The 72,089-nt window shown below is 42.2% G+C and overlaps 4 protein-coding genes across 4 annotated transcripts; all 4 read left to right on the forward strand.

The window, feature by feature from the left end:
* Positions 1-6,683: 6,683 nt before the first annotated feature.
* Positions 6,684-9,356, forward strand: LOC136493969 (subtilisin-like protease 4). Its single transcript, XM_066490094.1, has one exon. It carries the CDS (start codon positions 6,932-6,934, stop codon positions 9,185-9,187), a length of 2,256 nt encoding a protein of 751 aa, XP_066346191.1. The 5' UTR covers positions 6,684-6,931; the 3' UTR covers positions 9,188-9,356.
* A 9,689-nt stretch (positions 9,357-19,045) lies between these two features.
* On the forward strand, positions 19,046-20,006 carry LOC136492892 (L10-interacting MYB domain-containing protein-like). The gene is made up of 2 exons (XM_066488944.1): positions 19,046-19,351; positions 19,446-20,006. The coding sequence occupies exons 1-2, from the start codon at positions 19,046-19,048 to the stop codon at positions 20,004-20,006; spliced, it is 867 nt and encodes a 288-aa protein (XP_066345041.1).
* A 166-nt stretch (positions 20,007-20,172) lies between these two features.
* Positions 20,173-21,424, forward strand: LOC136491771 (uncharacterized). The gene is made up of 2 exons (XM_066488009.1): positions 20,173-20,878; positions 20,949-21,424. Exons 1-2 carry the CDS (start codon positions 20,173-20,175, stop codon positions 21,422-21,424), a joined length of 1,182 nt encoding a protein of 393 aa, XP_066344106.1.
* An 18,851-nt stretch (positions 21,425-40,275) lies between these two features.
* Positions 40,276-42,787, forward strand: LOC136494495 (subtilisin-like protease 4). The gene has a single exon (XM_066490656.1). The coding sequence runs from the start codon at positions 40,276-40,278 to the stop codon at positions 42,529-42,531; it is 2,256 nt and encodes a 751-aa protein (XP_066346753.1). The 3' UTR covers positions 42,532-42,787.
* The last annotated feature ends 29,302 nt before the right edge of the window (positions 42,788-72,089 follow it).

A 72,089-nucleotide genomic window follows, 5' to 3' on the forward strand; every position in this document is an offset into this window, starting at 1 on the left:
TTAGTTCCTTTTACCTAGATAGGAGGGACATAAAGTATCCCCAAACTTGGGAGAATGTGTCTTGAAAGACCTTTCAATAACTTTGTTGTTGGGGTTAATGGTATGTGTTTCAATAAATCATGAGCAAAAGATGCAGACATGATATTAACACCCACAACTGGATTGTAAAGAGCATCGAAAGGAGCTCTATTAATTTGGCAATGAATGGATATAGAAGGTGAATCTAAGCGAATCACATCAGAGGAAAGCTCTGATTCTTCTAACCATTCATTACTTATAATAGATACTAGCTTTTTCGTAGTCTTTTTAAGGAAAGCTTCCTCAGAAGAGTCTAAAGATTCTTCATGAGATGATGATTTCCTAGACTTCTGGGGTCTCCTCATAGTATAATAATTCAAGGTATTTCCATATTCATCAAAAAGTTTATCCTCGAATTCAAGCATAAAATCCAAAATTGGAGTTTCCTCCTTTTTTAATGGTTCAGGATCTAAGATAACTAAAGATGGAGATGGGTTTTCTATGGAATCAGATTCAGCTGTCTGAGATTCCTCCTCTAAAGGCTTCTCTTTAACTTCTTCAGGGGCGTCCTCAAAGATTTTAGTAAGAGTGCTTCTCTCCGTATTGGCGGAGACATGTAAGAATGAGCCTCCTGAGGCCGTATTAAGACGTCTTGAGGTTTTTCTATTAAGACCCATATAAAAGTGTTGAAGAAGAATAAGGTCTTGAATGTCAAGGTTAGGGCCAATTTAATGAGAGTATTAAAATGTTCCCACGCCATCCCTAGAGATTCTTTTCTCTTTTGTCTAAAAGCTAGAACCTCTAAATAAAGTCTGACTACCCTGGAGATGGGAAAGAATTGCAAGCAAAAGCTAGAGCACAGGGCTTCCTAATCTCCTTGTCTACTCTCAATGGTGAGATTGTACCAATGTTTAGCTTTTCCTATCAAAGAGAATGGAAAGGGCTTCCATCGTAAGGTTTCTTCTGACATACCCTCAATGTGTAGGCATGCACAGGTTTGCTCAAACTCATTAAAGTGAGAATAGGGGTTTTCATCGACTTCACCTAAAAAGGGTTGATCCTAAACCATGTTGATTAACCACGGGCATAGCTCATAGCTAGGTGCTATGATAGGCTTTGAAGATTCCTGTGGTTGTAGGCTTGTGCCCGTAGGGGCACCATATTGATTGATAGGGGTGGATTCTAGATCCATGGTAAAAGGAAAGAAAATATAAAAGGATAAAAGTATAATACATGGTTAAGCTAGACTCAAAGTTTACTCAGCAACTGTTCTCCAGCAATGGCGCCAGAAATGCTTATTGGTATAAATTAATGCACATAGAATAATCTGCAAGCGTACAGATATTATACCATTGTAGCACTTCACCGAGAGTAACCCAGTTTTATATCGAACCCAAAGGAACAGAGGTGAGAGTAACTAATTCTAATTTAACCCAACTTCATAATCAAGGCTAGATAATAGGAGCATAGAGGAGACTGCTAAGGTCTTCTAGTTCTAACTTCGGTAAGCTTTATCTTCTATTATTCAATTCTGAGGATATTACTAGAGAAAACACAAGCAGAGTATGTTTCCTACAGTAACAAAGTCTTGCTAGGCCTACTAACAAGTGGTGGACTATAGAGGATTCAACGAGGCTATAAGAGTCACCCTCGTGAGCTACCACCAATCCGAAAAATAGGGTAGATCCATGAGTAACCGAGGCTAAGCACCATGCTTACACTACGAATACTACTTTAACCTAGGAGCAACAAGGATTAAAGTACTCAAAAGAGAGTCACAAATCTGAAGAATAATATGAACAAGATGCTTACTTGAATTAGAAGTCGATTACTAGAGAAATCTCAGAAGCAAGCTCTACAAGAACTTGATCCCTCTAGGGTACAAACCGTAGAGAGAGCACCGACAGGCCGGGACTCCTCCAAAACTCTTCCCTCTCACTCTATCTCTCTATCTCTAATACAAGACTAGATCCTATCAAGGACTAATCTTCTCTTGATTGCTAGCCCTGATCCTGGTGGACATATGAATTAGGGTTTCTGACTTCTCAGCTCTCAGGATCAAATGAGACATGCCCTGAGGGGGTGCAGATAGATATATATAGCCTAGAGCATCAATTCTTAGCCCTAGGATCAAACCAACTTGAAATAACGGTTGAGATGCATCCTAGGAGACCGTGGAGAACCGACATAACAAAGAGGATGACAGGTAGGGCCCATAGGGGTCGGGTGGCCTCTAGGTGGGGTTGGCCGGCCCCACATGTCAGTGGGTTGAGCCCCGCTTCGGTGGAGAGCCTCCTAGAGTCTTCTAGAACCTTGCCACGTTGATCCCACGGTGGAATACCGTGATTTCCTTTGACGAATAGGTCCCCCTTGATGGTTTTCTGATTAAATCCTGCTGGAAATACAGATTCACCAAAACTCGTGGAATTTATCAGTTTAAACCCCTAAGTCTATGTTGGTGATCTATTTTAGTCATTTCTGCAAGGTATATTGATGGTTTGTGATAAATGTTAACTACCATCAACAATGCTCGTCTCTGAAAGTAGCGATTTTCAGAGACTTGAAAATTGATTTATAAAGACAGGTGTCCTAAGGCATCCATCTCTATGATTTTTAGAGACTATTTCCTTAAGACGGCCATCTTCATAGATGATTTTTAGGAGCGGGCATTTTCCTAGAGGCCCACTGACTATTTACGGAGACGACCGCTAAGGGTACCCACCTTCATTAATCAGAGAGCATGTTTTTTGGAAAAAAAATTGATAAATAGTTAGTCAACAAAGAAGGGCATATATAGTTTCATTTTCTCATAGAGTTTGATGTTTGAAGCATTTTCTCGTTCTCCATTGAGGCATGAAAATACACAGATGATGGGTGGCACTACATGTAGCGATAATGCGTCCCATCCACAATAATTGCTGCTAATGAAGGACGAAATTGACATCCAAAATATGAGAAGAAAAAAATAGAGTAAGAATAGTATTTTAGGGAAATGAAGAAGTGCATGAAAATTGATGCAAAATCAGGGAAGAAATGATGGGCGGTGGTTTTTATGAGAGTAATTACATTTTTTTTGAAAATGCCATCAGGCAAGCTTTCATTCATCTGATAAGATTGTAACATCATTCGATAAAATTGGAAAAATGAAACTAGGGGGTGAATCAACCCAAATACAAATAGCTTTAGAAACAAAAGCTTGCTGAGCTAATTCATGAGCAACTTGGTTCGCTTCTCTATCACAATGCTCAATTGTAGCCATCGGGAATTCCATCCAAATGTTGTAGCATTCTTAAAAAATTGGGGCTGCTGTCGATTTATAAAGATGGGCTACTATCGTCCAAGTATAAGCATGGCCTTGGCACCGCACAAGCATGCCACATCCACCCTGCCCCTCCTCGAGCCCTATCCCTCTCTCCAACACCCACACCCACCACTACCAGTACCGCCATTGACAAGTTCACGATTGAGCTCTCTCAATCTAACTGTTCCAGCCACCACGCACCCTCTCTTCTCCCTAGCTGGCATCACCATGAGACCCCGAGTCGACCTGGCTACTCCACACCGTATCAGTCTCGTGCCCGCACCGCCGTTCTCGAGCTCCACCGCAAGCCGCCATGGCTGCAAGCCACTTGCGCTAACCTAATTATCCTCTTCTCTGTTGTCTCCCTACCGACAAAACCTCCACCGGAGACTCGCCATGTCCTCCTCTCTACCTTCTGCACTCTCCATCAATCTTCTACCATCGGAGCCCGTATCCCTGCCGACTCCGGTGAGGTTGCCGCTGTGGGGAGCTCGTTTTGCTCCATGTGCTATGAGCTGGCAAGGGTGCCGCCTTCCAGTCGTTGAATCTAAAACCCACGGCCAAGATCTTCCCTTGACCGGAGTCAACATTGAGTCAAAGTGGAGGCCACGTCATCATCTCCGACCAATCACCTCTCGCCACGTGTCTAGTCAACCTCCACATCAGTAGGTCAAACTCCGATCACCAGCTTTTTACCATCTACCCCCTGCCTTTTCTAGAATCAAGTAGTTGTTCTCTGAGTCTGTACAATCTTTTGAGCTAGCCCCTGATGTCTACCCTTAATTCTGTATTAGACCAACTAGAAATGAAAATGAGTTTAGTTTATTTTTAAAATGTGTTTTATTTAATAAAATAGTTCTTAAATGGCATTTTTGCTAATGAATATTTTAGAATTTATAAAATAATTGTGTGGGCCAAAAAAATCACATTTTGGTCCCTGGTTTTTGGAAAATAATTACAAATAAATCCTGTTATTTACAAAATTGCCCCTAAAACTTTAAAATCTCATATCTTTTTAATTGTAGCTTCGTTTTTGTTAGTTTTTGCACTCACGTGATCGTAGAAATGAGCTCTACATGTTAGTAACTGTTATAGTATGCCTTTTTAATGCTTGGTGTTTGCTGCGAGTAGAAGAGAACCGTACGTAAGCATTGGAGGCTAGAAGTTGTAGAAGAGGAGACTGTAGAATTTCTATGAGAAGTTGCCTTGAGTGGAAAGCAAGTGTAAAAGGCAAGTATAACATGGGATCATCCTTGAGTGGAAAACAAGTGTAAAAGGCGAGTAGAAGAGAGTCGTACGTAAGCACTGGAGGCTAGAAGTTGTAGAAGAGGAGACTGTAGAATTTCTGTAAGTTACCTTGAGTGGAAAGCAAGTGTAAAAGGCAAGTATAACATAGGATCATCCTTGTTACCTATTCAGCATTAACTATTTAAATCATACTTCATGTGTCTACCTTATTACCACTAAGGATTTCCTAGCTTTGTACTTGTACCTTATCTCCTATTGGTTTATGCATTGGTTAGTATGATGTTAGTGCTCAATTTCTTTTGCAAGGCGCTAGTGCTCAATTAAATACTATGATCTTGTAACTTAACTAATAGAATACGCAATAAACACTAAAAGATGATTTTTAGCAACAATGAACAACGGGGCTAGAGCACAATTTTTGTGGTGCTCTAGATTCATCTCTTTAAGGACTTTTTTTTAAGTGATCATCTGGGACTTACAGTGCAACCATGATTGCTATATGGCTCTTGCTTTAGTCAAGTATGAGGATCTTTTCTAGCTTATTAGTGGTTACCAAAAGGAGCAAAATGGGCTTGACACGATGGGTGTAGTACGACGTCTGTTCCAATGTATGTACCATAAGGACTTTTCTATGCGCGTGTGCCATATCGAAAGGGGCTCTATATCTGCTTGCCAGAAGATGGAGCTGGTTAAAGTTTTTGAAGAGTGCTAGGCGTATGTACCCCCAGTCAAACATTTCTGTGGTGTTTGGAGGCCGATTAGAATTTAGGTTTCTACTACTCTGATAAATATCTTGTCTCTATATAATATTGTTGTTCATTATATAATAAAGCATTGTCTCTTTATATTATTGTAATTTATCGTCTTATGCGTGTGACTGATTCCTGAGAACACATAGCATTCTACGTCCGATTTTGTCCTTAAAATGGCGTGTGACATCAATTAATATTGTTATTGGGATGGAAGATGGCGAATGGCTATCGACCTAGTTGGTTTTCTCTTAATATTGTTATTGGGATGGAAGATGATGAATAGCTATCAATGGACAGACGTATTTAGACGCCAATATGAATTGGAAGCTTTATAGATTACTAGTTAATGACATAGATCGCTATCCAATAAGATGAAACTTGCAGTGGAGTTTTGTGTTATAAGGAATATAGATAGGTTAATCTTATCTTATACAATTATTACTACTTAGAGGCTTCAACAGAGCCTTAATATTAATCCTCACAAGACACATTAGTAAAAATATGAATCCTAGAAACATCTTGCCTTTAATTTGAAAGGCCCTGATTATTTCAGTCAACAATAATCTTTAGATCTATTTTTTAATAACTTTTTTTTGGATGAAGTCAACCCGGGGGGTCCCCCACCTGTATATATATTGAAATTTGGCCCTTATGACCCGATGTCAAAGATACAACATATTGAAATCTATTCACCTATGTCATTATAAAAAAATACATAAAAGGTATGATTGCCTAACAACTTGGATGAAACCTGGTGCGATGTTCACCTCGCCTATGAATTGGAAAAGGTCCATATGTATATGTATCTGTGTATATAGGTAGAGATATATACTACTGGATTTGTCTACCTGGCAACTAAATGTTTTGGAAGCTCCTGACAACTGATTTTTGCCCATGTATTTACACTGTCTTTTAGCTATATTTACATTGTCTTATTACTATATTTACAATGATTCTTCAGTGTAATTTATCGAACAGAGTGATGTAATTCGAGGATAACACAACTTCTATTTCTACGGATTGCAGATCTCAGAGAAATAAATGCCAAATTTTTCAAAAAAAATTACAAATTATTTTTATGGATTACATGTATCAGAGAAATATCCGTCAAACTACTCAAAAAATTATAAATTGTTCACAAATTATGGTGGGACCCCTCCTTATCCCTTCCCTTCCCCTCCCTTCCGTGAGTCGCATAGGCCGGATGGCGCAGTGGCCTTCCCAGCCCCTATTGTCAGGAAAGTGGTGCATAATGGTCCTCGAGATTTCCTATTGTCATCTTGCAAAGCTTCCAAGCTGAGCAGCATCGAATCACACAGGCAGCTGTACGACGCAAGGTTCCATGTCCATATCGTAGACACAGTATTGCCGTCCTTGCAAACATTTCCTAATATCCTCACGGTTCCTTCCAAGTACTCGCTTCTGCTTCTCCCAACAAAAATCGCCGGCCTTGTACGTATACGGCTTTAATCAATTTGCAGACACGAACGGTGATCGAAAAGCCAGCCGTCTCTAACAATGAGCTAGTGAATGCACGCGCTGATCTTGTCTTGTATAAAAGGACCCCATGCATGGATGCACAGGCAAACTACATTAGAGCAAGCCCGCAGCAATGGAAAGCTTCTACTGCAAGCTGTCCTTGCTCGGCATTCTTATGCCGTGTGTTCTCCTTGCTACTTCAATCGTTGCCGAGGAGTTGACAACGACCGGCGATGACGATCTTCGCACGTTCATCGTCCACGTACAGCCGCCGGAGAAGCACGTGTTCGCCATACCAGACGACCGGACGGCGTGGTACAGGTCGTTCCTCCCGGAGGACGGCCGGCTTCTCCACGCCTACCACCACGTCGCCAGCGGCTTTGCCGCCCGGCTGACGCAGCGGGAGCTCGACGTGCTGTCCCGCACGCCAGGCTTCCTCGCGGCGCAGCCGAACGTGGCTTATCAGCTGCTGACGACGCACACGCCTCGGTTCCTCGGGCTGGACTTGCCACAGGAGGGCGTGAGCGCCATAAACCACAGTGCTTCAGGGTTTGGCGACGGCGTCATCATCGGCGTGGTCGACAGCGGTATCTTTCCCTACCACCCGTCGTACAGCGGCGATGGCATGCCGCCACCGCCGGCAAAGTGGAAGGGGCGCTGCGACTTCAACGGCTCGGCGTGCAACAACAAGCTCATAGGCGCGCGGTCTTTCGAGTCCGACCCCTCACCGCTCGACAACGACGGCCACGGCACGCACACGTCGAGCACCGCGGCGGGAGCGGTCGTGCATGGAGCCCAGGTGCTCGGCCAGGGCCGCGGCACCGCTTCGGGGATAGCGCCACGCGCTCACGTCGCCATGTACAGGTCGTGCGGCGACGAGTGCACCAGTGCCGACATGCTCGCCGGCGTCGACGCGGCCGTGGGCGACGGCTGTGACGTTCTCTCCATATCTCTCGGCGATACCTCTCCGGACACACCGTTCTACCAAGACAGCCTCGCGATTGGCACGTATGGCGCCGTCGAGAAGGGTGTCTTCGTCAGCATCTCAGCTGGCAACAGCGGTCCAAATGCCAGCACGCTGTTCAACGACGCGCCGTGGATGCTCACCGTCGCGGCGAGCACCATGGACCGTTTGATCGGTTCCCAGGTGCGTCTCGGTAACGGCCTCTCGTTTGACGGGGAGTCGGTGAACCAGCAAGAAATCTCGGCGGCCGTCTTCTACCCGCTGGTCTACGCGGGTGCCAGCTCGACAGCCGACGCCCAGTTCTGCGGCAACGGCTCGCTGGACGGCTTCGACGTCAAGGGCAAGATCGTGCTCTGTGACCGTGGCAACGTCGCGAGGCTTGACAAAGGTGCCGAGGTGAAACGAGCCGGAGGCATCGGCATGATCTTGGCCAACGAGTTCCCCGACGGTTACAGCACACTCGCCGACGCCCACGTCCTCCCGGCTTCGCATGTCAGCTACGCCGCCGGAGTCGCCATCAGGAAGTACATCAACTCCACGGCGAATCCGACGGCGCAGATCTTCTTTCAGGGCACGGTTCTCGGCACGTCGCCGGCACCGGCCATCACTTCCTTCTCCTCGCGCGGGCCGAGCCAGCGCAATCCCGGCATCTTGAAACCGGACATCACGGGCCCCGGCGTGAGCGTACTGGCGGCGTGGCCGTTCCAGGTCGACCCCGCATCCTCGTCGGCGAATCCCGGACCGACCTTCAACTTCGAATCCGGCACGTCCATGTCGGCACCGCACCTTGCCGGCGTCGCGGCACTGATCAAGAGCAAGCACCCGTCCTGGTCACCGGCGGCGATCAAGTCAGCTATTGTGACAACAGCTGACCCCATCGACCGCTCCGGAAACCCGATAGTGAACGAGCAACATCTGCCGGCCGACTTCTTCGCGACGGGCGCCGGCCACGTCAATCCAGTCAAGGCCGTTGACCCCGGCCTGGTCTACGACATCGCCCCCGACGACTACGTGCGCTTTCTCTGCAGCGTCTACGCGAGCCGGGACGTGTCCGTCATCGCGCGGCGCGCCGTGGACTGCTCGGCCATCAGGGTGATCCCAGACCACGCGCTGAACTACCCCTCCATCTCGCTCGTGTTCCCACAGGCGTCGAACTCTACGGCCAGTCCGGTGGCGGTGGTGCACCGGACGGTGAGGAACGTCGGCGAGGCGCCGGCTGTGTACTACCCCTATGTGGACCTGCCGTCGGGCATGGTGCACGTCGAGCCGAGGTCGCTGCAGTTCACGGGGACGAACCAGGAGCAGAGCTTCACAGTGTCCGTGCTGCGAGGGCAGAGTGGTAACGCGAAGGTGGTTCAGGGCGCGCTCCGGTGGGTGACCGACAAGCACACCGTGAGAAGCCCCATCTCCATCACATTTGAATGATCAGCAGAGTCGCAATTGGGTTCGATGCTCTTGGATGCTCTCCTGCCACTTCCACCTAATCGAAAGGTTGTTCGTTCTTCGTGCAGATTTTATATCATTTTGTTTCTTTTTCAGTCAGCTCGTAAACGTATGTCCTTTTGTTTTTTCTCTAATAGTATGTCCTTTTGTCAATTTAAATTATACTAATATAATGGTGGTCCCGCACTGTGAGAGCTATCTTTGATGTTTTAGATTGGCTATATAAACATGTATTTGTTCGAATGTTCTGACGAGAGCCATATTTATCTATCCAACTATCCAAGCCATGCTCCTACACGAGTAGCAATTCTAAGATACAGATTTTAGAAAGGCTATTCTAAGATACAGATCACCAGTTCCTAATTAGGATACCTACTAATTTTAGATTAATCTCGAGTGTACATTCGTTAGTTAGCAGATGAGGAGACCATTCGCCCTTAGCAATGAAGAGCCTGTGTGACGTAGGCTCTGGCTTTCTAGAGTGGGCCTATGTAGCGCTTTCGCGGAGACAAGGTGATTTGATTTGGGTTTGCCCATATTTTCCTCTCTTCTGGGTCCTGTTTTGCCTAGCTATGGGCCTTCTCCTCCTTTGGGCTCGTGTCGGGTGTCTATAATGTTGTATTTCTTGTATACTTTAGGCCAATTTTTGTATAATCCCGACATGTTCTTCTACAAATGAATAATCACCAAAACTCGTGGAATTGATTAGTTATAAGTTCTAATTCTAAGTTTGTTGTTTATTTTAACAGTTTTTTATATAAAAGTTGGCGGTTAGAAATTGTAGTTAACGACTGCCAACAAGCTCCCCCACACTTAGCCCTTTGCTCATCCTCGAGCAAACCTTAGAGATGAAGGTAATCATGAGCATAACGTCCTAAGATATATGGCTTACATAAGAGTTATTCTAACACATTCCTTACACAAGTGGGATTTATGGCATTAGCTAACATGTTTCCTTAGGTTGTTGAAAAGCGGAACAGTTCTCGAAACAAAGTTATCTTCCAATTTCATATCTTAGTAACTTGGAGTTTTGAAAGCTTCTCTTAAAAAAGCATAGTTCACTTTGTACTCAAATGGCACTCTCAAATCACTCAATTGTGTATAAATCCTTACCAAAGCATAGCAATGTTTTGCCTTCTCCTACTTCTAAAAAGGTTTTTGTGGAGCTTTTGGTAGGGATGAACAATATAGCATACCTGTATTGCATATGTTGTAAAGTCAAATCGAGGATCTGATGAGAGAAGTGCCATACTCTTAGATCAAGATGTGCATGTGCATGAAAAAAGGGTAAACTAAAACTATACTCCTTTTGTAGATGTGATCTCTCTTTATAACTTATTATTTTGAAACATGACTATCTTCCTTCTTTTTTCAATACATGAGCCTTCATGTGCTCATCATTTTTTTTTTGTGCTTGAACCTTCATGTGTCCATATTTTTTTTACTTGGACCTGTATGTGTCCATATTTTTTTAAGCTTTTGCATAGCCAATGTTTCTCCTTCTAAACCACATATTTGGAGAGAGATCTTTATCTTTTTAGAACATGGAGTATTTGCCTAACAAACAATTTTTTGTCTAGTCCTAGTGTAGGAGCAGAATCTTTGGTGGATGGAGGCATGTTTTTGCGTACTCCCAGTGTAGGAGCAACATGTATATGTGGGTGTACGTGATCTTGATCTTGGGAGCATGATAAATCTCTCAACAAGGGTCAACAAGACTTGACCAAACTCAACACAATAACAAGCAGCATGTGTGGAAGGCTTAGAAACTTTGCAAGATGTCAAATTTGGCTTTGGTATGAATTGCTCACCAATTGAGGAGTACGTGATACTAAGGTTTTATAATATTTTATCAAAACAAATTCTCCAAGTACCTCGAATATAAATGGTATGATTTCTAAGTCAGAACTATATCACACCTCATAACAACTTAGTCAACATGATTATCCTATTAGAATATTTTCCCACAAGCATAAGTATATGTATATGGAACAAACTTTATGCAAGCTTCTATCTTAAACATGTTATGAACATGTCACTTTTCAAAAATTTAAATGAAGTGTGGTGTATAGGGGCATTGTTCCTTAGGAGGAGATAGCAAAGATAAATTGAGTTTAATTTTAGTGATAAAGATTTATGTTTGTTCAAACTCAAAATTGTAGGGAGTTGAGGGCAGAGTTGCACAAACCATCGTTGAAGAGGAAGGAGCTAAGTCAGAGGTGGTTTGACTAAACCAAAAGTTTAGGCAACCCTCTTTGGGACTATCTGTTTGTCCTTCTTGCATGTTGGATCGTTCGATGTATGTGCAAGATTCTGTTGGTGGGAGATCTCTAATGTGTGTTTATCATGCTTGAGAGATCTCCCCCACACTTATTCTTGTACCTGTTTTATTTGATAAAGAGAAACAAAAGTGGAAACAAACAAAGGCTCTACTAGCTGAAAACACTGGGGAGCCTTAATTTTATTATAATTATTATTACTTTTTTTATTACTATTTTTTATGTGTTCACCCTACTTTTATCATTTAGCATGAACAAGGCTAAGGTAACGTTTGCAACAATAAGCATAGCCTTGATTTATCTCCATAGTAGATTACTTCTATTGTTTATGAAAGTAATACTCAAAGTTCATTAAACAAATTTCAACACCATTCCAAATTTTGATTAAAGAAGGCTACTTTAACCTAAGCACCACATTTAATTTAAAAAGCCTATGGATGCACAACGTATGTATATCCAAACTAGAGTATACAACATAAACAAGGAAGATATGGTTTTTATGATCCGGTTATATTCTTATGGAGACAAATATGAGTGGAAGAGTTTGGTGAACATTTATTTTTCCTTTGCATACCTGAGTGTTCTTACCGGCAACATATGTGGATGAAGCTTGAAGTTGCTGCAACGGTTGCATGATCACGTATTGTCCCACTTAGTCAAATACCAAGGCTAGGTTATACACACAAATAGTGTTTATGGGCCTTGGTGATAGCAAAAGGTTCAGAGGAGAACTCGCCTTGTGGTTCCTTCTCTCTCTTCTTTTCTCTATCTTTTTTCTCTTTTTCTTTCATAATAATTTTTAGCTCCTTTTTTTCAGCAAGGTGTAGCTAACATCATTTTTTAGTTGATGCAGCCCCGTGGTTTTAGGCATCGCATGTCCCCTGTTCTTCTTGTTCTTACCCTGAAAGGGTTAGCAAGAATACCCGAAGGTGCATACTAACCTAAAAACATGTTCTTGCTTTTATTGCCAAGAAAGTTGTTTTGTTTCCCTGTTTTTATTATTATATTATTGTTTTTATGATAATCCGGGGTATCTCCCGGCAGTGTTTTTATGGTCATAAGCTTGACCTTGGAACTCATCTTTTAGCTGACAATGGTGGTTTAGTTCCCCACTTCCTCACCAAACATTGAGCACTGAAGTTCAAGCTGCAAGGTTAGTTTCACAGCGTATCCCTGAGATTTGCAATATTTATAGTAAACAAAATCATCCACAACCATCCTCCTAAAGAGTTTATGAACGAGGATTAGAAGGAGGTTGGGATCCTCGTAGGAGCCCATGCCCCTAAGCAAGATGTCCATGGCACAGGAGTTTTCGTTCCAAAGGGATTTACCGTGTAGGATTAACGTTGGATTTTGACCATCATTTACAACAATGTTTGGATGGCCAGAGGGACATGGCTTGGGTTCGAGCGAGGGTGGTGGTGAAATGAACGGGGTTACGAACTTCACATCCTCGTGTTGACACAAAAATGTGGCGATGTAATCAACACACAGCAAGCCGAAAGATCTGATTGGAACGAGACTAGAGATTTGCTTGGCTTCAACACAGAACCAGCCAATTCTAAAAACCCAATGACGTGTCAGTCAATTTGACCTGCAATTGACAAGGAGAGAAAATCTTATCAGTAATTTAAGGTGCAATATGTCGATGTTGCACCAAATAGTTCTAAATGTACGGCTAGATAGCCGAGTCAATGAGGCTATCGACTAAATAGTCGATATCTAGCGTATTCATGAAATGAAGGTCTTTAAATCAAGGATTATCGGCTAATATTAAATGATAATGATATGAATCAAAATAACCAATGCTCATGGAACATTAGAAAGCATCATTGGCTAAATGGAACATGATTGATATCAAGCGTCGAGCCCATAAGTTTGATGAAAAGAGTATAACATGCGAACAAATCGACTATCTAATATAAATGATTCTATAAACTGTTTTGAGTCTAATCTATTATTATCAAAAGTGAGGTTCGATCGGATCGATGCAACTATGATAATGATAATAAACTAAAGCCAAAGAATCTATAAAACCATCTATATGTTGATAGATTCATGAAAACATGCTATATGCGTGAGAGTATAGGCAAATCGGCTAAAATAGCAGTTGCAGTCATAGCAAACAAACATAGTACATATCTTGATTATGAACAAGACTGCTAATCGATAATTTCTAATCTAAGTGAGGTTCGACCGGATCGATGCGGCTATGGTAGTGTTATTAGATTAGATCTCATTAACTAGTGAGTTTATTCAAGATTAAAACATGTCTTTGGATGCATACTATGTTTGACTGGAATAGAGATAAAATAGCCGATCTAGCTAGAGGAATTAAGCCATCAATTATAAGATTTGAAGCATGACCAGATCAAAGGATGACTAATTAAAATGATATGATGCCGACCTATCTCTATCTCAATCGGGTGATTTTGTTATAATTAATAAGACATTAATTATAGCAAGATCGATAACAGGTGAATCAACCAAAAACAGCAAGGAAAATCTTACTAATCTTAGCAGATTCAGTAACCGGTGATATTGTATTAAACAATAAGTTATTTAATACAAGATTGATAACTATGATCTATATTATAATTCATAAGAGATCAATCAGCTGATGCAGCCTTACAAACTACGATACAGATCGATAACTAACTTATATTATGGCTCATAAAAGACCAATCAGTTGATGCAGCTTTACAAGCAAAATACAAGTCGTGACGGTACTCACAAGCAAGCTGGAGGTTGATCAGTCGATGCAGCCTTGTTTGTTGAAGAACTTGCCGAGATCTATAGTACTCCTACTCCTAATGCGATGGCGAAAGCCAAAAAGATTGTATTGATTGAATGTTCGTTGTCTTTTCTTACAATAACCAGGGTCTAATATTTATACCCGAAACCTAAACATGAATCCTACCCAAATACGACTTATTACAATTCTTGGAATAAAAGAAAACTTCCTCACTTAAAAATAACCTGGACCCCAATTTTCCTTATTCGTAGAGTCCGACACATCTTCCTGGCGCCACTCAAGTATAGCCCATTAACACCGTCTGCTGACGTCATCCATAAAATAGTCGATTCTGACATCACATCTAAATCAGCTGATACTGATTTACATCTAATCGATTCCTTGATGACACAATCATAGAAGCTTCGAGTTTCCGCGTTCTTCTTCCCAAATTTTGGTGTAAACACATGCCCCCCAATTTTTGGATAAAAATAATTTTATTCCAAAAATCCTATTCATCTATTCACCGTGTTGCAACTACTCCTTCCAAAATAAATGCATGGCTCCTGATCTCTCAGGCCAAATTCTATATAATACCCCAATAGTATCATTTCCAAATCGCTTGGCCTGCTTACTTTCCCCTTCTTTCTTGAGCAAACTTCAACATTTAAAGCCGCCACTGCCAAAGCCTTAACCCTAGAACATCCTCTGCTCTACCAAACTGCCATTCAAGTAACCTTCCTTAGATTCAGATCCATTTTGGCTACAATGGCAATCAGCGACCATGTTCCTGAGGTATGCTTTCAAACTTCTGCCTTTCAAGTGTTAGCCGCTACTTTGTATTTTCCTTTTTCTTACATTCATCCCAACTAGTTTCTAGGAAATGAGGAACGAAATTCTGATTCCATCAGTTGTTGTTCCCAATGCCTATTATCATGGACCCATGGGTGACCCTGATCCATCCGATTTCATTAATCAAGAAACCAACCAAATCCCCTTCAAACAATCAGTAGTAGATTTGTCTTTTTGGAACACCAAAACTCCCTTTAGAAACTGGCCCAAAATGCCTAAGGGATGGACGGATTGGTTCCATAGGGTATCAGAGAAAAGGGCTGGAGATTGGGAATTTATGACTTGAATCAATGCCTGACACTCTCACTGTCTGGAATGGAAAGGAATGACTCACTTTTGATTTCTGCATCTTACTTTTGGTCCAACACTCTTAATGCTTTCGTTTTTTGTCACAGTCTAATGACCATCACTTTGGCTAATATTTACAAGTTGACCGGCCTTAGAACAACAGGATCAATGCAACCCTATGATTTCTTAAGTGTTGGGTCCAAATAATTAGCCAAAATATCAGATTGCATAGGATGCGCAAGCTATATTCTGAACCATATTGGGGATGAATCGATTGTTGATGAAAGAGAGCATGTAGCTTTCCTAAACATGTGGCTGGAAAAATTCATCTTTTGTGGGTCATCTTGCGGACCAACATATAATCATAAATATATGGCAGAACGTCTAACAGTCGGCAATGAAATCCCCCTCAAAAAATATCTACTGGGGTCTGCTTATCACCTAATGCACCAAGTATCTGTTCAATTACTAAAAAATGAACCAGTGCAAACCATCTTGGGCCCATGGTGGTTAATACAATTGTGGCTAAATTTGTACATGCATAAAATTGTAAGACCCAATCTCAGGAATCTGAGCTTCCCTTCTTTCAACTTTGTTGAAGATTATAAAGGAAAAGAAGAACTCGACAGTGTATGAATTATGGTGAAGCTACATCAGCCATAACAATCGATGTTGATATAGGCCACCTTTTCAAGAAAAATTTCAAAGGGTTTGATACAAACATCCTGACTTGGCTGCCTCATGATGAGGATGAAGACAATGAACTAGTTCTACCAGTCAAATTTCAATTTGAAATAGGTTGCTCGGATGAAATAGCTCCTGCAATTTTTAGTTGTATTATCGAACCTTGTGTACTGCCAGCCGAATTTCGCCATGGCTATGGCAAAATGTTTATTGGTTCTTTCCTCCCAGATAACCTCCTAACTTATGAATTCTATAATCCTTCTTTTCTGGCCCATCAATTCGGCCTTGGTCAACTACCTCCTTGGCTATTCTTTAGGAACACTCTGAATCCAAGAGAAGGTATCAGTGAGATGATGGAAGCTTCTAGAATTTTTCAACTAGGATCAGAACCCCATTCTCTTTGCTTATATGAATGGACAAGGGTTACCTTCTCCTCAAATTTGTTTGATTCCTGGTGGCAAGAATGGCACTCTCACCTCTTTTGCAGTCCAGTTCATCCCAACTGTTTAGCCCTGGATGAAGAATTTGCTTCTGATAGTGAGGTAATTTACTACTTTTCTTTCAAAAGGATTATCTAACAAGTTCTCCTATCAATTCATCTAACAAACTCTTTTGCAGGATACCGAATTTGATCCGCCAAGTGTGGACAGGAAAGGGCATCCCATAGAATATTATCCACCATGTCCTGCCTCAAGAATGGGATCAACCGCACCCACTCTAAAAAAGTTAATGAAAACCCCAGCTGCCCCAATAATGCTCACATATGAATCTTCAAAACGCAAGGCAACCCAAGGTGTAACTCAGAAAACCACCAATGGGAAGAGACTTCGCAGAACAAAATCTTCAATTGCTCAGGCAACTTAACTTATCTTTCCTCTTAAGATGATATCCAACTTCTAATTCAACGCCTTTCTTGTAGCCATTGACTATTGCATCTCAATCTGCCTTGGGTGCCGAGTTGTTGTCCCAAGCATTTGAATCGGCGTCTATCGACTTCTCATCGGCTATGCCCCCTAAAGAGCCAATTACAATTGAAATAACCAATGCTTCTGATAGACCCAAAATAGTAGAAGATGAGAACCTCTCTACTTCACCTCCTGATGCTACCAAGGTATCTCCCCAAGCCTTTTAATCTTATGTAATCCTCACTCTTCTCTGATCATTCTCCTTTATCAGACACCACCTGAGAAAACATCCACACAAGAGCAAAAGTCCAACAATCCAATGGTTGAAGATGATCCTGTTGATGCTGATACCCAAACCGTTGATTCTCCAACTCAGCAAATAGTCAATGGTAAGAAATTCATATGCTCATTCTTGTCCTTCTATAATAAATATAAACCAAAAAACTTCTTGATGCCTATAGACACCAGCATTGAAAGTCCAGAGCTGATTCAACCAAATGTTGAAAAAGATGTTGGCACATCATTGGTTGTTCCTTCTCCTTAGCTAGAGTTTCTTCTAGAAAAGGTACTGTGTTCTCCTCACCATTCATCTCATTATCAACCTATCTACCATTTCTAATAAAACTCCTTTTGTTCACATGTAAGCACTTAATTCTCTAGCTCTGAGCTACTCCTTCAACTTTGAAGAATACATAGATGAAAGTGAGATTAGTTCATCAACCATTTCTTCCCAAGAGACTTTATCAGACAAGACCAAAAATCAGCTAAAAGACATGCTGACAATGTTCGAGGGAAATATAGCCGATTTGGTCTAGGATGTAGACCCAATGAGAAGAATCTTCTTGGCCATCAAGGTTAATTTGACCCCAAATCTTGCTGAGGCCTTGATACCTATATCCAATATCAAAGACCAGGCTCCCAAGGTGAAAAAGGCTCAAAGAAATCTGATTGACCGTGAAGCTTTGATGGCCAAAAAGAATTCTAACAAACAGAAAGCCAACGAATTAGCACAACTGATCAACAATTTGAAGAACTCTTCTTCCAAAATTGAACCAGAACTAAGGCCCTGTTTGGCATGGCTCCACTCCTAAACTCCAGCAACTCTATCAAAAAATCTAGCCAAACACCCCAACTCCATGGAGTTGTAGTGCAAATGGAGGTGGGGTTTTGGAGCACCTCTTTTGCTGCTCTAGAACCCTATCTTTTGAACCTCCTCATGGAGTTGATGAGTAATTACCCACCAATGCAACTGGTTACATGAAAAAAAACGTTTCGCTTCTATTCTCCGAGTCTCCCCCGTGCATCCCTTCTTCCTAGTCCCGCGCCTCTCTCCGTCCTGACTCTTCTCGCAAGATCAGCACAGTTGGGGTTTCTGCCGCCGCTAGGTAGACCGGCGGCCGCCGTCCACCCCCGCTGTCGGCTGGCTGAGCCCCGCTGTCGTCTGCCCTAGGCCCACCACTAGTCTCCTAGCCCTGCTCGGCCGCCTAGCTCCGCCTCCCACCATACCTAAATGAGGCCCGTCGCCTGCCGTAGAAGCCCCGACGCCAGCCACAGCCTCCCACTGTCGGAGATCCCCCGCCGGCCACAGCTCCCCACTGACGGCCGCAGAGGCCCGCCACTGGTCTCCTAGCCCCACCCGGCCACCTAGCTCCGCCTCCTGCCATGTCTGCACGAGGCCCACCGCCTGCCGCATAAAGCCCCAATGCCGGCCGCATCCTCCCACCGTCGGAGATCCCCTGCTGGCCGTAGCTCCCCACCGACAGCCGTAGAGGCCCACCAACAGTCATCCAGAGATCCCCCGCCGCTGTTCACAAGGTATGGTGCCTCCTTTGTTTTTTCTATCAGTGCCTTTTGGCTGCCGTTTGATGCTGCTGGAATTGGGCTACATGCTCTGTTTGCTGAAATTATTGCCGTTCAATGCTACAGATTTGTCATATGCAATTACATGATCGATGCATTATTGTAGCAACTGAAGTGTGCACTAGCTTCTATAACATTAGAGTCTTGTTTGCTGAAATTAGCCTGTTGGATAGATTAGAGTCTTGGTAACAGAAGATAGATAACTTGCCTTCTAATATGAAATTTGTGAGTTCGATAGATGCCTGAAATTGATTGGAACTTGGAGAACACTCGAGTGTTGTGTATGTTGTTTGTCGAACAAGTTGGAAAAGGAAATTGGCCAAACACACACTTGAATGCACTTGGTTATACTGAGGTTAAGAAAGGGTTCAAAGAAAGGACTGGAATTGTGGCTACTAAGGTTCAGATCAAGAACAAATCAGACAAGTTGAAGGAAGATTTTAAGGCATGGAAGAAACTAATGTGGAGGCAAACAGGGACCGGTTGGGATCCTATAAAGAAGACTATTGCTATGGATGATGAATGGTGGAAAAAAGCTAGAGCTGTAAGTTGGTTCAAAATTTTTGCTATATTTGTTTTCCATATGACAAATCTATTGGTAATACTTATAATAATATGTGTTGTTCTGCTTATTTTAGGACATTCCGGGTTGTGGAAAGTTCAAAAAGAAGGGCCTTGAGAATGAAGATGACTTAGCCAAGTGTTTTGCTAACATCACTACTACTAGTATTGATCATTGGTCTCCTCATGTTGTGAATGTTGAAGCAACCAAAAATGTTGATGAGACACAAGATGATGCAACCAATTTTGAGCCACAAGATGATGATTCCATTCCTGGAACACAAGAGGAGGATATTGGTATTTCTCCTCCACCTGCAAGTGGCAAGATATTGGCTAGGCCTGTTGAAAGATGTGGCAAGAAGGTGAAGTCTAGAAATGCACTCCTAATTCAAGAAGCAGTAACAAGTATGGCAAGTTTAGCCAATGAATATGTTTTGAAGAGACATGGAAAATACTCTATTGATGAAGTGATCGAGGTTGTGATTGCTTGTGGGGCCGACTATGATAGCAATGAACATTACATTGTGTCTGAATTGTTTGTGAAGAAGGAGCAAAGGGAGATGTTCATGACCTTGCCTACTAATGAGATTAGGTTCAATTGGCTTAGGAGGAAGTACAACGATAAATATGAAAAGTAGAAATGGTAGGGAGAGTTATGTCATTTATGTATGCTACATTTTATTTTTGTCACACGTATGCTACATTTTATTTTCTTGCAATTCATTTATGTATGGCATTTGTATCTTACATTTCATTTATATCAATGTTCACAAATGTCTTCAAGTGAGTCTAATGATTCTAGTGATGGGGATTTTTTTTAAAATGGTTGAGAGCAGTGCAAAACTAGCACAAAGTTATCATGACTTGTATATGGACAAGGCACCGCTGAGGTTCATGTTTTCACAACAAAGTGGAATGGGATGGCTGATGGAGATGGTAAACACTCCAGGGGAGTGTCATCGAATGCTTCAGATGAATGAGGTTATTTTTCATGATCTTCATGATGTGTTGGTTGAGAGGAATGGATTAAAACCATTGAAACACATGAATACATATGAAATGTTGGCCATTTTCCTATTCACATGTGGTGGGTGTGAGTCAAATAGAAGAGGACAAAATAAGTTCAAACACTCAGGTGAAACCATTAGTATAAAATTTCATGAGGTTCTAGATTGTGTGGTTGCCATGGCACAAGATTTCTTAAGACCAATAGATCCTAATTTTCACAATGTGCACAAGAGGATTAGGAATGATAAGAGAGCATATCCACATTTTAAGGATTGCATTGGTGCACTTGATGGAACCCATATTCGTGTGTCTTTATCACCTGAAGAGCAAGTGAGATATATTGGTAAGACTAGAATTGCAACTCAAAATGTGCTTGCCGTTTGTGATTTTGATATATGCTTCACGTATGTGGCTATGGGTCAACCGGGTTCTTTGCATGACACTAGTGTATTGTACCATGCATTGGAAGCAGATGTAGATGTCTTCCCACATCCTCCTCAAGGTAAATATTTTTGCTTACGTTCTTTTTCATATTTGTATGCACAAACTTATCTTGTTTTACATATGTGTAGGCAAGTACTATGTTGTAGATGCGGGCTATCCTAATCGTCCGGGATACCTAGCTCCATACAAGGGTGAAAGATACCACTTACCCGAGTGGCATCAAGATATGGAACCAAATACTGCAAAAGAGAAGTTCAACCGTATACACTCATCTATTCGTAACGTTGTTGAGCGCTCATTTGGAGTATTAAAAATGAAATGGCAAATCCTTTACAAGATGCCTGGTTATTCAATGGTCACACAAAAGAAGATTGTTGCTACTACCATGGTCCTACACAATTTCATACGTGAACATGCTAGTGTTGATGTGGACTTTGCTAATTTTGATAGAGAATTTACCTACATGCCTACTATTCTAGAAAGGTACAACAAGTATGCCGTGTCTCAACATGCCTCCGATGGATCAACATCAGAATCAAGCTTTGTGACTATGGACACCTTTCATGATAATATGGCTACATCCATCGCCCTAGCATGGAATTAGTGCAATGATTATTGTAACGCCCTTATTTTGGAACTATGAACTTATTTCGTAATTTCAGTTCTAGGCAAATGACATGTAATTTATTATTATTTTGGACTCCACTGCATGTACTTTCATTTCATATTTGTGAGAAGTAGTTCAAGTCAAACCAGGGGCAACAATGGCAATCTACCCTCAAACTCATATTTCCTGGAGCTAGGGACACCCTCCCAGTCAAACAACCTCATCAGACAGCTCTAACTCCACCCAGAGCTGGCTCCACCTAGAGTTCTGGAGTGGAGCAGCTCGACCCAGAGTTGGAGTCATGCCAAACAGGGCCTAAATCAGCTAAGAATTAGGTGTGCTGAGCTTGAAAAAAACTAGAAAGTGTGAAAGCCACCATCGAACGTCATGAGTCCACCTTGACTCAGATCCCCAATGCTATCAAACTGAAGAAACAAGAAATGGTGACCAAGGTCAAAGAAGGTAGAGCTATTCGTACCAGTCTTAAGAGCATTCCCGGATTAGCTGAAGAAGATAAATAACAAATTACATAAGTTGATGCTATTCGGCTGAAAGCACAATGAGCAATTCATGATGCTCTTAACTTGTAATTTACATTCCAGTATCTATAGCACATAAACCTAATGATAACTATACTTTTTGGTTCGGCTAGAAGAGCCGATTTGAATTAGCCGATCCTGATTTCTGACTTTACTCTAACCTAACTGAATCTGAAAATGGCTTTTATCACAAAACTCTTTGAATTACTTCTTAGTCATCAACGTCGCGTTCCCCTCGGTATTAGTGAAGCGGCGATTCCCCTTCCATCAAATGGTGTTGCTTTCACACATCCCAAGATATCTACCGTCTCGCCTTCATGGCTATAAATACCAGTCAAGGGCTTTGGCCTCAAACATATCTACACCCACAACTATTCTCATTCTCTTGTGTCCTTCTACCTTCAAGAACCCTGATCCTAGTGCACATATGAATTGGGGTTTCTGGCTTCTCAGCTCTTAGGATCAAATGAGGCATGCCCTGAGAGGGGGTGCAGGCAAATATATATAGCCCAGAGCATCAATCCTCAACCCTTGGATCAAACCAACTTGAAATAACGGCCGAGATGCATCCTAGGAGGCGGTTCAGAACCAACATAACAAAGAGGATGACAAGTGGGGCCATAGGGGCCGAACGGCCTCTAGGTGGGGCTGGCCGGCCCCACATGTTAGTGGGTCGAGCACCACTTCGGTGGAGAGCCTCCTTGAGTCTTCTAGAACCTTCCCACGTTGATCTCGTGGTGGAATTCCGTGATTTCCTTTGACGAAAAGGTCCCCCTTGATGGTTTTCTAATTAAATCCTGCTAGAAATATAGATTCACCAAAACTCGTGGAACTTGTCAGTTTAAACCCCTAAGTCTATGTTGGTGATCTATTTAGTCATTTATGCAAGGGATATTGATGGTTTGTGATGAATGTTAACTACCATCAACAAACTCCCCTATACTTAGGCTTTTAATTGTCCTCAATAAAAGGGTGGATTATTCAAGACACAACCTTAGGACAAGGCATCAACATAAAACCATTCCCAGTCATACTTGCACCATGGGATTCAAAGTGTCTACCATGAACTTTGGGCGGTTGAAGAATGAAACAGCTTGAAACAGATCACCATCTTCCTTCAGTCATGTCAATTAGAGAAACATTTTAAGATTTTTTAAAACAAAACATAGCTTACCTTCTCCTTTTGTAGTACTCTCAAATCACTCTATATATCTAGTATTTTTGGATCCTCACCAAGGCATTAGTGACTTTGCCTTCTTCTTGCCTACTTCTAAAAGCTTATGTGGAGCTTAGGTAGGGATAAATGTAAGATCATACTTGCATTGCATATATTATAAAGTCAAACAAGGATCCAAGGAGAAAGATATCATACTCTTAGATCAAGATGTGCATGTGTGTGGAATATGTATATGGTGGCTAACCTAATTCTACTATGCACTTTGAAACATATCTCTCTTGTTTGAAACTTGAAAATACTTTTGCAAGAAAACATGGGCTATCTTATTCATCTCTCTTTTTTTCAGGCGAGCATCTAAGTACCCATTATTTTCAATATCTCAGACACTTGTCCATTTTTTCAATACTTTGTCTTTTTTTATGAATAACTTTTGCATAGCCATGCCTCTTTTTCTGCAATTGAAACTTTTCGAAAGAGACATTTATAAGAACTTGGAGCATTTATCCTATTAAGCATATTTTTGTGTCTATTCCCAGTGTAGGAGTAGAACATTTTTTGGTGGATGGAAAACATGTTGTTGCATACTCCCAGTGTAGAAGCAGCAGAAATATGTGGAGTGTACGTGATCTTGATCTTGAGAGCATGATAAGTTTCTCAACATGGGTCACAAGGTTTGACCAAACTCAACACAATGACAAGTAGTATATGTGGAAGGTTTCCCTAGTCTATATATCATGTATGGCTCTGGTAGGACATTATTTACCACAAAGGAGAGGTGTAGCTATTTATTTTACTTTTTGAAATAAAATTATCCAATAACAAGACATTTAGAATCAAGTTGTCATTATTCTACTATATCTCATTCTACAAAAACTTATGTAACATTGGGGTTCCTAATAATAAGTTCCCAATAGTAGCATGACTTTTAGGAAAAGTATTATGTGAGTCTATCCTTAAGTCATGACTGAAATAACCTTTCCTCATGTTTTAAGTTGTTTTATCAAGTGATTTTCAATTTGGTTCGAAACGGAAAGCAAAACATATGAAAATAGAGTGTATGGGATGCAAACCTGACTATGGATAAAGCGTGAGGCAAATCGGTGCAGTGATGGGCTAGGCGGCCCATAGTGGAGGCTGGGCGGCCCACTCTATGGTCTGCTCGAGTCCAACTTTGACAGGCGTGGTTTGGGGTCCATTATTTCCTGAATTTCGTGATTTTTGCGATCAGATGTCGTCTTGTTGTCATGGTGTGTCTCCCCCACTCTTGTTTCCCTATATGACTTTCTACACAACATGTGGAGACAAACACATATCCAAACGAAATAGAGAGCAGATAAAAATACAACTCCATATATATATAAGGCACTTTATTACATAAGCACAAACTAAGCACAAACTTTAACTAACCTAACACAATCTTTTAACCATCTGACCTAAGCGACAAACCCAAACACATGATATCACACACTTTAACTTACCACTCGTGCCTTATCAAAATTGCTACCTAATTCTCACTTCTTCATTTTAGCAACAAAATGATTCAAAGTGTTAAAATCGTGTTGTAGACTCTTGCGGTCGACATGTTCCTTGCCGATCCTTTGCTTTAAGGTATAGATAACATTGCTCAGATCTTCAATCTTTTTGCTAAGAGGGCAATGGTCATCCTTGGACACTTCTCAACCTCGAGAATAGGCGGTGATGTTGCCTTCCTCTTGGGAGGAACAACCTTGATCTGCTCTAGCATAGCCTAGATTCCATCAATGGTGGTACGAGGGGTGACCGACTTATACTTTGCACAAGTAACATCTCCAAATTTGTTGGTCTTTAGTCCAGTCAGCACCTCATGATCCTTCGGTGAAAGACGGTTGATTTCCTTCATCACCTTGAAAAGCTTTTGGGCATCTAGCTTCGGCTCTTGTTGGAGAGGCTTTCCTTCAAGACATAGCAGCGGCGGCAGTAGAGCGATTAGGGGGCGGCGAATGGCTTGGGCATAGTAGGATTGATTTGAGCAAATGGGGGTGACTTTTGGTGGAACAACGGTCAGCGCAAGCACATCGGGCTTCTTGTTTAGGTCAGCTCAAAAGGGGATCATTTAATTGTTGGCCATGTGAACTAGAGAGAAGAAGAGCTTTGCTGCTGTTGGAAGAGAAAGCTTTGATGGGATGGCAATGGAGGCAGGCAGGGGCTCATTCATATAGGGGGTTCAACTTGTAGCAGGGGTCAAGATCTATCCATATGAGGTCTCGTAATGAGGAAAAATAGAATGCGTCGAAAAACTGCGGGATTATGAAGAGTAAGGATCTAGAAGACATGAGAAAGTTGACGGGACGTGAGAGGTACTAACAGTGGGCCGACAGCCTCTAGGTGGGGCCGACTAGCCCCACATGTTGAGGTCTCGGGGTGATTTTTCTCGTGGTGGTTTCTAACTGCTATCTAATCCCGAACAGTATATTTTCACGTTACGAAACGTTACGGAGGATGGCAGTGGTGTAATTTATGGTAAAAACAGAAATTCCACCTCATCCAAATCCTCAGGTGGTTTTTCAGGTTCTAGAAAGATCTTGAGACGGTGGCCATTTACCTTAAATAACGTACCTTCGTCATTTTGAAGTGTTACCGTTCCATGCGATGAAGTGCTTATCACCTTGAATGGTCCTTCCCATTTGCTTCAAAGTTTTCCGTGCCCGAATAATTTAACCCTAGAATTAAAAAGTAATACCTTATCTCCGGGACCAAAATCCTTCTTCTTGATCCTCTTATCATGCCATCTTTTCACTCTCTCGTAAATCTTGGAGTTTTGATATCCTTTTTCATGCTATTCATCAAGCTCAGAGAGTTGCATCTTCCCCTTGGTTCCTATGGCTTCAAAGTCCATGTTCCATCGCCTGATGGCCTAGTGAGCTTTGAATTCTAGCTCGATAGGTAGATGGTAGGTCTTTCCATAGACCAATTGATATGGTGACATCCCCAATGGTGTTTTATAGGATGTTTTGTAGGCCCATAGTGTATCGGGTAGTCTATCCTTCCATGCAGTCCCCATCTCGTTGACTATCTTTTGCAAAATATTCATGATTTGTTTATTTGATGTCTCTGCTTAGCCACTTGTCTAAGGGTGATATAGAGTAGCAACGCTGTGATGGATCCCATGTCTTGACAAGTATTTGTGAAAGTTCTTGTTAGCTCAATTTGGAGGTTATTAGTGAGTGGCATGGCATCTCTTGAATTTATATTCCTATGCCTCTAACATGCTCCACATCTCCTGATGAAGTCCTTCATGTCTTTATACATGGTTGGCCAAAAGAATCCACTCTGCCAAATCTTCAAATGAGTGCGGAATGTACCATAATGTCCTCCATATGGTGTTGAGTGGCATCGTTCGATAATCTTGATGCCTTCTTCTACCGGTACACATCTTCCGAGTAGGACATCAGAGTAGACTCTAAAGAGGTACGATACATCCCATATGTGGAGATGACTTTCGTAGATGAGCTTCCTTTTGTTTTCCCCTAGTAGTACATAACCTGCAACCATAAAATTAATAATATTTGTGTACCATGGGTCGAATTTGGAGACCTTGTAGAGCAAGTCATCCCGTAGAGAATCATTGATGCGCAGATCCTGTGAATTCTCAAACTGCATTCTAGACAAGTGATCGGCAACAGAATTTTCTACTCCCTTTTTATCTTTTATTTCTAAGTCAAATTCTTAGAGTAACAAATTCCATCTTATCAATCAAGGTTTAGCATCTTTCTTAGTGAGCAAGTATTTCAAAGCAGCATGATCAGTATAAACAATCACCTTAGCTTGTACTAAGTAGGATCTAAACTTATCTATAGCAAAAACAACAGCTAGGAGTTCATTTTTAGTTGTTGCATAATTAAGTTGAGGTCCTGTCAAAGTTTTGCTAGCATACACAATTGCATGATGCTTTTCATCTTTAGTTTGTCCCAAAACTGCCCCCATAGCATAGTCACTAGCATCACACAAAATTTCAAAAGGTAGCGACCAATCAGGGGGGTTGAATGATTAGTGCAGAGATAAGTTCTTTCTTAAGAATGTTAAAAGATTTCAAGCATGCATCATCAAATTCAAAGGGATCATCCTTAGCCAAAAGATTTGTTAGTGGTCTAGCAATGTGTGAAAAATCTTTTATAAAGCAGCGGTAACACCCAGCATGGCCAAGAAAACTACGCATCCCTTTGATATTTATGGGAGGAGGTAATTGTTCAATTACTTCAATTTTAGCTCTGTCTACCTCAATCCCTCGTTCGGACACTACGTGTCCAAGCACTATGCCTTCTCTAACCATGAAATGATATTTTTCCCAATTAAGGACTAAGTGCTTTTCTTCACATCTTTGCAAAACCTTGTATAAATTTTCAAGACAATCATCAAAAGTTTTTCCATAAACAGAAAAGTCATCCATGAAAACTTCCATGATTTCTTCAATCATATTAGATAATATAGACATCATGCATCTTTAGAAAGAAGATGGAGCATTACATAATCCAAAAGACATTCTACGATAAGCATAAGTTCCATATGGACATGCAAAATTGGTTTTGCTTTGTACATCTGGATGAATCAGAATCTGGTGGTAACCTGAATACCCATCAAGGAAATAGAAAAAAGAGTGGTTCGCCAGTCGCACTAACATTTCATCAATGAAGGGCAATGAAAATTGATCCTTCTTTGTTGCCTTGTTAAGTTTTCGGTAATTTATACACATGCACCATCCAGTGATGGCTCTTTGGGGGATTAATTCATTCTTTTCATTTTTAACAACAGTCATGCCTCTCTTTTTAGGCACAACTTGAACAGGGCTTACCTACTCACTATGTGGCATAGGATAGATGATCCCGGCATACAAGAGTTTCAAAACCTCTTTCTTAACAACCTCTCTCATTGCATTATTAAGCCTATGTTGGGGCTCCCTAGAAGGTAAAGAGTTAGGATCTGTAGGGATGCAATGGGTTCAAAGAGCAAGACTAATTCTCTTAAGGTCTTGGAGTGAGTAGCCAAAAGCAGAACGATGCTTTTCTAAGATAGTTAATAAGCGGAGGGATTCTTCCTCGGAGAGTTTATCACTTATGATCATAGGAGAATCCTGATCATTATTGAGAAAATCATATCTAAGACCAGAAGGCAGGGGTTTAAGCTCAATGGTGGGCTTAGGTGGTCCAGCAATTCATCTAAAGGTTCAGGGTCTATGGGATTTTCATCTTCCTCTTTGATGAAGAACTAGTGTAGCACCCGATTTTAAAGACAAAACCAGATACACACTATATGTGAGCCCAGGAAGTCAAATCTCACATATAGCCACAAATCAGGGTAATATCAAGAGATAATACTTATTACATAACGTATTAGTAAAAAGAAAATAACCTCAGAGTAAAGACAGCGGAAAGTTGACTCCGATCTTCATGCGAAGACTCCAAAACCACAGGGACGACTGACTGGTTGACCACAAGCCTAACTCCTCCAAACCAGCAATCTGGTACCCATCTAGGATTTTGTTCCAAAGTATAGAAAAGTAAAATAAGCATAAGTACATGTCGTACTTAACAATTATATCATGGGGTTCATGAGGCTCAAAAGGGCTGACACTGGTTTAACTGTGATTAGCTTTAATAGATCATCTTTTTAAGCAGTTGGGTGGCAAAGAATTTATCATTCCCATAAACACATGATCAGGTAAACATGAATAATGTATAGCATAAACAATTAATCATTAGTATCATTATCCATTAGTGATCATCTCTATTCCATAAGGGTCCAAGGTCGCTCGTGTCCGTGAGCATGGCTGTTATAATAGTTTTACACTCTGCAGAGGTTGTACACGTTCACTGTGAGTCATGATTTACCCTTTCGCCCGAGGTAGCTAATCTCTTGACCCACTTCCAAGGAAGGTCGGCAGGGTTCACTATGAAGCCTTTCAAAGGATTTGTCTAACAAGTTAGGGCCGCTAGGCGTATATGGCCCCTCTCTAGGAGTGGCACGCGTGGGCATCACAGCACGGTACACACTTCCCAGCAGCAAAGGAAACATACCCTGCGTCTTAAAGGTAACCACTAACAAGCTAGAAAAGATCCTCATACTGAGCTAAAGCCAGAGCCATATGGCCCTCACAGCTGTACTGTAAGTCCTAGATGATCGCTTACAGATAAGTCCTTAGGAAGAGGAATCTGAAGCATATAAACACTCCAGCCCCCTGTTTTCATGTTACTAAAAAGTCATGTTTTAATGTTTATTGCATATACCATTAGTCAAGTTACAAGATCATGGTTTTGATTAAGCACTAGCAAAAACTACCCAACGCAATATCCCAAAGGTATCAAGGTACAAGTTATCAAATATCTAGGATATCTTTATTGGCAACAAGGGAGACACATGCAATATGAATTAAGTGATTAAATATGAATAGGTAACAAGGACAGTCCCATGCTATACTTGCCTTGCACACCGATCCTTCGGTAAGCTTTATCTGCAATGTCCTTCTTCTTCTGGATCACCACGTGTATCTCACCAACTGGGCAATCGTAGAACACCACACAAATATCCATACACATACATGCATAGCATACAGTTGCATCTATATCAGAATAGTACACCAATCATATAAAATTAAGTAAAAGAGATTGATATACGATTCTACGTATCACTACGAACACAGAGTCGCGAGAAGCACGCTAATAGAAGCTACGATGAAAAAGATACATCTACCGAAAGATTTGCTTAATATGTGGAAAAGAAAACTATAGGCTTCATTTATGTTAACTATATGAATTAATATACAAAAGATATTTTTTAAACAATATGGATTGAATTAAGTCAATTTTAGATTTAAATTATAAAACAAAAGTAAAACAAATTATATTTTATGTATAAAACTCAGTTGCCTAATCATTAATCAAGATATGATTTAAACCACGTTATTTCAGAAACATCAATATAGTAAACACTATTACTAACGTATAGATCTTGTCGTTACGAAACAAACACAACTTGAACGGACTATTTTGGAGTTAAAATGAACAAGTTATGATTTAAACAAGTTTTACTTTAATTAAATAATATATTAAATCTACCCATGAATTCCAAGTGTTGAAAACATGCCTAACAGTTGTATAAACACGTAGATAACGTAAATACGATCCTAACGCAATTTGAATGGGTCAAATCGGACTTAAAACGCAAAAATTACACATAAAATAAGGTTCAGTGGCATTTCTGTAAATAACTCAAACTCATTTTTTGAATTAAAACAATTAAAATCTGAATTTAAATGAATTTTGGACTGCACACACTATTTATAGAAACTACAGGGACTTAAATGAATAAAAACAGGGCTGATTTGTAATTCATTTGAACTGCTACGGACTGTGGGTTGATTACTTCAAAACGCGGGGGCTTTTCTGTAAGATGCGCATGGCTTGACTGGGGGTTTGACTACGTCGGCTGACCGTGCGCCACGCGACAGCCGCTGGTTGGCGCGATATGCCACGCGTTTGGTGGACGCGATGTGCTAGCGCCGTGGACCACGTCCACGAGTCCGTGGTGGACCGATTACTGACCGAATCGGTATGATCAAATCAGGGCCGTCCGTGAGATCTGATGGCGCAGGCGAGTGTGGGGGCAGTGGGTCACCAGGGAAGAAGCACATGACGGCAGCGCCATGATCAGCGGCGTGCCAAGCTCGGCAGTGGACGTCGGGGCGGTGATTCCGGCCATCTCATGACAAAGTGAGCGCACCTAATCGATCTACAGGCTCTTGCGAACATGCCGGACTGCAAACCAAGGTGGGGGACGCGTCGGGGTGCCATCCCGCGGTGGCACCATGGCCAGCGGCCGCTGGTGTCCTATGCTATGGCGTCGCAGTGTGAAAAACGATGAACGGAGGGCACATGAAGATGGAGAAGCTCACCGTGATGCGCCTAGTGGTGGTTGCGGCGTTCGGGGAGGCTCGGAAGGGGCGGTCGATGACGGCGGTGATGGCTAGAGAGAGAGGGAGGGCGCGGGTGAGATGGAATCCAGGTGAATCAAGACCAAAAAGCGAAATCAGAGTTACCTACGGGCACGGGGGAGAATGGCGGTGCTCACGGGCGCATCGGCGTCGTGGATAGCGCACCGAAGTAGCGAGCTATGGGGCGGCGGTGGCTGCTTCGAGCGGCGAATAGAGAATGGGGGAGGAAGAAGGGGTCATGGGGCTTTATAGGCCGGATGGCGACGGGAAAAAGGAAGGGGAGCAAGCGGGATGGGTCACCTTCCATATGCGGACGACGGTGGCTGCATTCCGTGCATGGCCACGCCATTGCCGGGACAGAGGAAGGAAAGGGAGCGGGAAAGAAAGGAAAGGAAGAAGGCAGGCGCGGCGCTGATAGGCGGGACCCACGGGGTAGTGAGGGAGAAGCGGCTTGCGGGTGCTCGCTGTGGGCGTGGGCGCTGAAGGCCGAAGTGGGCCGCGTTGGTGGGCTATGCCGCAGGCAGAAGAGAAGGCGCGGCTGCGGGTTGCCGAGTTGTGCCAGTGCGGGAGGAGGAGAGGAAGAAGGGAGGGCGGCTGCTAGCTGGGCCGCCAGCAGGCCGAGCCGAGGCAGGCTGCGCGAAAAAGAAGGGTGGGCCTTCGGGCCAAATGAGGGAGAGGAGTTTTCTTCTTTTTTTTTCAAATCTATTTCTTTTCTTAATTCAAAACAAATTCAAATATAAACCAAATCACGTATAAATATGATTTAAAATATATTTTCTAATTCCAACATAAATGAACCAATTTTGGGTAAGTTTTCCAAAAATAACTTTTTAAGTTCTTTCATTTTTCTAATTCCTTTTCTATTTTTAGTTTTCAAATCATAAGCCAAAATCAAATCAAATTCAAATATGTTCTCAATATACTTTTCATCTCAAATATAAATGAGCAATTTTGGTAAGTTTCCAAAAATAGGCTTTTCCATTTTTTTAAATCCTCTTATTTTCAAATGTTCTTTTCTTTTATTTCAAAGCCATTTTTAACCATTTTGACTTTTCAATTAAAGTCACTCAACCGATAAAATCAAATGCAATGGTATGTATGCTCATACATGTTGCTACCTTATGATGTATTTTAATTTAATGAAAAATTTTATTTCCTATATTTCATGTGCACAAAAATTCCAACTTAAATCATTTTAACTCTATTTCAAAAGAGGCAATTTTTAGGGTGTTATAACTGGGCATCATCTTTAAGGTTCGGTTCGATCAAGTCATCAAGAGATGCAACCTTAACCTCTTCCATTGGATCTTCCTCAGGAATTGGCTCAGTCTGAGCATTTATATAATGAGTAATGGGTACAGAAAGCTTAAAGTTTTTCCTATGTCTTATATTTAACTTCTCCGTTTGTCCTTCTTGGATAAGTCTTTCAATTGGTTGTCCTATTAATACGTCAAACTCCTGAAAATCAAAGATATAGAACCTCAGATGAACCTTAGTTCCTTTTACCTAGATAGGAAGGACATAAAGTATCCCCAAACTTGGGAGAATGTGTCCTAAAAGACCTTTCAATAACTTTGTTGTTGGGGTTAATGGTATATGTTTCAATAAATCATGAGCAAAAGATGCAGACATGATATTAACACCCACAACTGGATTGTAAAGAGCATCGAAAGGAGCTCTATTAATTTGGCAACAAATGGATATATAAGGTGAATCTAAGTGAATCACATCAGAGGAAAGCTTTGATTCTTCTAGCCATTCATTAATTATAATAGATACTAGCTCTTTCATAGTCTTTTTAAGGAAAGCTTCCTCAAAAGGGTCTAAAGATTCTTCATGAGATGATGATTTCCTAGACTTCTGGGGTCTCCTTATAGTATGATAATTCGAGGTATTTTCATATTCATCAAAAAGTTTATCCTCGAATTCAAGCATAAAATCTGAAATTGTAGTTTCCTCCTTTTCCGGTGGTTCAGGATCTAAGATAGCTAAAGTTGGTGATGGGTTTTCTATGGATTCAGATTCAGCTGTCTGGGATTCCTCCTCTAATGGCTTCTCTTTTACTTCTTTAGGGGCATCCTCCAAGATTTTAGTAAGAATGCTTGTCCCCATATTGGCGGAGACATGCAAGAACGAGCCTCCTGAGGCCGTATTAAGACGTCTCGAGGTTTTCCTATTAAGACCCATATAAAAGTGTTGAAGAAGAATAGGGTCTTGAATGTCAAGGTTAGGGCTAGTTTTAATGAGAGTATTAAAATGTTCCCACACCATGCCTAGAGATTCTTTTTTCTTTTGTCTAAAAGATAGATCCTCTAAATGAAGTCTGACTGCCCTAGAGATGGGAAAGAATTGCAAGCAAAAGCTAGAGCACAGGGCTTCCCAATCTCCTTGTCTACTCTCAATGGTGAGATTGTACCAATGTTTAGCTTTTTCTATCAAAGAGAAGGGAAAGAGCTTCCATCGTAAGGTTTCATCTAACATGCCCTCAACGCGTAGGCATGCACAGGCTTGCTCAAACTCATTTAAGTGAGAATAGGGGTTTTCATCGACTTCGCCTAAAAAGGGTTGATCCTGAACCATGTTGATTAACTGCGGGTGTAGCTCATAGCTAGGTGCTAGGATAGGCTTTGAAGATTCTTGTGGCTGTAGGCTTGTGCCCGTGGGTGCACCGTATTGATAGATAGGGGTGGATTCTAGATCCATGGTAAAAAGGAAAGAAAAGATAAAAGGATAAAAGTATAATACAAGGTTATGCTAGACTCGAAGTTAACTCAGCAACTGTTCCCCGGCAACGGTGCTAGAAATGTTTGTTGGTATAAATTAATGCACACAGAATAATCCGCAAGCACACAGATATTATACCGTTGTAGCACTTCACCGAGAGTAACCCAGTTTTATATCTAACCCAAAGGAACAGAGGTGAGAGTAACTAATTCCAATTTAAACCAACTTCACAATCAAGGCTAGATAATAGGAGCATAGAGGTGACTGCTAAGGTCTTCTAGTTCTAACTTCGGTAAGCTTTAAGTTGTCTTCTATTATTCAATTCTAGGGATATTATTAGAGAAAACACAAGTAGAGTATGTTTCCTATAGTAACAAAGTCCAGCTAGGCCAACTAACAGGAGGTGGACTACAGAGGATTCAACGAGGCTATAAGAGTCCCCCTCGTGAGCTACCACCGATCTAGAAAATAGGGTACATCCATGAGTAACCAAGTCTAAGCACCACGCTTACACTACAAATACTACTTTAACCCCGGAGCAACCAGGATTAAAGTACTCAAAAGAGAGTTGCAAACCTGAAGAATAATATGAACAAGATACTTACTTGAATTAGAAGTTGATTACCAGAGAAATCTCGGAAGCAAGCTCTAGAAGAACTTGATCCCACCAGGGTACAAGCCATAGACAGAGCACCGATAGGCCGAGACTCCTCCAAAACTCTTCCCTCTCACTCTATCTCTCTATCTCTAATACAAGACTAGATCCTATCAAGGACTAATCTTCTCTTGATTGCTAGCCCTGATCCTGGTCGACATATGAATTAGGGTTTCTGACTTCTCAGCTCTTAGGATCAAATGAGGCATGCCCTGAGGGGGGTGTAGAAATATATATATATATATAGCCCGGAGCGTCAATTCTTAGCCCTAGGATCAAACCTTGAAATAACGGCTGAGAGGCATCCTAGGAGGCGGTGGAGAACCAACATAACAAAGAGGATGATAGGTGGGGCCCACATGGGTTGGACGGCCTCTAGGTGGGGCCGGGCAGCCCCACATGTCAGTGGGTCGAGCCCCGCTTCTGTGGAGAGCCTCCTAGAGTCTTCTAGAACCTTCCCACGTTGTTCCCGCAGTGGAATTCCATGTTTTCCTTTGACGAATAGGTCCCCCTTGATGGTTTTCTGATTAAATCCTACTGGAAGTACAGATTCACCAAAACTCGTGGAATTTGTCAGTTTAAACCCCTAAGTCTATGTTGGTGATCTATTTTAGTCATTTATGCAAGGTATATTGACGCTTTGTGATAAATGTTAGCTACCGTCAACAATGCTCATCTCTGAAAGCAGCGATTTTTAGAGACATGAAAATTGATTTATAAAGACAGGTGTCCTAAGGCGTCCGTCTCTATGATTTTTAGAGACTATTGCCTTAAGACGGCCATCTTCATAGATGATTTTTAGGAGCGGGCATTTTCCTAGAGGCCCATTGACTATTTACGGAGACGACCGCTAAGTGTACTCACCTTCATTAAACAGAGAGCATGTTTTTTGGAAAAAATGAGAAATAGTTAGCCAACAAAGAAGGGCATATATAGTTTCATTTTCTCATAGAGTTTCATGTTTGAAGCATTTTCTCGTTCTCCATTGAGGCATGAAAATACACAGATGATGGGTGGCACTGCATGTAGCGATAATTCGTCCCATCCACAATAATTGCTGCTAATGACGGACAAAATTGACGTCCAAAATATGAGAAGAAAAAAATAGAGTAAGAATAGTATTTTAGGGAAATGAAGAAGTGCATGAAAATTGATGCAAAATCAGGGAAGAAATGATGGGCGGTGGTTTTTATGAGAGTAATTACATTTTTTTTTTGAAAATGCCTTCAGGCAAGCTTTCATTCATCTGATAACATTGTTACATCATTTGATAAAATTGGAAAATGAAACTAGGGGGTGAATCAACCCAAATACAAATAGCTTTAGAAACAAAAGCTTGCTGAGCTAATTCATGAGCAACTTGGTTCGGTTCTCTATCACAATGCTCAATTGTAGCCATCGGGAATTCCATCCAAATGTTGTAGCATTCTTAAAAAAATGGGGCTGCTGTCAATTTATAAAGATGGGCTGTTGTCGTCTATGTAAAAGCATGGCTTTCGCACCGCACAAACATGCCACATCCACGCTGTCCTTCCTCGAGCCCTATCCCTCTCTCCAACACCCACACCCGTCGCTGCCAGTACCGCCATTAACAAGTTCACGACTGAGCTCTCTCAATCTAACTGTTCTAGCCACCACGCACCCTCTTTTCTCCTTAGCTGGCATCACCATGAGACCCCGAGTCGACCTGGATACTCCGCACCATATCAATCTCGCGCACGCACCGCTGTTCTCGAGCTCCGCCATAGGCCTCCAGGGCTGCAAGCAACTTGTGCTAACCTAATTATCCTCTTCTCTGCTGCCTCCCCACCGACAAAACCTCCACCAGAGACTCACCATGTCCTCCTCTCTGCCTTCTGCACTTGCCATCAATCTTCTGCCATCGGAGCCCGTATCCCTGTCGACTCCGGCGAGGTTGCCGCTGTTGGGAGCCTGTTTCGCTCCATGTGCTACGAGCTGGCAAGGGTGTCGCCATCTAGCCGTTGAATCTGAAACCCACGGCTAGGATCTCCCCTTGACCGGAGTCAACATAGAGTCAAAGTGGAGGCCGCGTCATCATCTCCGACCAATCACCTCTCACCACGTGTCTAGTCAACCACCACATCAGTAGGTCAAACTCCAGTCACCAGCTTTTTACCATCTACCCCCTGCCTTTTCTAGAATCAAGTAGCTGTTCTCTGAGTCTGTACAATCTTTCGAGCTAGCCCCTGATGTCTACCCTTAATTCTGTATTAGACCAACCAGAAATGAAAATGAGTTTAGTTTGTTTTAAAAATGTGTTTTATTTAATAAAATAGTTCTCTAAATTGCATTTTTGCTAATGAACATTTTAGAATTTATAAAATAATTGTGTGGACCAAAATGTTTATAAAATAATTGTGTGGACCAAAAAATTCACATTTTGGTCCCTGGTTTTGGAAAATAATTACAAACAAATCATTTTATTTACAAAATTGCCCCTAAAACTTCAAAATCTCATATCTTTTTAATTGTAGCTCTGTTTTTGTTAGTTTTTGCACTCACGTGATCGTAGAAATGAGCTCTACATGTTAGTAACTGTTATAGTATGTCTTTTTAATGCTTGTTGTTTGTTGCGAGTAGAAGAGAACCGTACGGCTGCGAGTAGAAGAGAACCGTACGTAAGCACTGGAGGCTGGAAGTTGCAAAAGAGGAGACTGCTGGAAGTTGCAAAAGAGGAGACTGTAGAATTTCTATGAGAAGTTGCCTTGAGTGGAAAGCAAGTGTAAAAGGCAAGTATAACATGGGATCATCCTTGTTACCTATTCACCATTAACTATTTAAATCATACTGCATGTGTCTACCTTATTACCACTAAGGATTTCCTAGCTATGTACTTGTACTTTGTCATCTATGGGTTTATGCATTGGTTAGTATGATGCCAGTGCTCAATTTTTTTGCGAGGCACTAGTGCTCAATTAAATACCATGATCTTGTAACTTAACTAATGGAATACACAATAAATATTAAAAGATGATTTTTAGCAACAAGGAACAATGGGGCTAGAGCACAATTTTTGCGGTGCTCTAGATTCCTCTCTTTAAGGACTTTTTTGTAAGTGATCATCGGGACTTACAGTGCAACCATGATTGCTATATGGCTCTTGCTTTAGTCAAGTATGAGGATCTTTTCTAGTTTATTAGTGGTTACCGAAAGGAGCAAAATGGGCTTGACACGATGGGTGAAGTACGGCGTCTGTTCCTATGTATGCTTCTATGCGCGTGTGCCATATCGAAAGGGGCTCTATATCTGCTTGCTAGAAAACCTAGCGGACACTAGCTTGTTAGATGAACCTTTGAAAGACGTCATAGTGAACCCTATCGACCTTCCTTGGAAGTGGGTTAAGAGGTTGGCCGCCTCGGGAGAAAGGATAAATCATAGCTCATGGTGAAAATGTACAACCTCTACAGAGTGTAAAACTGTTATAATAGACATGCTCACGGTCACAAGCGGCCTTGGACTCCTTATGCAATAGATGATCCCTTATACTTATTGTTTATTGCTCTACATTATTCTTGTTTACATGATCATGTGGTTATGTGGGCTTATGCTAAAATTGTTGCAACTCAATTGCTAAAATTATGATTCACTAAAAGCTAATCGCAGTAAACTAGTGTCAACCTTTTGAGGCTCATGAACCCCATGTTATATTTGTTGAGTACGATATGTACTTACGCTTGCTTTATATTCAAAACTTTGGACAAGAAAACCCAGATGTGTAACAGAAGATGGAGCTGGTTAAAGTTTTCGAAGAGTGCTAGGCGTATGTACCCCCAGTCAAACGTTTCTGTGGTGTTTGGAGGCTGATTAGAATTTATGTTTCCGCTACTCTGATAAATATCTTGTCTCTATGTAATATTGTTGTTCGTTATATAATAAAGCATTGTCTCTTTATATTATTGTAATTTTTTGTCTTATGTGTGTAACTGATTCCTGAGAACACATAGCATTCTACGTCCGATTTTGTCCTTAATATCGTGTGTGACATCAATTAATATTGTTATTGGGATGGAAGATGACGAATGGCTATCGACCTAGTTGGTTTTCTCTTAATATTGATATTGGGATGGAAGATGACGAATAGCTATCGATGGACAGACGTATTTAGACAGCAATATGATTTGGATGGTTTATAGATTACTAGTTAATGACATAGATCGCTATCCGATAAGATGAGCCTTCAGTTGAGTTTTGCGTTATAAGGAATATAGATAGGTTAATCTTATCTTATACAATTATTACTACTTAGAGGCTTCGACACAGCCTTAATATTAATCCTCACAAGACACACTAGTAAAAATATGAATCCTCGAAACATCTTGCCTTTAATTTGAAAGACCCTGATTATTGCCATCAATAATAATCTTTAGATCTATTTTTTAATAACTTTTTTTTGGATGAAGTCAATCCGGGGGTTCCCCACCTGTATATATATTGAAATTTGGCCCATATGGCCCGATGTCAAGGATACAACATAATGAAATCTATTCACATCTGTCATTATAAAAAATACATAAAAAGGTATGATTGCCTAACAACTTAGACGAAACCTGGTGCGATGTCCATCTCGCCTATGAATTGGAAAAAGGTCCATATGTATATGTATCTTTGTATATAGGTAGAGATATATACTACTGGATTTGTCTACCTGGCAACTAAATGTTTTGGAAGCTCCTAACAACAGAATTTTGCCTATGTATTTACGTTGTCTTTTAGCTATATTTACATTGTCTTATTACTATATTTACAATGATTCTTCATTGTAATTTATTGAACAGAGTGATGTAATTTGAGGATAACACAACATCTATTTCTACGGATTGCAGATCTCAGAGAAATAAATACCAAATTTTTCAAAAAAAAATTACAAATTATTTTTATGGATTGCATGTATCAGAGAAATATACGTCAAACTACTCAAAAAATTATAAATTGTTCACAAATTATGGTGGCACCCACCCTCCCCCTCCTTATCCCTTCCCTTCCCCTCCCTTCCGTGAGCTGCATAGGCCGGATGGCGCAGTGTCCTTCCCAGCCCCTCTCACTCCCTGCCCCGGCGGCCGTGCCCTCCGCACGATGGCGATCCAACGGTAAGAAAAATCAGTTGTCGGGGAGCGGCAAAACAACCGAACTTTGGGTAGCAATTCTCGTACTAGAAAAATCAATTCTTGACCTCGAGATTTCCTATTGTCATCTTGCAAAGCTTCCAAGCTGAGCAGCATCGAATCACACAGGCAGCTGTACGACGCAAGGTTCCATGTCCATATCGTAGACACAGTCTTGCCGTCCTTGCAAACATTTCCTAATATCCTCACGGTTCCTTCCAAGTACTCGCTTCTGCTTCTCCCAACAAAAATCGCCGGCCTTGTACGTATACGGCTTTAATCAATTTGCAGACACGAACGGTGATCGAAAAGCCAGCCGTCTCTAACAATAAGCTAGTGAGCGCATGTTTAGTTGGGTGAATTTGGGAATCTGGGTTACTGTAGCACTTTCGTTTTTATTTGACAATTAATGTTCAATCATGGACTAATTAGGCTCAAAACGTTCATCTCGTAATTTCTAACCAAACTGTACAATTAGTTTTTTTTCGTCTATATTTAATGCTCCATGCACGTATCGCAAGATTCGATGTGATGTGTACTATAACACTTTTTGGGATTTTGAGGTAGCAACTGAACACGCGGTGAATACACGCGCTGATCTTGTCTTGTATAAAAGGACCCCATGCATGGATGCACAGGCAAACTACATTAGAGCAAGGCCGCAACAATGGAAAGCTTCTACTGCAAGCTGTCCTTGCTCGGCATTCTTATGCCCTGTGTTCTCCTTGCTACTTCAATCGTTGCCGAGGAGTTGACAACGACCGGCGATGACGATCTTCGCACGTTCATCGTCCACGTACAGCCGCCGGAGAAGCACGTGTTCGCCATACCAGACGACCGGACGGCGTGGTACAGGTCGTTCCTCCCGGAGGACGGTCGGCTTCTCCACGCCTACCACCACGTCGCCAGCGGCTTTGCCGCCCGGCTGACGCAGCGGGAGCTCGACGTGCTGTCCCGCACGCCAGGCTTCCTCGCGGCGCAGCCGAACGTGGCTTATCAGCTGCTGACGACGCACACGCCTCGGTTCCTTGGGCTGGACGTGCCACAGGAGGGCGTGAGCGCCATAAACCACAGTGCTTCAGGGTTTGGCGACGGCGTCATCATCGGCGTGATCGACTCCGGTATCTTTCCCTACCACCCGTCGTACAGCGGCGATGGCATGCCGCCACCGCCGGCAAAGTGGAAGGGGCGCTGCAACTTCAACGGCTCGGCGTGCAACAACAAGCTCATAGGCGCGCGGTCTTTCGAGTCCGACCCCTCACCGCTCGACAACAACGGCCACGGCACGCACACGTCGAGCACCGCGGCGGGAGCGGTCGTGCATGGAGCCCAGGTGCTCGGCCAGGGCCGCGGCACCGCTTCAGGGATAGCGCCACGCGCTCACGTCGCCATGTACAAGTCGTGCGGCCACGAGTGCACCAGTGCCGAGATGCTCGCCGGCGTCGACGCGGCCGTGGGCGACGGCTGTGACGTTCTCTCCATATCTCTCCGCGATACCTTGCCGGACACACCGTTCTACCAAGACAGCCTCGCGATTGGCACGTATGGCGCCGTCGAGAAGGGTGTCTTCGTCAGCATCTCAGCTGGCAACGGCGGTCCAAATGCCAGCACGCTGTTCAACGACGCGCCGTGGATGCTCACCGTCGCGGCGAGCACCATGGACCGTTTGATCCGTTCCCAGGTGCGTCTCGGTAACGGCCTCTCGTTTGACGGGGAGTCGGTGAACCAGCAAGAAATCTCGGCGGCCGTCTTCTACCCGCTGGTCTACGCGGGTGCCAGCTCGACAGCCGACGCCCAGTTCTGCGGCAACGGCTCGCTGGACGGCTTCGACGTCAAGGGCAAGATCGTGCTCTGTGACCGTGGCAACGTCGCGAGGCTTGACAAAGGTGCCGAGGTGAAACGAGCCGGAGGCATCGGCATGATCTTGGCCAACGAGTTCCCCGACGGTTACAGCACACTCGCCGACGCCCACGTCCTCCCGGCTTCGCATGTTAGCTACGCCACCGGAGTCGCCATCAAGAAGTACATCAACTCCATGGCGAATCCGACGGCGCAGATCTTCTTTCGGGGCACGGTTCTCGGCACGTCGCCGGCACCGGCCATCATTTCCTTCTCCTCGCGCGGGCCGAGCCAGCGCAATCCCGGCATCTTGAAACCGGACATCACGGGCCCCGGCGTGAGCGTACTCGCGGCGTGGCCGATCCAGGTCGACCCTGCATCCTCGTCGGCGAATCCCGGACCGACCTTCAACTTCATATCCGGCACGTCCATGTCGGCACCGCACCTTGCCGGCGTCGCGGCACTGATCAAGTGCAAGCACCCGTCCTGGTCACCGGCAGCGATCAAGTCAGCTATTGTGACAACAGCTGACCCCATCGACCGCTCCGGAAACCCGATAGTGAGCGAGCAACATCTGCCGGCCGACTTCTTCGCGACGGGCGCCGGCCACGTCAATCCAGTCAAGGCCGTTGACCCCGGCCTGGTCTACGACATCGCCCCCGACGACTACGTGCGCTTTCTCTGCAGCGTCTACGCGAGCCGGGACGTGTCCGTCATCGCGCGGCGCGCCGTGGACTGCTCGGCCATCAGGGTGATCCCAGACCACGCGCTGAACTACCCCTCCATCTCGGTCGTGTTGCCACAGGCGTCGAACTCTACGGCCAGTCCGGTGGCGGTGGTGCACCGGACGGTGAGGAACGTCGGCGAGGCGCCGGCTGTGTACTACCCCTATGTGGACCTGCCGTCGGGCATGGTGCATGTCGAGCCGAGGTCGCTGCAGTTCACGGGGACGAACCAGGAGCAGAGCTTCACAGTGTCCGTGCTGCGAGGGCAGAGTGGTAACGCGAAGGTGGTTCAGGGCGCGCTCCGGTGGGTGTCCGACAAGCACACCGTGAGAAGCCCCATCTCCATCACATTTGAATGATCAGCAGAGTCGCAATTGGGGTGGATGCTCTTGGATGCTCTCCTGCCACTTCCACCTAATCCAAAGGTTGTTCGTTCTTCGTGCAGATTTTATATCATTTTGTTTCTTTGTCAGTCAGCTCGTGATGTCCTTTTGTTTTTTCTCTAATAGTATGTCCTTTTGTCAATTTAAATTATACTAATATAATGGTGGTCCCGCACTGTGAGAGCTATCTTTGATGTTTTAGATTGCCTATATAAACATGTATTTGTTCGAATGTTCTGACGAGAGCCATATTTATCTATCCAACTATCCAAGCCATGCTCCTACACGAGTAGCAATTCTAAGATACAGATTTTCGAAAGGCTATTCTAAGATACAGATCACCAGTTCCTAATTAGGATACCTACTAATTTTAGATTAATCTCGAGTGTACATTCGTTAGTTAGCAGATGAGGAGACCATTCGCCCTTAGCAATGAAGAGCCTGTGTGACCTAGGCTTTGGGCTTCTAGAGTGGGTGTATGTAGTGCTTTCGTGGAGATAAGGTGACTTGTTTTGGGTTTGCCCATATTTTCCTCTCTTCTGGGTCCTGTTTTGCCTAGTTGTGGGCCTCCTCCCCCTTTGGGCTCGTGTCGGGTGTCTATAATGTTGTATTTTTTTGTATACTTTAGTCCAATTTTTGTACAATCCTGACATGTCCTCCTACAAATGAATAATCACTAAAACTCGTGGAATTGATTAGTTATAAGTCCTAATTCTAAGTTTGATGTTTATTTTAACAGTTTTTTATATGAAAGTTGGCGGTTAGAAATTGTAGTTAAAGACCACCAACAAGCTCCCCCACACTTAGCCCTTTACTCATCCTCGAGCAAAGCTTAGAGATGAAGGTAATCATGAGCATAACGTCTTAAGATATATGGCTTACATAAGAGTTATTCCAACACATTCCTTATACAAGTGGGATTTGTGGCATTAGCTAACATGTTTTCTTAGGTTGTTGAAAAGCGGAACAGTTCTCAAAACAAAGTTATCTTCCAATTTCATATCTTAGTAATTTGGAGTTTTGAAACTTTCTCTTAAAAAAAACATAGTTCACTTTGTACTCCTCAAATGGCACTCCCAAATCACTCAATTGTGTATAAATCCTTACCAAGACATATCAATGTTTTGCCTTCTACTTATAAAAAGGTTTATGTGGAGCTTTTGGTAGGGATGAACAATATAGCATACTTGTATTGCATATGTTGTAAAGTCAAATCGAGGATCCGAGAAGAGAAGTGCCATACTCTTAGATCAAGATGTGCATGTGTGTGAAAAAGGGTAAATAAAACTATACTCCTTTTGTAGATGTGATCTCTCTTTATAACTTATTATTTTGAAACATGGCTATCTTTCTTTTTTTTCAATACATGAGCCTTCATGTGCTCATCATTTTTTTTGTGCTTGGACTTTCATGTGTCCATAATTTTTTTACTTGGACCTTTATGTGTCCATATTTTTTTAAGCTTTTGCATAGTCAATGTTTCTCCTTCTAAACCACATATTTGGAGAGAGATTTTTATCTTTTTAGAACATGGAGTAGTTTCCTAACAAATAAATTTTTGTCTACTCCCAGTGTAGGAGCAGAATCTTTGGTGGATGAAGGCATGTTTTTGCATACTCCCAGTATAGGAGAGCAGTATATGTGGGTGTACGTGATCTTGATCTTGGGAGCATGATAAATCTCTCAATAAGACTTGACCAAACTCAACACAATAACAAGCAGCATATGTGGAAGGCTTGAAACTTTGCAAGATGTCAAATTTGGCTTTGGTAAGAATTGCTCACCAATTGAGGAGTACGTGATACTAAGGTTTTATAACATTTTATCAAAACAAATTCTCCAAGTACCTCGAATAGAAATGGTACGATTTCTAAGTCAGAACTATATCACACCTCACAACAACTTAGTCAACATGATTATCCTATTAGAATATTTTTCCACAAGCATAAGTATATGTATATGGAACAAACTTTATGCAAGCTTCTATCTTAAACATGTTATGAACATGTCACTTTTCAAAAATTTAAATGAAGTGTGGTGTATGTGGGCATTGTTCCTTAGGATGAGATAGCAAAGATAAATTGAGTTTAATTTTAGTGATCAAGATTTATGTTTGTTCAAACTCAAAGTTGTAGGGAGTTGAGGGCAGAGTTGCACAAACCATCATTGAAGATGAAGGAGCTAAGTCAGAGGTGGTTTGGCTAAACCAAAAGTTTAGGCAACCCTCTCTGGGACTATCTGTCTGTCCTTCTTGCATGTTGGATCGTTTGATGTATGTGCAAGATTGTGTTGGTGGGAGATCTCTAATATGTGTTTATCATGCTTGAGAGGTCTCCTTCACACTTATTCTTGTACCTATTTTATTTGATAAAGAGAAACAAAAGTGAAAACAAACAAAGGCTCTACTAGTTGCAATGTTTTCCTAAACGATAATCGGTCTTTACATGGCCGCCCTTCGTTTAGCGTTTAGGCTGTTTACACGGTGTTTAAACGAAGTTCAACAGTCCAAACGGTTTTGTACTTTAAAAAAATACATATAATTATATATGTGCATGTAAAAAATAAAGTATTATAGCATTTATACATATTTATCCGAGTAAAAATCAATTATTTTGGTATGTATATATATTTATGCATGTGAAAAGAACCAAATATAGATATTTATGCATGTAACATATCAAGTGTACACATTTATAAATATAATAAACTTAAGTATACAACTTTATCCATACAAAACTGGACTAGATTTACCTCGTGTTCGCCTAAACAACCGTTTAAATAGCTGTTTAGCCCGTTTAATGCTGTTTATCTCCGTTCTGTTTAGGCCATTTTTACCATTTAAATGGTCAACCGTTTAATTTCCGTTTACCCCCTAAACAAAACAGTTTACCACCATTTACCATTTACTGGTCATTTGGCCGTTTAGGCGAACATTGACTAGTTGAAAACACTAGGGAGCCGTAATTTTATTATAATCATTATTAATTTTTATTTTTTTTATTATTACTATTTTGTATATGTTCACCCAACTTGTTATCATTTAGCATGAACAAGGCTAAGATAACGTTTGCAACAATAAGCATAGCCTTGATTTATCTCCATAGTAGATTACTTCTATTGTTTTTGAAAATAATACTCAAAGTTCATTAAACAAATTTCAACACCATACCAAATTTTGATTAAAGAAGGCTACTTTAATCTAAGCACCACGTTTAATTTAAAAAGCCTATGGATGTACTACGTATGTACATCCAAACTAGAGTATACAACATAAACAAGGAAGATATGGTTTTTATGAGCCGGTTATATTCTTATGGAGATAAATATGAGTGGAAGAGTTTGGTGAATATTTATTTTTCCTTTGCATACCTGAATGTTCTTACCGGCAACATATGTGGATGAAGCTTGAAGTTGCTGCAATGGTTGCATGATCACGTATTGTCCCACTTAGTCAAATACCAAGGCTAGGTTATACACACAAATAGTGTTTATGGGCCTTGGTGATAGCAAAAGGTTTAGAGGAGAAGAACTCATCTTGCGGTTCCTTCTCTCTCTTCTTCTTCTTTTCTCTTTTTCTTTCATAATAATTTTTAGCTCCTTTTTTTCAACAAGGTGGAGCTAACATCATTTTTTAGTTGATGCAGCCCCCGTGGTTTTAGGCATCGCATGTCCCCTGTTCTTCTTGTTCTTAGCTTGAAAGGGTTAGCAAGAATACCAGAAGGTGCATACTAACCTAAAAACATGTTCTTGCTTTTATTGCCAAGAAAGTTGTTTTGTTTCCTTTTTTATTATTATATTGTTGTTTTTTTATGATAATCTAGGGTATCTCTCGGCAGTGCTTTTATGGTCATAAGCTTGATCTTGGAACTCATCTTTCAGTTGACAATGGTGGTTTAGTTCCCCGCTTCACCACCAAGCATTGAGCGTTGAAGTTCAAGCTGCAAGGTTAGTTTCACAGCGTATCCACGAGATTTGCAATATTTATAGTAAACAAAAGCATCCACAACCATCCTCCTAAAGAGTGTATGAACTAGGATTAGAAGGAGGTTGGGATCCTCGTAGGAGCCCATGCCCCTAAGCAAGATGTCCATGGCACATAAGTTTTCGTTCCTAAGGGATTTACCATGTAGGATTAACGTTGGATTTTGACCATCATTGACAACAATGTTTGGATGGCCAAAGGGACATGGCTTGGGTTCGAGCGAGGGTGGTGGTGAAACGAACAGGGTTACGAACTTCACCTCCTTGTGTTGACACAAAAATGTGGCGATGTAATCAACACACAGCAAGCCAGATGATCTAAGTGGAACGAGACCAGAGATCTACTTGGCTTCAACATAGAACCAGCCGATTCTGAAAACCCAACGATGTGCCAGTCAATTTGACCTGTAATTGACAAGGAGAGAAAATCTTATCAGTAATTTAAGGTGAAACATATCGATGTTGCACCAAACAGTTCCAAATGTATGGCTAGATAGCGGATTCAATGAGGCTATCGACTAAATAGTCGATATCTAGCGTATTCATGAAACAAAGGTCTTTAAATCAAGGATTATCGGCTAATATTCATTGATAATGATATGAATCAAAATAACTGATGCTCATAAAATATTAGAAAACATCATCGGCTAAATCGAACATGATTGATATAAAGCATCGAGCTGATAAGTTTGACGAAAAGAGTATAACATGCGAACAAATCGACTATCTAATATAAATGATTCTACAAACAGTTTTGAGTCTAATCTATTATCATCAACGGTGAGGTTCGATCAGATCGATATAGCCATGATAATGATAATAAACTAAAGCCAAAGAATCTATAAAACCATCTATATATTGACAGATTCATAAAAACATGCTATATGCATGAGAGTATAGACAAATCGGCTAAAATAGCAGATGCAGTCATAATAAACAAACATAGTACGTATCTTAATCATGAATAGGACCACTAATCGATAATTTCTAACCTAAAGTCTTACCAGTGAGGTTCGACCGGATCGATGCGGCTATGGTAGTGTCATTGGATTAGATCTCATTAACTAGTGAGTTTATTCAAGATTAAAACATGTCTTTGGATGCATACTATGTTTGACTGGAATAGAGATAAAATAGCCGATCTAGCTAGTGAAATTAAGCCATCAATTATAAGATTTGAAGCATGACCAGATCAAAGGACGACCAATTAAAATGATATGATGCCAACCTATCTCTATCTCAATCTGTTGATTTTGTTATAATTAATAAAACATTAATTATAGCAAGATTGATAACAGGTGAATCAACCAAAAACAGCAAGAAAAATCTTACTAATCTTAGTAGATTCAATAACTAGTGATATTGTATTAAACAACAAGTTATTTAACACAAGATCGATAACTTTGATCTATATTATGATTCGTAAGAGATCAATTAGCTGATGCAACCTTACAAACTACGATATAGATCGATAACTAACTTATATTGTGGCTCATAAAAGATCAATCAGCCGATGCAGCTTTACAAGCATAATACAAGTTGTGACGGTACTCACAAGCAAGTTGGAGGTCGATCAGTCGATGCAGCCTTGTTTGCTGAAAAACTCGCCGAGATCTACAATACTCCTCCTAATGCGATGGCGAAAGCCGGAAAGATTGTATTGATTGAATGTTCATTTTCATTTCTTACGATAACAAGGGTGTAATATTTATACCCGAAACCTAAACATGAATCCTACCCAAATACGACTCATTACAATTCTTGGAATAAAAGAAAACTTCCTAACTTAATAATAACCTGGACCCTAATTTTTCTTATTCGTAAAGTTTGACACATCTTCCTGGCGCCACTCAAGTATAGCCCATTAACGCCGTCTGCTGACATCATCCATAAAATAGCCGATTATGACATCACATCTAAATCAGCTGATACCGATTCACATCTAATCGATTCCTTGATGACATAATTCTAGAAGCTTCGAGTTCCCGCATTCTTCTTTCCAAATTTTAGTGTAAACACATGCCCCCTAATTTTAGGATAAAAATGATTTTATTCCAAAATTTCTATTCATTTGTTAACCGTGTTGCAACCGCTCTTTCCAAAATAAATACCCCAATAGTATCATTTCTAAATCGCTTAGCCTACTTACTTTCCCCTTCCATCTCGAGCAAACTTCAACAGTCAAAGCCACCACCGCCAAAGCCTTAACCCTAGCACATCCTCTGCTCTACCAAACTGCCATTCAAGTAACTTTCCTTAGATTTAGATCCATTTTGGATACAATGGCAATCAGCGACCACATTCCTGAGGTATGCTTTCAAACTTCTGCCTTTCAAGTGTTAGCCGCTACTCTGTATTTTCCATTTTCTTAAATTCATCCCAACTGGTTTCTAGGAAATGAGGAACGAAATTATGATTCCATCAGCTGTTGTTCCCAATGCCTATTGCCTTGGACCCATGGGTGACCCTAATCCATCCAATTTCATCAATCAAGAAACCAACCGAATTCCCTTCAAACAATCTATAGTAAATTTGTCTTCTTGGAACACAAAAACTCCCTTTAGAAACTAGCCCAAAATGCCTAAGGGATGGAGGGATTGGTTATGTAGGGTATCAGAGAAAAAGGATGGAGATTGGGAAATTTATGACTTGAATCAATGCCTGACACTCTCACTGTGTAGAATGAAAGGAATGACTCACTTTTGATTTCTACATCTTACTTTTGGTCTAACACTCTTAATGCTTTCGTTTTTTGTCATGGTCCAATGACCATCACTTTGGCCAATATTTACATGTTGAACGACCTTAAAACAACAGTATCAATGCAACCCTATGATTTCTTAAGTGCTGGGTCTAAGTAATTAGCCAAAATATCAGACTGCACAGGATGGGCAAGCTATATTCTGAACCATATTGGGTATGGATGGATTGTTGATGAAAGAGAGCATGTAGCTTTCCTGAACATGTGGCTGGAAAAATTCATCTTTTGTGGGTCATCTTGCGGACCAACATATAATCATAAATACATGGCAAAACGTCTATAGTCAGCAATGAAATGCTCCTCAGAAAATATCTGCTGGGGTTTGCTTATCACCTTATGCACCAAGTATCTATTCAATTACTAAAAAATAAACCAGTGGAAACCATCAGAGGCCCTTGGTGGTCAATACAATTGTGGCTAAATCTGTACATGCATAAAATTGTAAGACACAATCTTAGGAATCTGAGCTTCCCTTCCTTCAACTTTGCTAAAGATTATAAAGGAAAAGAAAAACACGACAGTGTATGAATTATGGTGAAGCTACATCAGCCATAACAATCGTTGTTGATATAGGTCACCTTTTCAAGAAATTTTTCAAAGGGTTTGATGCAAACATCTTGACTTGGCTGCCTCATGATGAGGATGAAGACAATGAACAAGTTCTGCCAGTCAAATTTCAGTTGGAAAAAGGTTGCTCAGATGAAATAGCTGCTATAATTTTTAGTTGTATTATCAAACCTTGTGTACTGTCAGCCAAATTTTGCCATGGCTGTGGTAAAATGGTTACTGGTTCTTTTCTCCCAGATAACATCCTAACTTATGAATTCTATAATCCTTCTTTTGTGGCCTGTCAATTTGGCCTTGGTCAACTACCTCCTCGGCTATTCTTTAAGAACACTCTAAAGCCAAGAGAAGGTATCAGTGAGATGATGGAAGCTTCTAGAGTTTTTTTAACTTGGATCAGACCTCCCTTCTCTTTGCCTGCATGAATGGACAAGGGCTACCTTCTCCTCAAATTTGTTTGATTCCTGGTGGCAAGAATGGCACTCTCACATCTTCTGTAGTCCAATTCATCCCAACTATTTAGCCCTAGATGTAGAATTTGGTTCTGATAGTGAGGTAATTTACTACTTTTCTTTCAGAAGGATTATCTAACAAGTTCTCTTATCAATTCATCTAACAAACTCTTTTGTAGGATACCGAATTTGATCCACCAAGTGTGGACAGGAAAGGGTATCCCGTAGAATATTATCCACCATGTTCTGCCTCAAGAATGGGATCAACCGCACCCACTCTAAAAAAGTTAATGAAAACCCCAGCTGCCCCAATAATGCTCACATATGAATCTTCAAAATGCAAGGCAACCCAAGGTGTAACTCAGAAAACCACCAATGGGAATAGACTTTGTAGAACAAAATCTTCAATTGCTTAGGTAACTTAACTTATCTTTCTTCTTAAGATGATATCCAACTTCTAATTCAACCCCTTTATTACAGCCATCGACTATTGCATCTTAATCTGCCTTGGGTGCCAAATTGTTGTCCCAAGCATTTGAATCGGCATCTATCGACCTCTCATCGGCCAATCCCCCTAAAGAGCTGATTACAATTGAAATAACCAATGCTTCTGACAGACCCAAAACAGCAGAAGATGAGAACCACTCTACTTCACCTCCTGATGCTACCAAGGTATCTCCCCAAGCCTTTTAATCTTATGTAATCCTCACTCTTCTCTGATCATTCTCCTTTATCAGACACCACCTGAGAAAACATCCGCACAATAGCAAAAGTCCAACAATCCAACGGTTGGAGATGATCCTATTGATGCTGATACCCAAACTATTGATTCTCCAACTTAGAAAATAGTCGATGGTAAGAAATTCATATGCTCATTCTTGTCCTTCTATAACAAATATAAACCAAAAAACTTCTTGTTGCCTATAGACACTAGCATAGAAAGTCCAGAGCCAATTCGACCAAATGTTGAAAAAGATGTTGGCACATCATCGGCTGTTCCTTCTCCTCAGCCAGAGTTTCTTCCAAAAAAGGTACTATGTTCTCCTCACCATTCATCTCATTGTCAACCCATCTACCATTTCTAATAAAACTCCTTTTGTTCACATGTAAGCACTTAATTCTCTAGCTCTGAGCTACTCCTTCAACTTTAAAGAATACATAGATGAAAGTGAGATTAGCTCATCAGCCATTTCTTCCCAAGAGACTTTATCAAACGAGACCAAAAATTAGCTAAAAGACATGCTGCTAATGCTCGAGGGAAATATAGCCAATTTGGTCCAGGATGTTGGCCCAATGAGAAGAATCTTCTTGGCCATCAAGAATAATTTGACCCCAAATCTTGCTGAGGCCTTGATACCTATATCCAATATCGAAGACCAGGCTCCCAAGGTGAAAAAGGCTCAAAGAAATATGATTGACCATGAAGCTTTGATGGCCAAAAAAAATTCTAACAAACAGGAAGCCAAAGAATTAGCACAACTGATCGACAATTTGAAGAACTCTTCTTCCAAAATTGAACTAGAACTAAATCAGCTGAGAATTAAGCATGCTGAGCTTGAAAAAGAACTAGAAATTGTGAAAGCCACCATCGAACGTCATGAGTCCACCTTGACTCAGATCCGCAATGTTATCAAACTAAAGAAACAAGAAATGCTGACCAAGGTCAAAGAAAGTAAAGCTATTCACAGCAGTCTTGAGAGCATTCCCGGATTAGCTGAAGAAGATAAACAACAAATTACAGAAGTTAATGCTATTCGGCTAAAAGCACTATGAGCAATTCATGATGCTCTTAACTTGTAATTTACATTCTAGTATCTATAGCACATAAACCTGATGATAACTATATTTTTTGGTTCAGATAGAAGAGCTGATTTGAATTAGTTGATCCCTAATTTCTGACTTTACTCTGACCTAACTGAATCTGAAAATGGCTTTTATCATAAAACCCTTTGAATTCCTTCTCAGTTATCAACATCGCGTTCCCCTCGGTATTAGTGAAGCGGCGATTCCCCTTCCATCAAATGTTGTTGCTTTCACATGTCCCAAGATATCTACCGTCTCGCCTTCGTGGCTATAAATACCAGTCAAGGGCTTTGGCCTCAAACACATCTACACCTGCAACTGTTCTCATTCTCTTGTGTCCTTCTACCTTCAAGAACCCTGATCCTAGTGGACATATGAATTAGGGTTTCTAGCTTCTCAGCTCTCAGGATCAAATGAGGCATGCCCTAACAGGGGGTGCAGGTAGATATATATATAGCCCAGAGCATCAATCCTCAACCCTTGGATCAAACCGACTTGAAATAATGGCTGAGATGCATCCTAGGAGGCAGTTGAGAACTGACATAACAAAGAGGATGATAGGTGGGGCCCATAGGGGCTGGATGGCCTCTAGGTGGGGTTGGCTAGCCCCACATGTCGGTGGGTCGAGCACCGCTTCGGTGGAGAGCCTCCTAGTGTCTTCTAGAACCGTCCCACGTTGAGCTCGTAGCGGAATTCTGTGATTTCCTTTGACGAATAGGTCCCCCATGATGGTTTTCTAATTAAATCTTGTTGGAAATACAGATTCACCAAAACTCATGGAATTTGTTAGTTTAAACCCTAAGTCTATGTTGGTGATCTATTTTAATCATTTTTGCAAGGTATATTGACGGTTTGTGATGAATGTTAACTACCGTCAACAAACTCCCCTATACTTAGACTTTTACTTGTCCTCGATAAAAGGGTGGATTACTCAAGACACAACCTTTGGACAAGGCATCAATATAAAACCATTCCCAGTCATTCTTGCACCATGGGATTCAAAAGTGTCTACCATGAACTTTGGGTGGTTGAAGAATGGAACAGCTTGAAACAGATCACCATTTTCCTTCAGCCATGTCAATTAGAGAAACATTTTAAGATTTTTGAAAATAAAACATAGCTTACGTTGACCTTTTGTAGTACTCTCAAATCACTTTGCATATGTAGTATTTTTGGATCCTCACCAAGGCATTATTGACTTTGCCTTCTTCTTGCCTACTTCTAAAAGCTTATGTGGAGCTTAGGTAGGGATAAATGTAAGATCATACTTGCATTGCATATATTGTAAAGTCAAAACTAGGATCTAAGGAGAAAGATATCATACTCTTAGATCAAGATGTGCATGTGTGTGGATTACGTATATGGTGGCTAACCTAATTCTAGTATGCTCTTTGAAACATATCTCTCTTGTTTGAAACTTGAAAATACTTTTGCAAGAAAATATGGGCTATCTTATTCATCTTTTTTTAGGTGGGCATCTAAGTACCCAATGTTTTCAATGTCTCAAACACTTGTCCATTTTTGCAATACTTTCCCTTTTTTATGAATAACTTTTGCATAGCCCATGCCTCATTTTCTGCAATTGAAACTTTTCAAAAGAGACATTTATAAGAACTTGGAGCATTTATCCTATCAAGCATATTTTTGTGTCTATTCTCAGTGTAGGAGTAGAACATTTTTGGGTTGATGGAAAACATGTTGCTGCATACTCCTAGTGTAGAAGCAGTAGAAATATGTGGAGTGTACGTGATCTTGATCTTGAGAGCATGATAAGTTTCTCAACAAGGGTCACAACGTTTGACCAAACTCAACACAATGACAAGTAGTATATGTAGAATGTTTCCCTAGTCTATATATATCATGTATGGCTCTGGTAGGACATTATTTACCACAAAGGAGAGGTGTAGCTATTTATTTTACTTTTTGAAATAAAATTCTCCAATAACAAGACATCTAGAATCAAGTTCTCATTATTCTACTATATCTCATTCTACAACAACTTAAGTAACATGGGGTTCCTAATAATAAGTTCCCAATAGTAGCATGACTTTTAGGAAAAGTATTATGTGAGTCTATCCTTAAGTCATGACTGAAATAACCTTTCCTCATGTTTTATGTTGTTTATCAAGTGATTTTCAATTTGGTTTGAAACGGAAAGCAAAACATATGAAAATAGAGTGTATGGGCTACAAACCTGACCGTGGATAAAGCACGAGGCGAATCGGTGTAGTGATGGGCCGGGCGGCCCATAGAGGAGGCCGGGCGACCCACTCTAGGGTCTGCTCAAGACCAACTTTGATGGGCATAGTTTGGGGTCCATTATTTCCTGAATTTTGTGATTTTCACGATCGGATCTCGTCTTGTTGTAGACTCCATATATATAGGGCACTTTATTACACAAGCACAAACTTTAACTAACCTAACACAATCTTTTAACCATCTGAACTAAGTGACAAACCTAAACACACGATATCACACACTTTAACATAACACTTGTGCCTTATCAAAATTGCTACCTAATTCTTGCTTCTTCATTTTAGCAACAAAATGATTCAAAGCATTTAAATCATATTGTAGACTCTTGTGGTAGAAATGTTCCTCATCGATCCTTTGCTCTAAGGTATAGATAACATCGTTCAGATCTTCAATCTTTTTTCTAAGAGGGCCATGGTCATCCTTGGATGCTTCTCAACTTCGGGAATACATGGGGATGTTGCCTTCCTCTTGGGAGGAACAACCTTGATCTGCTCTGGCATAGCCTAGATTCCATCAATGGTGGTACGAGGGGTGATTGACTTATACTCTGCACAAGTAACATCTCCAAATTTGTTGGTCTTTAGTCTAGTCAGCACCTCATGATCCTTTGGTGGAAGACGGTTGATTTCCTTCATCACCTTGAAAAGCTTCTGAGCGTCTAGCTTCGGCTCTTGTTGGAGAGGCTTTCCTTCAAGACGTAGCAGCAGCGGCAGCGGAGCAATTAGTGGGCGGCGAATGGCTTGGTCGTAGTAGGATTGATTTGAGCAAATGGGGGTGACTTTTGGTGGAACGATGGTCAGCGCAAGCACGTCGGGCTTCTTGTTTAGGTCAGCTCCAAAGGGGATGATTTGCTTGTTGGCCATGGGAACTAGAGAGAAGAAGAGCTTTGCTGTTGTTGGAAGAGAAAGCTTTGATGGGATGGCAATGGAGGCATGCAGGGGCTCATTTATATAAGGGGTTCAACTTGCAGTAGGGGTCAAGATCTATCCATATGAGGTCTCATAATGAGGAAAAATAGAATGAGTCAATAAACTGCGGGATTACGAAAGTAAGGATCTAGAAGACACGAGAGAGTTGACGGGATGCGAGATGTACTAACAAGGGGGCGGCGGCCTCTAAGCCCACATGTCGGGGTCTTGGGGTGATTTTTCTCGTGGTGGTTTCTAACTCCTATCTAATCCCAAAAAGTATATTTTCGTGTCACAAAATGTTACGGATGATGGCAGTGGTGTAATTTATGGTAAAATCAAAAAATCTGCCTCATCCAAATCCTTAGGTGGTTTTTTAGGTTCTAGAAAGATCTTGAGACGATGGCCATTTACCTTAAATAATGTACCTTCATCATTTTGAAGTGTTACCGCTCCATGTGATGAAGTGCTTATCACATTGAATGGTCCTTCCCATTTGTTTCAAAGTTTTCCTTGCCCGAATAATTTAACCCTGGAATTAAAAAGTAATACCTTATCTCCGGGGACAAAATCCTTCTCCTTGATCCTCTTATCATGCCATCTTTTCATTCTCTCCATGTAAATCTTGGAGTTGTGAGATCCTTTTTCACGCTATTCATCAATCTTAGAGAGTTGTATCTTCCTCTTGGTTCCTACAGCTTCAAAGTCCATATTACATCGCTTGATGGCCCAATGAGCTTTGAATTCTAGCTCAATAGGTAGATGGCTGGTCTTTCCATAGACCAATTGATATGGTGACATCCCCAATGGTGTTTTATAGGCCGTTTTGTAGGCCCATAGTGCATCGGGTAGTATATCCTTCCATGCAGTCCCTATCTCGTTGATTGTCTTTTGCAAAATATTCTTGATTTATTTATTTGATGTCTCTGCTTGGCCACTTGTCTGAGGGTGATACAGAGTAGCAACGTTGTGACAGATCCCATGTCTTGACAAGTAATTGTGAAAGTTCATGTCAGTGAAGTGAGTGCATCCATCACTAATCACCATCCTTAGAACTCCAAATCTTAGAAATATTATTTCTTCAAACATCTTCTTAGAGTCCATCACTTATCAATTGTGATGGATCCCATGTCTTGTAAAGTTGTTGTGAAAGTTCTTGTTAGTGAAGTGAGTGCCTCCATCACTAATCACCATCCTTAAAACTCTGAATCTTGGAAATATTATTTCTTGAAACATCATCTTGGAGTCCTTTACATCAGCAACTCTACATGGCATGGCTTCAACCCACTTGGAGACATAGTCAACTACCACCAAGATGTATTCATAGCCTTTTGACTTTGAAAACGGTCCCATGTAGTTAATTCCCCAAACATCGAAGAGCTCGATCTAGAGGTTGTTGGTGAGTGGCATGGCATCTCTTGAATTGATATTCTCGTGCCTCTAACACGCTCCACATCTCCTGATGAAGTCCTTTGTGTCTTCATACATGGTTGGCCAAAAGAATCCAGTCTGCCAAATCTTTGAATGAGTGTAGAATGTACCATAATGTCCTCCATATGGTGTTGAGTGGCATCATTCGATAATCTTTATGCCTTCTCCTGCCGGTACACATCTTCTAAGTAGGCCATCAGAGCAGACTCTGAAGAGGTAGGGTACATCCCATATGTGGAGATGACTTTCATAGATGAGCTTCCTTTTGTTTTCCCCTGGTAGTACATAACCTGCAACCATAAAGTTAATAATATTTGCATACCATGGGTCGGATTTGGAGACCTTGTAGATCATGTCATCCCATAGAGAATCATTGATGGGCAGATCCTGTGAATTCTCAAATTCTAGACAAGTGATCGGCAACAGAATTTTCTACTCCCTTTTTATCTTTTATTTCTAAGTCAAATTCTTGGAGTAACAAAATCCATCTTATCAATTGAGGTTTAGCATCTTTCTTAGTGAGTGGGTATTTCAAAGCAGCATGATCAGTATAAACAATCACCTTAGCTCCTACTAAGTAGGATCTAAACTTATCTATAGCAAAAACAACAGCTAGGAGTTTTTTTTTGTTGTTGCATAATTAAGTTGAGGTACTATCAAAGTTTTGCTAGCATAAGCAATTGCATGATGCTTTTTATCTTTAGTTTGTCCCAAAACTGCCCCCATAGTATAATCAATAGCATCACACATAATTTCAAAAGGTAGCGACCAATCAGGGGGTTGAATGATTAGTGCAGAGATAAGTTCTTTCTTAAGAATGTTAAAAGATTTCAAGCACGTGTCATCAAATTCAATGGGAACATCCTTAGCCAAAAGATTTGTTAGTGGTATAGCAATGTGTGAAAAATCTTTTATAAACCAGCGGTAAAACCCAATATGACCAAGAAAACTATGGATCCCTTTGATATTTATGGGAGGAGGTAACTGTTCAATTACTTAAATTTTAGCTCTATCTACCTCAATCCCTCGTTTGGACACCAAGTGTCCAAGCACTATGCATTCTCTAACCATGAAATGATATTTTTCCCAATTAAGGACTAAGTGCTTTTCTTCACATCTTTGCAAAATCTTGTCTAATTTTTCAAGACAATCATCAAAAGTTTTTCCATAAACAGAAAAGTCAGCCATGATTTCTTCAATCATATCAGAAAATATAGACATCATGTATCTTTAGAAAGAAGATGGAGCATTACATAATCCAAAAGACAGTCTACGATAAGCATAAGTTCCATATGGACATGTAAAAGTAGTTTTGCTTTGGTCATCTAGATGAATCGAAATCTGGTGGTAACCTGAATACCCATCAAGGATATAGAAAAAAGAGTGATTCGCCAGTCGCACTAACATTTCATCTATGAAGGGCAACAGAAAGTGATCCTTCTTTGTTGCCTTGTTAAGTTTTTGGTAATCTATACACATGCACCATCCAGTGATGGTTCTTTGGGGGATTAATTCATTCTTTTCATTTTTAACAGTAGTCATGATAGGCAACAGAAAGTGATCCTTTTTAGGCACAACTTGAATAGGGCTTACCAACTCACTATATGGCACATGATAGATGATCCTAGTATGCAAGAGTTTCAAAACCTCTTTCTTAACAACCTCTCTCATCGCATTATTAAGCCTATGTTGGGGCTCCCTAGAAGGTAAAGAGTTAGGATCTGTAGGGATGCGATGGGTGCAAAGAGCAGGGCTAATTCCCTTAAGGTCTTGGAGTGAGTAGCCAAAAGCAGAATGATGCTTTTCTAAGATAGTTAACAAGCGGAGGGATTCTTCTTGGGAGAGTTTATCACTTATGATCACAGGAGAATCCTGATCATTATTGAGAAAAGCATATCTAAGACCAGAAGGCAGGGGTTTAAGCTCAATGGTGGGCTTAGGTGGTTCCAGCAATTCATCTAAAGGTTCAAGGTCTATGAGATTTTCATCTTCCGCTTCAATGAAGAACTGGCCATCATCTTTAAGGTTGGGTTCGATCAAGCCATCAAGAGATGCAACCTTAACCTCTTTCATTGGATCTTCCTCAAGAATTGGCTTAGTCTCAGCATTTACAGAATGAGTAATGGGTATAGAGAGCTTAAAGTTTTTCCCATGTCTTATATTCAACTTCTCCATTTGTCCTTCTTGGACAAGTCTTTCAATTGGTTGTCCAATCAACAGGTCGAACTCCATAATATCAAAGATATAGAACATCGGATGAACCTTAGTTCCTTTTACCTAGATAGGAGAGACATAAAGTATCCCCAAACTTGGGAGAATGTCTCCTAAAAGGCCTTTCAATAACTTTGTTGTTGGGGTTAATGGTATGTGTTTCAATAAATCATGAGCAAAAGATGCAGACATGATATTAACACCGACAACTGGATTGTAAAGAGCATCAAAAGGAGCTCTATTAATTTGGCAATGAATGGATATAGAAGGTGAATCTAAGCGAATCACATCAGAGGAAAGCTCTGATTCTTCTAGCCATTCATTACTTATAATAGATACTAGCTCTTTCGTAGTCTTTTTAAGGAAAGCTTCCTCAGAAGGGTCTAAAGATTCTTCATGAGATGATGATTTCCTAGACATCTAGGGTCTCCTCATAGTATAATAATTCGAGGTATTTCCATATTCATTAAAAAGTTTATCCTCGAATTCAAGCATAAAATCCGAAATTGGAGTTTCCTCCTTTTTTGATGGTTCAGGATCTAAGATAACTAAAGTTGGAGATGGGTTTTCTTTGGAATCAGATTCAGCTATCTAGGATTCCTCCTCTAATGGCTTCTCTTTTACTTCTTTAGGGGCGTCCTCTAAGATTTTAGTAAGAATGCTTCTCCCTGTATTGGCGGAGACATGCAAGAACGAGCCTCCTGAGGCCGTATTAAGATGTCTCGAGGTTTTCCTATTAAGACCCATATAAAAATGTTGAAGAAGAATAGGGTCTTGAATGTCAAGGTTAGGGCCAGTTTTAATGAGAGTTTTAAAATGCTCCCACGCCATCTCTAGAGATTCTTTTTTATTTTGCCTAAAAGATAGAACCTCTAAATGAAGTCTGACTACCCTGGAGATGAGAAAGAATCGCAAGCAAAAGCTAGAGCACAGGTCTTCCTAATCTCCTTGTCTACTCTCAATGGTGAGATTGTACCAACATTTAGCTTTTCCTATCAAAGAGAAGGGAAAGAGCTTCCATCATAAGGTTTCTTCTGACATGCCCTCAATGCGTAGGCATGCACAGGTTTGCTCAAACTCATTAAAGTGAGAATAGGGGTTTTCATCGACTTCACCTAAAAAGGGTTGATCCTAAACCATGTTGATTAACCACGGGTGTAGCTCATAGCTAGGTGCTATGATAGGCTTTGAAGATTCTTGTGGCTGTAGGCTGGTGCCCGTAGGGGCACCATATTGATAGATAGGGGTGGATTCTAGATCCATGGTAAAAGGAAAGAAAATATAAAAGGATAAAAGTATAATACAAGGTTAAGCTAGACTCAAAGTTAACTCAGCAACCGTTCCCCGGCAACAACGCCAGAAATGGTTATTGGTATAAATGAATGCACACAAAATAATCCTCAAGCACACATATATTATATCATTGTAGCACTTCAATGAGAGTAACCTAGTTTTATATCAAACCCAAAGGAATGGAGGCGAGAGTAACTAATTCTAATTTAACCCAACTTCACAATCAAGGCTAGATAATAGGAGCATAGAGGAGACTGCTAAGGTCTTCTAGTTCTAACTTCGGTAAGCTTTATCTTCTATTATTCAATTCTGGAGATATTACTAGAGAAAAGACAAGCAGAGTATGTTTCCTACAGTAACAAAGTCCTGCTAGGCCTACTAACAAGAGGTGGACTATAGAGGATTCAACGGGGCTATAAGAGTCACCCTCGTGAGCTACCACCGATCCAAAAAATAGGGTACATCCATGACTAACCGAGTCTAAGCACCACGCTTACACTAAGAATACTACTTTAACCTAGGAGCAACAAGGATTAAAGTACTCAAAAGAGAGTCGCAAACCTGAAGAATAATATAAACAAGATACTTACTTAAATTAGAAGTCGATTACCAGAGAAATCTCAGAAGCAAGCTCTAGAAGAACTTGATCCCTCTAGGGTACAAACCGTAGAGAGAGCATCGACAGGCCGGGACTCCTCCAAAACTCTTCCCTCTCACTCTATATCTCTATCTCTAATACAAGACTAGATCCTATCGAGGACTAATCTTCTCTTGATTGCTAGCCCTGATCCTGGTGGACATATGAATTAGGGTTTCTAACTTCTCAGCTCTCAGGATCAAATGAGGCATGCCCTGAGGGGGTACAGACAGATATATATAGCCTAGAGCATCAATTCTTAGCCCTAGGATCAAACCAACTTGAAATAATGGCTAAGACGCATCCTAGGAGGCCGTGGAGAACCGACATAACAAAGAGGATGATAGGTAGGGCCCACAGGGGTCGAGCGGCCTCTAGGTGGGGCTGGCCAGCCCAACATGTTAGTGGGTTGAGCCCTGCTTCGGTGGAGAGCCTCCTGGAGTCTTCTAGAACCTTCCCACGTTGATCCCACGGTGGAATACCGTGATTTACTTTGACGAATAGGTCCCCCTTGACGGTTTTCTGATTAAATCCTGCTGGAAAATACAAATTCACCAAAACTCATGGAATTTGTCAGTTTAAACCCCTAAGTCTATGTTGGTGATCTATTTTAGTCATTTATGCAAGGTATATTGACGGTTTGTGATAAATGTTAACTACCATCAACAATGCTCGTCTCTGAAAGTAGCGATTTTCAGAGACTTGAAAATTGATTTATAAAGACAGGTGTCCTAAGGCATCCGTCCCTATGATTTTTAGAGACTATTGCCTTAAGACGGCCATCTTCATAGATGATTTTTAGGAGCGGGCATTTCCCTAGAGGCCCACTGACTATTTACGAAGACGGTCGCTAAGTGTACCCACCTTCATTAATTAGAGAGCATGTTTTTTAGAAAAGAATTGATAAATAGTTAGCCAACAAAGAAGGGCATATATAGTTTCATTTTCTCGTAGAGTTTCATGTTTGAAGCATTTTCTCGTTCACCATTGAGGCATGAAAATACCCAGATGATGGGTGGCACTGCATGTAGCATTTTATGAGAGTAATTACATTTTTTTTGAAAATGCTTTCAGGCAAGCTTTCATTCATCTGATAAGATTGTTACCTCATTTGATAAAATTGGAAAAATGAAACTAGGGGGTGAATCAACCCAAATACAAATAGCTTTAGAAACAAAAGCTTGCTGAGCTAATTCATGAGCATCTTGGTTCGCTTCTCTATCAATGCTCAATTGTAGCCATTGGGAATTCCATCCAAATGTTGTAGCATTCTTAAAAAATTGGGGCTGCTATCAATTTATAAAGATGGGCTACTGTCGTCCATGTATAAGCATGGCCTTGGCACCGCACAAGCACGCCACATCCACCCTACCCCTCCTCAAGCCCTATCCCTCTCTCCAACACCCACACCCGCCGCTGCCAATACCGCCATTGACGAGTTCACGAAAGGAGCAAAATGGGCTCTTGCTTTAGTCAAGTATGAGGATCTTTTCTAGCTTATTAGTGATTACCGAAAGGAGCAAAATGGGCTTGACACGATGGGTGTAGTACGGCGTCTGTTCCAATGTATGCTTCTATGCGCGTGTGCCATATCGAAAGGGGGCTCTATATCTGCTTGCCAGAAAACCTAGCGGCCACTAACTTGTTAGATGAACCTTCGAAAGACTTCATAGTGAACCCTACCGACCTTCCTTGGAAGTGGGTTAAGAGGTTGGCCGCCTCGGGCGAAAGGGTAAATCATAGCTCATGGTGAAAATATACAACCTGTATAGAATGTAAAACTGTTATAATAAACGTGCTCACGGTCACAAGCGGCCTTGGACTCCTTATGCAATAGATGATCACTTATACTTATTGTTTATTGCTCTACATTATTCTTGTTTACATGATCATGTGGTTATATGGGCTTATGCTAAAATTGTTGCAACTCAATTGCTAAAATTATGATTCACTAAAAGTGAATCGCAGTAAACTAGTGTCAACCTTTTGAGGCTCATGAACCCCATGTTATATTTGTTGAGTACGACATGTACTTACGCTTGCTTTATATTCAAAACTTTGGACAAAAAAACCGGATGTGTAACAGAAGATGGAGCTGGTTAAATTTTTTGAAGAGTGCTAGGCGTATGTACCCCCAGTCAAACATTTTTGTGGTGTTTGGAGGCCGATTAGAATTTAGGTTTCTGCTACTCTGATAAATATCTTGTCTCTATGTAATATTGTTGTTCGTTATATAATAAAGCATTGTCTCTTTATATTATTGTAATTTATCGTCTTATGTGTGTGACTGATTCCTGAGAACACATAGCATTCTACGTCCGATTTTGTCCCTAAAATCATGTGTGACATCAATTAATATTGTTATTGGGATGGAAGATGACGAATGGCTATCGACCTAGTTGGTTTTCTCTTAATATTGTTATTGGGATGGAAGATGACGAATAGCTATCGATGGACAGACATATTTAGACGCCAATATGAATTGGATGGTTTATAGATTACTAGTTAATGACATAGATCGCTATCCGATAAGATGAAACTTGCAGTGGAGTTTTGCGTTATAAGGAATATAGATTGGTTAATCTTATCTTATACAATTATTACTACTTAGAGGCTTCAACAGAGCCTTAATATTAATCCTCACAAGACACACTAGTAAAAATATGAATCCTAGAAACATCTTGCCTCTAATTTGAAAGACCTTGATTATTGCCGTCAACAATAATCTTTAGATCTATTTTTTAATAACTTTTTTTTGGATGAAGTCAACCGGGGGGTCCCCCACCTGTATATATATTGAAATTTGGCCCTTATGGTCCGATGTCAAAGATACAACATATTGAAATCTATTCACCTATGTCATTATAAAAAATACATAAAAGGTATGATTGCCTAACAACTTGGACGAAACCTGGTGCGATGTCCACCTCGCCTATGAATTGGAAAAGGTCCATATGTATATGTATCTTTGTATATAGGTAGACATATATACTACTGGATTTGTCTACCTGGCAACTAAATGTTTTGGAAGCTCCTAACAACTGATTTTTGCCCCATGTATTTACACTGTCTTTTAGCTATCTTTATATTGTCTTATTACTATATTTACAATGATTCTTCAGTGTGATTTATCGAACAGAGTGATATAATTTGAGGATAACACAACTTCTATTTTTACGGATTGTAGATCTCAGAGAAATAAATGCCAAATTTTTCAAAAAAATTACAAATTATTTTTATGGATTGCAGGTATCAGAGAAATATATGTCAAACTACTCAAAAAATTATAAATTGTTCACAAATTATGGTGGGACCCCTCCTTATCCCTTCCCTTCCCCTCCCTTCCGTGAGCCGCATAGGCCGGATGGCGCAGTGGCCTTCCCAGCCCCTATTGTCAAGAAAGTGGTGCATACTGGTCCTCCAGATTTCCTATTGTCATCTTGCAAAGCTTCCAAGCTGAGCAGCATCGAATCACACAGGCAGCTGTACGACGCAAGTTTCCATGTCCATATCGTAGACACAGTATTGCCGTCCTTGCAAACATTTCCTAATATCCTGACGGTTCCTTCCAAGTACTCGCTTCTGCTTCTCCCAACAAAAATCGCCGGCCTTGTACGTATACGGCTTTAATAAATTTGCAGACACGAACGGTGATCGAAAAGCCAGCCGTCTCTAACAATGAGCTAGTGAATACACGCGCTGATCTTGTATAAAAGGACCCCATGCATGGATGCACAGGCAAACTACGAGCAAGCCCGCAGCAATGGAAAGCTTAAATAAGGGACGGACCCACAGGGTATGTAGGGTGGGCCACTGCATACCCTGGGTTCCGCCAGTCATAGAGATAGGTAGAAATTTTCAATGTAAAAAAAAATTAAAAAAAGGAAATGATCAGCGATTTGGCTTCCGTCCTGGACTCTCGGTTCCGCGATCTCGCTAGCACCCAAATTATATATGGTTTACCGAATTGCATACGAATATTTTTTGCTGTCCTTGCTCGGCATTCTTATGCCCTGTGTTCTCCTTGCTACTTCAATCGTGGCTGAGGAGTTGACAACGATCGGCGATGACGATCCTCGCACGTTCATCGTCCACGTACAGCCGCCGGAGAAGCACGTGTTCGCCATACCAGACGACCGGACGACGTGGTACAGGTCGTTCCTCCTGGAGGACGGCCGACTTCTCCACGCCTACCACCACGTCGCCAGCGGCTTTGCCGCCCGGCTGATGCAGCGGGAGCTCGACGTGCTGTCCCGCACGCCAGGCTTCCTCACGGCGCAGCCGAACGTGGCTTATCAGCTGCTGACGACGCACACGCCTCGGTTCATCGGGCTGGACGTGCCACAGGAGGGCATGAGCATCATAAACCACAGTGCTTCAGGGTTTGGCGACGGCGTCATCATCCACTACCGGAGGCGGCATCTTTGCCGAGTGTCGACGAAATATGGTCGGCAGTCTACCTAGGGGTATACCCAAGGTAGTAGATTGTCGGCAGACAGATGCGCAAGCCACAAACAAAATGGTGACGCAAGACAGACACGAGGTTTTATCCAGGTTCGGCCGCCAAGAAGGCACAATACCTACGTCCTGCGTCCGATTTGTATTGCTGTATGTCAATGAGAGATGTTTTTTAGAGGGTTCCCCTGCCCGCCTTATATAGTTCAGGGGGCAGGGTTACAGATCTGAAAACTAATCCTAGCCAGTTACAATTGCCATATGTGGCCGGATAAGGATTCCTATTATAACCGACCAGGATCTTGCTTGATCGTCAAATCTGCCTTGACTCCTTGTGCGGGACTCCGATCAGGTTGACTGTGCCGTGCGTTGTCTTTTGGTGGACCGGACCCACTGATTCGGGCCGGCCCAAGCCTAGCCGTAAGGGTATAGGGGTTAATACCCCCACAGCTAGTCCCCGAGCACCATGTATTATGCTGCGACACGCCATTTTAACCTTCTCCGACAAGTAAGGCTTGAGTCCTTGACATCTCTGACCACTGTTGTCGCCGGAGAAGTAGGTTGTACGAAGAATGTATGGTGCTTTTAAGAAAAAAGAAAAAGATTTCCATCCTGTGAAGTGTGCCCACTTGTATTTCTGTAAAGAAATGTAAGTGAATCTTGAAGCGTAGCATCCTTGATCATCAGAGGTGTAGTGGTCGAAAAGCAAACACATTCACCGCAAGGAGAAGTAGGTTGTCCGAAGAATGTATTGTGCCCACTTAGTCCCCGAGCCTGGCAGTAGGTGACGCAGGCACGTGGTGCCAGGGTCTAAAAAAATTCCCAGTTAAGTTAAGAGCCTAATTGTCGTACAGGCAATACGAGATGCACCGGCAGGTGCATCGTACCGATGTAGTCCCCGGGCTTGCTGGAAGGCAAAGTATGAGTCTTGTAGCAAGGTCTAAATAAATGTCTCTCAACTGTATGTGAGTACAAATCACATGTAGCCGAGGAGAACGATCTTCGAGCAGTGATCGGGACAATCCCTGAACACGATAGTAATCTTTACAATCAGTCAAAGCATAGGGGTCGATTAAATAAACACATTCACCGCAAGGTGAAGTGTGCCCACTTAGTCCCCAAGCCTGGTAGTAGGTGATGCAGGCACATGGTGCCAGGGTCTAAAAAAGAATTTCTGTTGAAGTTAAGAATCTAATAGTCGTGCAGGCGATAAGAGATGCACCGGCAGGTGCATCGTACCGATGTAGTCCCCGAGCTTGCTGGAAGGCGAAGTACGAGCCTTGTAGCAAGGTCTAAATAAATGTCTCTCAACTGTATGTGAGTACAAATCACATGTAGCCGAGGAGAATGATCTCCGAGCAGTGGTCGGGACAATCCCCGAGTACAATAGTAGTCGTAGCAGTCCCCGAGCACGGCAGTGGTCGGAGCAGTCCCTAAGCACGGTAATGGTCGGAGCAGGCCCCGAGCACGGCAGTGGTCTGGGCAGTCCCCAAGCACGGCAGTGGTCTGGGCAGTCCTCGATCACGGCAATGGTCTGGTCCTTCCTTGAGCACAAAACATGCAGTGAAAAAAAAAACGAACGCCGCTTTTATTGTTATTTGGTGTATTTATTTATCTCCTTACTCTGTCAAGTCCAATCTGACACGTCTGGTCAAAAAAGCAGACGGGTATAGCATGTCACTCTGTCTTCTCGCTCTTTCTGGCAAACAGTCGCTAGGCACCTGTATGGAGGTGCGTCAGTGTGGGCCCTCTCACACTATCAACGAAGAGGCGCGTACACTGGTAACGAAGGGGCGCGTTTATTGGCGTAGATCTCGAGGTTGTGAAAACAACCGTCAGCGGCGCGTGCGCACGTCTCCCAAGATTCTCGGGCAGACGAAACGATGGAGGTCTTGGTTATTTATAATATAGAACTGGTAAGTTACTTTTTACCAATCCCCATTGTCATTCGCTGCCGCAACCTTCTTCTTCCTCTTGCCGAACCCTATTCCCCCGAAAACCATCACCAATCCCCCCTCCACCGCATCCACCCCTTTAGCAAGGGTAGATTAATGGCGAAGAGAGACGCCCAGACGAAAGGCGGAGTCATGGCGAAGGAGTCATGGAAGTCAAGGAGCAATGAGCAGACCATCGAAAACCTGGTCACCATGGGAGTGCTCCACAATAAGGCACTCGCGGGATGGCGTGCGCCAGAAGGAGAAAGCTTCCCCGATCCACAACCAGGTGAGATTGTGGTTTTCGAGGATTTCTTCAAGCGGGGTTTTGGGGTTCCAGTGCACCCGTTCCTTCAGGGGCTCTGCTTGTATTACGAGATTGGGATTTGCAACCTACATCCCAACTCGATTCTTCTTGTCTCCACCTTCATCCATCTTTGTGAAGCCTATGGTGGCTTCCAGCCCCACTTCGACCTCTTTCGCCATCTGTTCTGCCTGCGGAAGAAAGGGAGCGACGGCTCGAAGATATCTGGAGGCGTATACCTCAATCTACGTGATGGGATGAAGGCCTAGTACTTGCACTACCCCTGGAACACCTCACTGGACAAATGGTACAAGAAGTGGTTCTACATCTATGAAGAGCCAAACACGATCACCCTATGCGACGTGGGGTTGATTCTAGAGAAGAACAGCTGGTCGGAGAAGCCCGAGCACTTGGAGCAGATCGTAGAACTACTCGGGATGATCCCATGGGGAAAGCTGGATGGTCCAAGCATGGTTGGGAACTTCATCAGCCGAAGGATCCAGCCCTGCCAGAAGAGGGTACACCCTGGATACAAATACCAGGGGACTGTAGATCCAACGAGGACCAGGAAAGAGGCTCTTGACAAGATTGAAGTCAAGGCCAGGATTGGGGAGCTATTCAACTTAGCTGATCCCAATTATGTCAGGTTAAGCAACATCGAGCACGCCTACAAGTTGGCCCGACCACCCCCAAAGGTAAATGATACTTTCTTGTACCTGTAAAGTTATGTTGTAACAAAATTTGACTGTGTTGTCGCCTTTATGTTTCCTAGAGTAATGGTCATGACCGGGCAGCAGTGTTCGTGTCTCCACCCCCTGGTATGGATTGGCCGTAAGTTACCGGCCCTACCACCTAGACCAGTGCTAGGACCGAAGACGTCGACTGGGTGGTACTCGGGGTTGGGGAGGAGGCAGCAGCCAGGGCTACTGGCAAGCGGTCGGCGGCCAACAAACGTCGTCAGGCCATCTTCCCCCTTTTAGACGATGAAACAGAGGATGCGGACATCTTCCGACTTGTCCCTCGAAAGAGGAGGAGACAAATGGAGTCAATAGAGTAGGGTGGCTCCTCTTTGCCAGCAGTGATCGCATCGCCGACCACTACAACACAGAGGACAAGCGGAGGAAGGGTCGAGCACCAAACCCCGGCGCTAGTACTGGTTGTGGAAAAAGGCCCGGTGGAACCCGCCAAGCACGTGGAGCAGGCACGGTCGAAGAGACGCTCCTTCGCCATGTCATTCTATGCTTCGAAGCTATAAGTATCTGTAACCTTGATGTAAGCTTATAATTTGTATTGAATACTATTGTCTTCTAAATTTTTCTCTGGTATATTAGGTCAGCATCCACCGAAAATCCTGACCAGCTAGCTGGGTGTGGCATAGCTTCGCTAGTACTGGCGGAAAGAACTGCTTAGCAGCCGGCTATGGAGGAAACTATAGAAGAAATTCCGCCGGAACCTCAACAGACGAGTGGCCAGACGATAGTCCCCAAGCAGCTGGTCGAGAAGAGAGCCAAGCCAAGTACAAGTGCTCCGAGCACTAACCCTGCTGAGGCGGATACCTTGGCACTAAGGGAAGCAGACCAAGCCAATGAGCAGCAGCCGGAGTTGGCATAGAGCACGCTTGCCGATGCTATGGCTCATGGGAAAGCCATAGTGGTTGTAGAGACTACAGACTCCAGACCAATGCCGCCCCCTGAACAAGAGGCCGAAGAGGATGAAGTAGAAGAGATCCTGGGCCGTCCCTAAGATAAACGACAACATGTATATGTGTCGTGCTGGCAGAACGACGAGTGGGTTATGCATGAAGAAATCCCAGAGGTCGAAGAGACCTTAAAAGTTGAATGAGCGGCAAAGCGTCTGGTGACAGAAGTCCAGGTATATTTGGCTTGACCACTTGACCCTACTATGTAGTCGAACTGTCTAACTTAGCTTGTTTATATGCTGGACTTGATGAAGACCGCAAAGTACCGAAAGAGGTGCTTCAACCAGATTGAGGGAATCACGGCGAACAATAGAGAACTAGCGGCCGAGGTGGAACGCTTGCGCCGCCAACTTGAAGCCACCGACCAGGAGAGGACAGAGCGAGAGGCACAGAACCAGAACCTGGTCGGCCAGCTCAATAACAAAGAGCGAGAAAAAACAAGTAAGTTATCATTTTATCACAGCAAGTGTATGACACGTGTTGTTGCGTTGTTGGTTGTGACAGCTGTAATGCATGCTTAGAAGCTGAAGTAACCCGCCTCCAAGAGGAGAATAGCTGCGTGACCGCAGAGTGTGGTCGCCTGAAGGAGGACAATGAGAAACTGGCACGCAACCAGTCTCAACTCTAGGACCACACCACCAAAATGAAGGAGGAACTGAAAAGTAAGTATTCCAGACCACCTTTCTCATTATGTTGCCTGCCTTATCTTGTCGTGCCGTTACATTTGATGTCTTGTATGGTTTGTAGTTTTAAAAGTCAATGCCAATAGGCATCTAGAAGCTGTGATGAAAGAGCGTGACGGCTGGAAAGCACGATGCCTCGAGGCCACCGAGGATCGGGACACATGGAAGAACTGGTGCCAGGAAGTGGCAACTGGCATTTTGCCCGTCCTCGACCTTATCGACCCGGTGCTCATAGAGGAAAAGCCAAGGACGCCCTAGCTTGGACTGGTCGAGAGATGCAAAAAAGCATGGGGATGGTTCCAAGAGTTCATGAAGGAGGCGGGTGAGTACACGAGTGCCCATGTGCTAAGCATGGTGCGTGCCCACTACCCCCTGATCGATCTCAAGCGCCTGGAGGCTGGATACCCGAAGGAGGTAGACCCAGACAAGGCGAAGGAGCTTTGGATGGCCTAGCTAGACCTGTCGTCAAACATAATTAGCGACATTGACCTGTGTGGAGGTGGGACAGCACCTGTACAGGGTACGCCATCGATAAGTCAGCTGGAAACGCTATCAGTTGCAAGCCAACCGATGAAGCCTGCGGTCTCAACCAGCCAGGCATCGGCGGGGCCATCCCCTTCAGCTCGACTAGCACAAGAGTCCCTAAGACTCGAGTAGGATATCAGAAGCAGCGAGCAGTAGGTGCCGCGCGCCCCGACCAGCCAATGTAATACGCTTAGAGCTGTAGAAGGAGGACATAGTTGTGTTATTGTAAACTTGGACCTCTTCAGGCAAGCTTGTAATAACATAACTGTATATCATTATAAGCTTGTTTGCTTTGTATAAAACATATTTAAGCTTGAAACTTATGTTGGTGTAACTAAGTGAGAACATGTTAACGTTCTGTTTAGTTGTACCATTTTGCTCGACACATCATCTCGAAAGGTTTGCACGGGCCTAGTTTGCCATGTGGTCGGAGTGTGAGGTGCATGACCTGTGCACACATAGACGCGGGCAAGTCAAACCAAGGGGGACCTACCGATCACCCGTAACGTATAGAGCGGATCCCATGCACGTGTTGGGAGGAACCAGAGACAGGGCCTACTCCGAAAACCATAGAAGGAGTGGTGGTCGGCTTTTACTGGCTAAGTTAAAATAACCATAAGATTCGAAGTGACACACTAGAGTGGTCGGAGAAATCATAATAGCTTTATTGAAGTAAATCGAAAGTACAAGAGGAGTACATATCTCAGTAGTTAAGCATAGAAACATCTAAGCTTATCGATGTGCCACGAGTTTGGTACGTCCGTACCGTCCAGGTGAGCTAACCTGTAAGATGTTGGTCATGTGACTTCCTTGATCATGAAGGGCCCCTCCCATGGGGTTGCGAGTTTATGGACACCAGCCTAGTTCGTCTTCCACATCAGGACCAGGTCCCTGACCACAAAGAACCGCTCTTTAATGTTCTTGTTGTAGTACCTGCGCAAAACAGCAAGGTATTTGGCCGTACGTACACAAGAATCGAGCCGCTTCTCTTCTGCGCTATTCACTTCTAGCTCTCGTACTTCATTGGCCTTGCCTTTGTCAAAATTCTCTACCTGTGCTGATCTGAAAGCTATATCTACAGGGAGGACTGCCTCAGCGCCGTAAACCATAAAGTATGGCAAGACGCCGGTGTTACGACTAGGCTGAGTTCTGAGGCCCCAGACCATGGCTGGTAACTCTTTGAGCCATCTTCTAGGAGCTTTGTCATTTTCTCTATACATCCTCTTCTTCAATGCGTCCAAGATCATGCCATTTGCTCGCTCGACTTGTCCATTAGCTCTAGGGTGCGCCACCGAGATGTATTTTACTACTATGCTCCTTTCATCGCAGAAGTCCCAAAAAGCGTTCCTGGTGAACTGAGTACCCAGATTAGTGATGATGCTGTTGGGTATGCTGAAACGATGGATGACCTGGTCGAGGAACGTGATAGCCTTTTCTATGGATGCCTGTACCAAAGGCATGTATTCTATCCACTTAGAAAATTTGTCGCTTAGCACAAAAACGCATGTAAATTTCCCTAGAGCCGGTTTGAAGGGCCCGATCATATCTAGTCCCCAGCATGCGAAAGGCCAGGAAGCTGATATTGTCTGGATCTCATGTGCTGGTACGTGGATTCTCTTGGCGAAGAACTGACAACC

This window comes from Miscanthus floridulus, chromosome 11, assembly GCF_019320115.1.
Source record: "Miscanthus floridulus cultivar M001 chromosome 11, ASM1932011v1, whole genome shotgun sequence".
Lineage (NCBI taxonomy): Eukaryota > Viridiplantae > Streptophyta > Magnoliopsida > Poales > Poaceae > Miscanthus > Miscanthus floridulus.

Excerpts from the sequence above, each read along its gene's own strand:
- LOC136493969 (XM_066490094.1), top strand. The coding sequence starts at position 6,932 with ATGGAAAGCTTCTACTGCAAGCTGTCCTTGCTCGGCATTCTTATGCCG.
- LOC136492892 (XM_066488944.1), top strand. The coding sequence starts at position 19,046 with ATGCCTGAAATTGATTGGAACTTGGAGAACACTCGAGTGTTGTGTATG. Across the intron at positions 19,352-19,445 it reads GGTGGAAAAAAGCTAGAGCT|GACATTCCGGGTTGTGGAAA; the intron begins GTAAGTTGGTTC and ends TGCTTATTTTAG.
- LOC136494495 (XM_066490656.1), top strand. The coding sequence starts at position 40,276 with ATGGAAAGCTTCTACTGCAAGCTGTCCTTGCTCGGCATTCTTATGCCC.
- LOC136491771 (XM_066488009.1), top strand. The coding sequence starts at position 20,173 with ATGGGGATTTTTTTTAAAATGGTTGAGAGCAGTGCAAAACTAGCACAA. Across the intron at positions 20,879-20,948 it reads CTTCCCACATCCTCCTCAAG|GCAAGTACTATGTTGTAGAT; the intron begins GTAAATATTTTT and ends ACATATGTGTAG.